The following is a 72,089-nucleotide window of genomic DNA, read 5'->3' on the forward strand; positions in this document are numbered from 1 at the left end:
AGTCATGTGATCTAACCAAAGTGCAGAAACATATTATAAAAACTATGTAATTTTCTAATATTATATAATTGTAATAATAATAATAATTATTATTATTATTATAAGAAAAACAGTTCCTATAAAAATACAAATGAAATCCTTTAATATTTAATGATTTTATGAAAGTGCTTGTATTTGCATATTGTTATTGTATTTGCAACTTAAACACTGTATGTATTATTGCATTCAATGTGTGTATTTTGTCCAAAGTTAAAGTAATGTGCATAATTTTTTTTTTTTTTTGGATTGTTGAAACACTTTCTCTCTCCCATTACACAACAATAAGCCGCCCCCAAAAACACATTTGCTCTGTTCGTTTGCTCCCAACCTGTTACACCCACGTTGGTTCACAATCAGCTGAACATTTTCTCTATTTTGTACCCTCTCAGACATACACTAACAATACATTTACAAATGATTTCTCCGTGTTGTATTTTTGGACTCAGTTGAAGAACTGAAAGCAGAACAGCAATTATCTAAAGCAGCTCATAATTACAATGCCAATCAGATGAACAGGCTTGAAGGATCTCGAGGTCCAAAATAACCAAGCCAAAGAGGGAAAGGAGGTTTCTCACAGTCATTACTGTCACAGCAGATTAAACTACAGTTGCTCTATGATGAGCTGGATTAGGTACAAATAACCTAACGTGTACTTAATGTGCTAACATATAACAGTGCAAAATTTTTTTTTTCAATCAGTCAAAATATAGTATGACTGAATCAACACCAACATGTCATTTTTTTTTGTTAATTTTATTTATGCAGATTTTTTACATACATAATACAAACCAAACAGAAAAAAGGCCGTAAATAAGACCAAAAACAAAACAAAAAAACAAATCACATAAAGCCAGCACTTACACATTATAAAGAAAGGAAAAAGTATAAATACACATGTCCGTTCAGTGAACAGATGTCCCAAAACGTCCACTCAAGGAGGCCTGATCCAATGGGGAGTGGCAAAGTCTCTGTAAGGATAACTTTCCAAATTTTAAAAAAATTTAAAAGAAAGACAGTACAATGCATTTAGGTCCCAGTTTGTGGTCTATCCTTCCTGATATATTCTATGAAAGGGCCCCAGATCTTCTTGAACTTCTTGAGTTAGACATAGAAAACCAAATTTCTTCAAGGTGTAAACAGGAAACCATATCATTAAGCCACCTCTTGAAGCAAGGAGGGGAAGCTGACTTCCACTCCTTTAGGATAACCTGTTTTGCAATGGTCATACCAAACATGAGGGCTTGTGTAAAGCGGATGGAAGAGCCAAAGAACCGTCGGAGCAGAATTTAAACTGAATAAGCTGAAGTCGAGCATTAAAGCAACACCAAGGAACTTTTCCTCTGCGGTCGCCCTACAGGTTGGAAGCGGAATTGTCCATTACCGCTGTCGTAAATAATTTAGCCTACCGCATCCTACTGTCGCACGCGCACGCTCGCTGTTTATCCAGCACCGGCAGTACGCTCCACCTATCGGCAATTGTAACGCTTGCCGTAAAGCAAGTCAAATTTGTAGTTTTCTTATGTCTCATTAGAACTACAGAAACGCGACCCGATCTGGCAATCTTACATAGCGTGGATATACCAGATAAAGGACCGCAAAGCGGTGGCATAAGTGCCTTTCACCCTGTCACGACTTGATGAACCACTGAAATGATTTTGGAAACATTATTTGAAGGTAAAAAATCCTACTTAGTGTTGCTTTAATAGAGCATGATTTTATCCTTTTAACCCTATCGCCCATAGCTCGTCAGATATATCTTCGCCGGTGTCCTTGATCCACATCTCTTTAATATGGAGAGAGGGGGTTGCCACAATGAAGAGATTAACAAACCGAGAGATCAAATGCTTGTCTAAATGTGTCTAGTCAAAATATCAAAAAAGTCAAGTTGCATGGGGGTCGCATCTAGACGAGAAGAAGCATGCTTGAAAAAATTCCTAATTTGTAGATGACGAAAAAATTGATTAGTAGGGAGTTTGAATTTAGCCTGGAGCTGGGCAAAAGATGCAACCAACATTTACCAAGTAGTAGGGACATTTTATGCTAGCTATTCAATGTCTCCCAAACTTTTTTTTTTTTTTTTTTTTGCCTTATACCTATAGAGAAGTCAGAAATGTGTTTCTATTAAGTCATATTTCACTGGATATCTTTTAGCATTATGGCACAGACTGAATTTAGCGAAGCCTGAAGTCTATTAGCGATGCCATTAAAATGATTGGGGCTCATTAATGACGTCTTTAGACACTGAAGCAATTTTCTCCCCTCTGGGAGAGGAACTCAATCACATTAAGGCTGTATTTATCACTCTGGTCCGCTCAAAAACGTGAAAGGATGTGGAACAGTGGGTCAGCTGGCAGCAGGGCACTGCGGCGGATCTCTTGGCAGTGAGAAATGAGAGGCTCTTATTAACCGTCTCTCCCTCTCATGTGTTTTAGGGTGGCCAGACGAAACCCGCTGAACCGCCTCTGCCGCCCAAGATGAAGGGGACAGTCAGCATTACCCCAGGACTGTGGCCAGAAGGAGAAAAGAGCCAAAGGAAGCTTTTATTCACTCTAAGATTAAGTTAAGCAGCCACAGGAGGAAACTGTAACAACAGTCTGCTTAAATGTAAAAGATCAAAGTGCTGTGCTAGTTTCAGTCATAGCATGATAAGAGGCGAGATGCTTTAAACTGTCCAGAGCTCTTGGTAATCTGGGCAGAATCTCAGAGGCGGGCAGACAGAATGGAGAGATTAGAGAAGAGAGGGCATCATGTTTCAAAAACAGAGAGAGGGTGAAGGTCAGTCCAGGGACAATAATCCTTGTTAACATGATGAAAGCTTCTCAGTAGCGTGCAGAGATGCAGTTGAGCCTCTTTGGCCCAAAAACATACTTTCGCAATCTGTGAATAATACTCGAGCAAAGACAAAAATGCTTTATCTTGAGTTTTTTATGTGTTCATTTTTTAACCCCCCCCCCGTTTTATGTTTCTTGTTTCTTATATAATGTATAAAATATATTTTATACATATATAAGATTATAAATATATATTTTTTTTATATAATGTATACAATATATACTCAAAACAAGATTGCTTTCATTTTCAAATATTTGCCAAGGACTAAGAAATATAAATAAGTCCTAATATCTTGTGCATTTTTTCTGAAGTAAATATACTGTTCAAGTTTTTAGTGGGTGGAAAAAACTACTGAGTACTTTGAGTACTTCAAGTAATCTACAGAAACGCATTACAAGTTTAATTTCATATGTCGTCACATCTGAGTACTTTGAGTACTTCAAATACTCAAAGTACTCAGATGTGACAACATATGAAATTAAACTTGTAGTTACAAGCTTTTGCATTCATGTACACTACTGATCACATTTTTTGGAATCATTATGATTTTTGGTAACACTATACTTAAAGCCTTAATGTACAATGCATAACAATGTACGTTATAATGCTCTATATCTTTTTTCCTAAATAAGTGTAACCAAAGTTAAAATGCATTATAATATTTGCAGATTGGTTGTTGTCATGTGTTTTAATGCATTATACTCGCTGAAGGTGTAACAATAAATTGATGAGTATTATAATGTATTGTGGTTACAATTATTCATGAGACAATATACTGCATTATATAAGCTGAATTACAAGGCATTATTAATGCATTAAAATACTTTTATGCATTATATATGAAGACTTTAATTAAAGAGTTTTATTTAATAATGATTTTGTAAGAAGTCTCTCATTTTTCTCATTCTCATTTTTAAAATAAATTTAAATGTATAATAACAGATTTTTATTTTAATGAATTTTAAAATGTAATGTATTCCTGTGATGGCAAAGCTGAATTTTTAGCATCATTACTCCAGTCTTCAGTGTCACATGATCCTTCAGAAATCATTAATATGATGATTTGCTGCTCAAGAACCATTTCTGATTATTATCAATGTTGAAAACAGTTGTGCTGCTTAAAATTTTTATGGAAACCATGACACATTTTCAGGAATATTATATCAAATAGAAATCAAATAGAAAATTAAAAAGAACAGCATTAACTCTAGATGGCTGATGGCCCTGCAATCACATTATTCTCTATAGCTGATTGGTTCCTGCTGTTTCAGTAGCCATTGAGCTTCAAATACTCTGTCAGCATTTTCTGTAGCAGCATTTGCTTTCAGAAACCCTCCACCTTCCCCAGCTCCACCTGTATGGATCTTCTACGGGTAATTCATGCAAGTTATATTGTACAGCAGCAGCATGTCTTGCTTGCTCACAGCAGTGTGTTGTGTGTTTATTGGCAGTAGCAAGTCCTGTACTTACTCTGCAAAAACAGCAGCAGAAGCAACAGTGTAGCAGCTGTATTCCACCAGACCAAACATATCAACATTGTCTTACCATTACCATGCCAAATACAATGACAGAAATTGAAATCTTTTGTAACATTATAAATGTCTTTTATGCCTCTTTTGTTCCATTTAATGCATCCTTGCTGAAGAAAAGTATTAATTTCTTAAAAAAAAAAAAAAAAAAAAAAAATGGTACTGACCCCAAACTACAAACAGTAGTGTATGTTGGTAGAGTATATTCCAGGCTCATTGCTGGTGGCCGTGTGCTGACAGCAGTGGGTGGACGGTGCCAGGAATGTGTCAGTCCCTCTGTAAACTCTTCTATCAGCAGGCCTGCATCTGCAGGTGAGAGAAAACTGCAGCGTCAGCATTAACAAGTCCAGTGCAATCCATACTGCACTCCAGCCAACACTGTTCTGCACTGCAGACCTGCACTGGCTCCAGGATCACCCTTGGGCTCGGATCCTCCTCTGACTCAGCTATAGCAGACAGGGCCCAGTAATTGGCATTTGCTAATGTTACTTTATAATTAGCAAAAATGGCAGTGCTAAAATGTAATTGCATATGCTTTTAAAACTGTTTGACTTTGTTGAACCCAGGGTGCAGTGGATAGCACGCCTGCAGTGGCGCTCATGCCAGTGAAACAGATTCAAATGTGGCTCGCAACATCACGTTACACCTCTCTCGCCCATAGAATCTACTTCCACTCTCTAAGGAAGCCTCTTTCTAAGGAATACAAACAAACATCAAGCAACATTTATGGCATTTAAATAATGTGGTTTATTTAAGATAGACGCTTTAGATAACAAAATAGTAAACCATCTGGAACAACAGCATAGCAATGCCCTGGCAACATTTCACACACCCTAACAACCACAGATCAACGTCCTGACAATCACTCTAAACAGCATAGGAACCACATAGCAAACACTCTACCTGCATAGCAACACACTAACAACAACCACACAGAACACCCTAGCAACTGAATACAACCGCTGTGTCCCAATTCGCCTACTTATACTATGCCCTAAAAGTATGTACTGTTTTTGTGAACACTGAACACTCTGAACACTGTACTGTAACAACCGCATGCCCTGGCAACCACCCACACACCCTAGTAACCATACTGTATATAAATGTCTTAACAAGCACTCTGAACACACTGCAGAAACTGCATATTAATGTGCAAACAACCATTCAGAACACTGTAGCAACTGCATGGCAACGCCCTGGCAACCACCCGCACACCCTAGCAACCACATATCAACACCTTAACAAGCACTCTGAACACCATAGCAGCTGCATAGAAATACTCTGGCAATCACCCAGAACATCCAAAAACCTGCATTTTAATGTGCTAACAATCAATACGAGCACTGTAGGAATTGCAAAGAAACGCCCTGGCAACCACCCACACACCCTAGCAACCACATATCAACACCTTAACAAGAACTCTGAACACCATACCAACTGCACAGCAACATTCTGGCAGCTAACCTGAACACCCAAAAAACTGCATATTAATGTGCGAACACTGTTACAACTGCATAGCAACGCCCTGGAAACCATCCATACACTCTAGCAACAATATATAAATGTCTTAACAAGCACCCTGAACATTGCATCAAATAGGAAACAAATGCATATTAATGTGCTAACTACCATTCAGAACACTGTGGCAACCGCATGGCCATGCCCTGGCAACCACCAGCAGACCCTAGCAACCACCTTAACAAGCTGCATACTATTGTACAAACAACCACTCAGACCACAGAAACACGAATAGTGAAACCCCGGTAACCACAAACGTAGCATTGTGCCAGTAATTTCTGCATGGGAAAGAACTTTTTCTTCTAAATTCAACTTAAAAGTGTATTGCTCATAGTGGCCATAAACTCAAACGGGGAGAGCTCGATGACAACACGAAGACAGTTCTCCTTATGACTGAGTCATATACAGTAATATATTGCATCGGTAAAATGTATTATCATGCCCTGAGCTGTAGGAGGGAGACCCAAACCACATAAAACACAATGGAAGGACCGTCTGAACCGTAGATCTGGATGGAACCGGATTTTGACTCGCCCTCAGGCACATTTTTTTGCTAGCTATCCCTTTCCATTTAAGATGTTACTCAAGGTAATGTTTGCAGACATGACTAAGGACAGCCAGAGACCATCCACACCCAAAACCTCTTGTATTTTGAGCAATCCCCTGTTTTCATATCCACAGAGTATTCGTGACAAAGCAAACCAAGCCGCCCACATCAAAGATGAGAAGGGAGCGGGTGGGGGTGCATGGCTCACGAAGCATGAAAATCTCTCGCCTCAAGCGGCAGCTAATATTTCGATATTAGCATATCTTTAATAAGACAATATTTCAGTATCTTTGGGATTAAGGCTCATTGTAAACTTATCTGAAAGGGATCTGTAATGTTTATGGTGCTTTTAAAGTTAAACATGTTCTTTTTTCTTATCTGTGTACAGACAGGATATGTTTTTATATAGGGGATCCTGCTTCAGTGGACAGATGATATAAACGCTTATGTTTATACAGAATGCAAAAAAAGTGGAAGACAGGGGTGGAAAGGGTCATCGACACAGTTACATAAGCAGCTCGAAATCTAACTTAGGAAAGACTTAATCTCAACTCTGATCCAATATACTGTAGCGTCCAAAAGACAGAGACCACATGCAAATCTGTGATTTTTATTTTTCCTGAAAGATTTTTTTTTAAATGCCGTCATAGTAAATGGTAAAGTTTTTTATTATATTTACCACATATAATGCAAGGGTCCTTAATTTCAAGAAGACAAATAATAAATATATTTTGGTTGTTTATATTAAATACATTATAAAATGAATGATATTTGACATGGACTGAAATCCACGCGTCCTGACGCGGAATATTTAGAAAGGCCAGGAAGCCTGTTTACAGTAAATCACTACTGTAAATAACTGGTGCCTGACAGGGCTACGTGCAGACATGGATGCTGGTCGTGAGGACGTGCTATTTTTTTTTTTCCATAACAAAAGGTTTGCATATCTGTATTTTGGAAGCTCTTTAAGCCATGTTCCCTCATTGAAGCAAATCAAACAGGTCAAACACACACGGCCATCATTTAAAGCTTTGGTTTAGTGGTTCAAAGAATCTCAAGGACAGTCAAGTCCAATTCACACCAAGAATGATAACTATAAAGATAATTATAACAAATAATATTAGCATCCATTCTTTTCATTATAAGCAGTGGCACGTGCTGCAGTTTTAAATGCTCAATGCTCAAGGTGGATTCCAACCTGGTCCTATCAAGCTGTACCTAATAAAGTGGCCAGTGAGTGTATCTATATTTTGAGCGAGGAGAGACTAACTCTTATAATCTAAAGACGATTTAATAATCTAAAGACGATTATTTTAAAATAAAATGCAAGGCTGATGTTTACTTCAAAAGCATATACCACTGATTAACAACATCCTAGCTCACAGTAGGTCAGTCATGAAAGGTTTATAAGTTAGCTTTAATTATGTTATTACCAACGTTATTATCATCATCTTAACCGTGAACGCACCCATTCGCCGATCAAACAGCTCCTTACATCTACACCTTTATGGTCAGATCACGTGATTTCCAGTAAGGCTGGCTTGATGGTGTTGTGTTTGCTCATTGTAAATGTAGATTAAGTTGGAATTCAGGTTAATAAAACAAACTACGACGCAGGAGTTGCCCATGCCAAGCTAGTGCATCTGGTTCCCAGATGAGTTCTGCAATACCATTGGACCTGGTACCATCTACCACGTCTATATCCCGTTTGCTAAATGCGATTGAACTTGTTCTTATTTGTTTACAAGTCTGCACACACACAGTTTCTTCTGATGTAAGTGTTTCCTCGAGCACAAAGGATATGCGAGTCGGGCACTTTAATAAGTTACAGGAAAGCTGAGGCGTGATCGGAAGTCATAAATCAGGAAAACTGTGACAGTCATTCAGAAACTCGAACAGTGGTTCTGCAAACATCATGGTCTAAAGTGCAATAAAACCACAATATCAGTTCCAGAAGTGTTTCTGTGAATTCTACTTTAGTACACTGTAGACAATATGTACTCTAAAACATCATAATGACGTGTGTTCTGAAATGAAGGGAAAAAAATTGTTATTTTCAGGACATCACGGCCTCATCACAACCCTATCCAGAAATTTCCATCTGTTTGCACGGAAATTACCATCCTTTTTTCTTTTTTCGCATGATCCACATAAAAGCACTTTATTAATCTGAGGTTTGACTTCGAAAGTCTTTGTGTTGCATGTAAATCTATATTTAAATATAGGAGACCCAGTTAAGATGATGCAAGTCATGGTTCAAATAAATTCTTGACCTGCTCTATTAATCTCTATTGCCAGCTGAAGGCACAAAGAAGATAGTGAGTACGTGTGAGAATAAGCAGACTGATGGATTTGTTCTAATGGTGTCACGAAGGGCAGGGACAATGCAAATAATAACATTAACCGTATTACTGTGCAAGTATAAATAAGATGCTTATAAATTTTATGACTAAGAAAACCTTTTTTTTTTCCACATCCGTTGTTATTTAGGTCAAAGGATAGGCCTGTGTCAAATCAAAAACTAGCCTACAATATCAACTCCAATTCATGTCCCTTATAGTTAAATGGCTAATAAATTCAATATTTACCCCAGTGTTTGTTTTATGGCTGAGAAATCATGATAATCCCACTGTTGTTTATACATTTAAAGCTACAATAGGCTATGTAACTTTTGTCCCACTATTGGTTAAAAATTAAAACTGCACGCCAAAAGTAAGTCTTGTGGAAGTATTTTGTTTTAGTTCTTCTCTGGGGTTCGAGAAACCAGTGTAAACAGAACATCTTATCAGAGCGGATGGACAAATAAATAATGGATCTTTGTTTTTACAACCGGTGATTCACGGAGATTTGTCATTTTTAATGGACCATGGTTAATTTTTCTCGTTCGTTGTGACAACAAACTTGCAGCTTCGCGCTACAGACAGTCGGAAGAACTATCTTTCTCTACAGACATGATGACGTGACAAGCACTTCGCGCGAAATCCGTCCCGACAGCTTTAAAATAAAGCATTATTATACAACAACACAACAGAATAGACTAAGTGTATTTGGGTGAAGTAAAGATATTAGAAGATTTTTTGCACTCTATCATGAGCCTACTATTTTTTTTATTATCAAAAAGTTACATTTGTACATTTTCCTGTTTAAAAGGGTGGTTGATTATGATTTCACTTTTCTAACTTCAGTTAGTGTGTAATGTTGCTGTTTGAGCATAAACAACATCTGCAAAGTTACGACGCTCAAAGTTCAAAGCAAAGGAAGATATTTGCTTTTAAAAGAAATCATTAAGGACTACAACAAACGGCTGGTAGGGACTACACCCGGGTTAGTGACATCACAAACACTAAGATTTACATAAACCCCGCCCCTGGAAACGATATAGATTATCGTGACAGAATATGCTAATCAATGACTAGAAGATAGTTAACTCCACATCAGCTGCATAAATTCATAAACTAACCATTCAGAAATGTCCTGTTGGATTCTACATGTTGTCACTTCTTCTTGAGTCTCTCCATCATTATCTGACTCCGGTTTGAACATAAAAGGCTAAAAGTTTTTGAAATTTTCAGTGCATTTGTGTGTGAGGTAAAAGGAGACAAGCTGTTGAAGTTTTAACATGCTATATAAAAATAGCTGTGGGGTAAAACTTACCATACACACTCTAGGGACATCAGAGACATCTTACATTTTATGAAAAGGGAATTGTACCACTCCTTTAACACTTTTCCATATTGGAGGGCCAATGCAGTTCATGTTTACTTTGTATTAAACAATTTTGGTACAGATCCACATGACATCCGATGTCAAATTAGGTGCATGTGTTGGCAATGTTTGATCCCTTAGTAGGTCAGTGTTGAGGTATTGTCAAATAGGTTGGTTTACCACAGTCATTTTCTGTAAACACTCGGAAAACTCACATTTACTTTCACGCTGCTGCTCGTCTTGTGTAACGTTACACTGACTAACGTTAGGGTCTTTTCTTCAGTGCTGGTGAAAACATCACGTCACTCTTGGATATCTCCTCCTTTAATGACTTAATGCCATTTCAACAGGCTAACACGCGATAGGGAATAGCTGAGATGTTTTTGTGACATTGCAAAAGCGCTGTTGGAGACCAAGCCTGCCTGTGATGCTGCTGAAGGGCTCTTGGCCACAAGCCAAAGCCAACAACCACCAGCCAGCGTCTCTCTCAATCTTAAAAACAAAACAACAAGCGCGCGCACGCAGCGTAAAGGAACAGCAGTGACGCGAGCGCCATCTAGCGTCGCATCTTCGAATACATGCAGAACAGATGTAACGTTAAAGGAGAACTCCGGTCAATTTTAACATTGAGCTCATTTTTTTGTACATTTGGAGTGCTGTCAATACAGAGAACAACGACAAAAATCAGTGTTGCCTACACCGAGTTATTCTATTTTTAAAACGTGCACCCTGTTGACTTCAATGGGGCAAGTAACAGTTACTAAACCTGCTTTTAGCCTCTTAACATCCTTGATGTGTCATTACAAGTGCACAGAAAATGTGAGTGATTCCTTCAGAGTGAGTGTAGGCAGCACCGATTTTTGTCGTTGTTCTCTGTATTGACAGCACTCCAAATGTACAAAAAAAATGAGCTCAATGTTAAAATTGACCGGAGTTCTCCTTTAAACGCCATTTGAGATATTGAGGCCTGGTTTCACAGACAGGATAAGGCCTTAGTTCAGTTAGGACATTTAAGTAGCTTTTATAAATGTGCCTTAGAAAAACAAAAAACAAAAAAAAAACCCACCTTTTTCCTGGTGTGCATCTTGAGACAAAACAATGGCACTGACAGAATTTAAGATAAGCTAGTTGATTTCAGTTAAAACAGCTCACATGCATTTTAGTCTGGGACAAGGCTTAATGCTTGTCTGTGAAACCCAGGGGTAAATATATGTGTACACGTGATTTTACACATTTAGTACTATTAATTTTGTTATACATTATTATAATACAATACAAAATAGGCTATGTGATCCCACAGTTTCAAGCTTAACATCTTAGGTTTGGCATACCTAATGACAAGAAGGAGCTGCTTTCACAGTGATATGATTTTATTTTTTGTACAGATTTTATTTTTTACTAGCATTTCATTCATAAGATAATGGTCACATTAAGGCGAAAAGAAATCAAACGATTAGCTCCCTCTTCACAGTTCATTAAAATAGATTGTGCAATTAAAAACATCTAATTTACAAAACACAAATCACTCTCATACTGACAGATATCAACATACAGTTCCTGAATGACAAATTTTACGGAGGTTTCTTTCAGCAGCTTCCAATAACTGGTTGTTGACATCATGACATTGCACTCATTGACAAGGGCCATTTCTCTTTCCTTAAATTTTTTAAAATTGGTCTGGACAGCACAGATCACAGATTTGGTCCAATGCATAAATCTATGTATTATAATGCATAGCTTTAATATTTTAACAATCCAGCAGTTAGCAAATAAAATGTGGAAATTGTCCTCTATTGTACAACTATCCCTTTTGTTTCAACATTAACAAATATCATATACATATATTTAACTATTTAATGGGGTCATAACATTACTGGTAATTACTTTATTTAAAGTCTTTATAACTTGGTCACCATTTTGGTCATCAACTTTATAACTAAGTCACCATATATTGAGTCCTAAAGAGTGACAAAATCTAATCTACAATCTCTTGAAAATGTTGCCAATCAGGACATGAACGGGAAGTAAGCCTTCAAGGAATTTTTAAAAAGGGAAGTTTTACCTCCAACTATTAATAGATGTGTATAGTTTATGTGAAGCTACTTCCTCATCATGTGGTGTGATGCATCCATGTCATTGCAAGAGAGATTACCAGCATTAATAAACATACAATAAGTTCATATGCAGCATATGAGAGAACATGTCAAAATATGGAATATTTCTATTTTTAAAAATCCATTTGTCACACTCCAGGACTATTTAAACGAACTAGCAAAAAGTTGATCAAAAGTAGTGGAAAAACTGAGTGACCATTTAAACAAACACTTTCTCTTATTAAAATGAGAATATTTTCAGTCTAAAATCTTGATGTTGGAAAAAAAAATTATGTCCATTGTGAACATACCAAGTGACAATGTTCATAGCTGCGTCATATTTGAGTTTGGCACAAGTGGTGGTAATCTCATACAAATTCATTTATTATATTAGTAAATTTATGCACTGGCTTTTAGATGCATATCTTGAATAAACACATGTGAATGTAATGTTTCTGCACAATCAATCAGAGCTCGGTGAACGCAGGATTATTTGATCCACACAAAGCCAATTTGTGTCCCAAAGTTGAGTCCATCTCTTACATGTGAGAAGAATAATTCAGGATGGCATGAAGTGCACAGTGTGGATTCAGACTGATGTAGGATCCCGATGTCCTCGATGTGTGCAGGTTTAATCCCACCTCTCTCCAGCAGAATTCTAAAAGACAAAGCATGATTGGTTGGTTGATATGATGCAGTTTAATAGATGCAAGATAAAGTAACATTCTTAGAATTATCTTAAAGAAAAAAAGTTTAAAAAAAATATTTTTTAGAAATTATAATAAGCTTAATTTTAATAGTGCAAGCTACTTAAAGTGCTTTACATAGTTAAACCAACCTTCACAGTGTTATTTTAGTATTATTGAGATTGCAGACAGCAACATAGTGTCGGCCCAGATTCGGCCCACATCTGGTACATACGGCCCAGAAATGGGCCGGATCTGGGCCGACTCTGTGTTGCTGTCTGGGTCATACTATTATAGGGTTTATTACTAATATTCTCCTTTTTTGAATGAATGAAATTATATTAAAATGAGAAATGTTTAATTTCAGGTACATTTATTTTATTTCAAGTAATGAAAAGGATTTAATTAACTATAATAACCCTGTGAAATCTGGGAGGAGCGAAGATTACACTTCGGAGTATATATGTTAAAAGATCAAATCAATGAAAAGTCTACCATTGGAATTAATGCTGGCCCACATTAAAAGATTTTTAAACTCTTATCAGATTTTCAAAATGTGAGAGACCAAACATGACAATAAAAAACTCTGATTTACAGTAACAGTTTTGTTCCTATAGTGTGCGAAGTGCCGCGATGTGACCAGGGGTGCGTCTCAATCAGTTCCTTAGCTTCCTAGCTCGTGAATCAGTATATCCCGTAGATGAATACGGCGCTGGTAAGAACATAAAGGATGCTAATGACTTTTCCAGGACAAAATCCTCATTGTACAACATCACTACTGGTATTTATGAACAACATTCATTTTTAATGTTATTTAAAATACAACATGGTAAATACTTCGCTTGTTACATATATACGTGCGACATTTCAGCCGTAAATCAATGTTAAATATTAGCTAGATTCTAGATCTAGAGGTGTATGTTTATGCTTAATTATAATTAAATAATGGTTTGTATTTTCGAAAACATCTATCGCATGTCATTATGTGCAGTGAGTTGGCTCACATGATTTAAGTTTCGTGCTTCAGAACTTCCGTTAAGGGAACATAGGGAACATCGATGCCCCCTGGGTTTCACAGTGTATTGATAAATTTAGAATTTGATTGAAAGGATAGACCCTTGAGATGTAACATCTCATTTTCGAGGGGGTCCCATTTTTTAAATTATTATTATTTATTTTTTTTTTTTAGGGAGCGAACGTTTCAGTGCACTGGAAGGATTTTGAGATTGAGCCCATCAAATCGCCAACTCTCTGATCAGTGCCCTGACTACTGAACTAGGGAGCTGATTGAGACACAGCCCAAGACAGCACAACACACACTAACAGAGTCCCAAATGTAAACACTGGAAATCTCGCAAAATCTCTTGCGGTCAAACGTGACTTTGGTGTTAAACAAACATGGCAGACGACGGGCAGGAAGATAATGGTGTTTGGACTGATTTTGTGTTAGGTTTGGGCGAAGTTGTGTTATTGGAAGAAGTCATTGTCTTCCGTCAGCTTTTTTCTAATTGGGTATCGTTTCATTCCACGTGATAATCTACAGAGTGCCTGCGAGAACAAAAGAACTTTTGATCTTAAATATTCAACATGTAGGAAATTTACGATTTGAGATCTGTGCGACCCAGATGTTTTTCCGAGCAGATTCAATCACTCTTAATACACATCACACCACAGGAAAATCAATAAAATAATCTGTAGAACCATCAAGATTATCGGGACAAAGATTGTCGGAATTGGGCCTAAAATCGGCGTGATTATCTTGTAGTGTGTGGGTGTCTTTAAACCGCGCTCAGACTACAGGAGTTTCAGGCAGATTTAAGCCTGATTTATGCCCTCCCGACATTCTGAGAAAAAATAGTGTCCAGGGCATCAGGCTGTTCTATATTTCCGAAAATATATTTCCCATATATGAGTGATCAATATATTAGATGGTTTAACATTATATTTGAAAATACACAGAATAATATGTGGTGTTAATATATTACAATATATTGAATAATACATAAGGAATTGCCGCTTTCATATATTGAAAAATATGTGACAATATATTTACTAATATATCATAATGTATGTGATTTTATATTCAGTTATATTCAGTATATTCATAATATATAGATGTATATGTGATCAGATATGGTACTACTGCATGTGTAATAAATTGCATTTAATATATAATGTTGAACATTAATTCTTTACATTATAAATGTTTCATATTTTCAAGCTAGCTGACAACAGCACAAGCACACCTGCATATTCTAAAGTGTTTGACCAAGAGATCATCCCTTTGCTGAGAAATACACAGCCATTACTTATACAATTTAGTGATTTTAATGTTAAAGATTTTAGGCCAGTTGTCAGCTGAACCACAGGCTCTAATCTTCAGCACAACGGTAACCCCAAAAACTCACACATAGTGACCGGCTTTAGTCTGCATACATGTGTGCGTCCACTTTCCCCAGGGAAATCATCAGTATTTGTTTCTGCTAATATTCTAACAGAGATATATTGCCTTTTACATACATAAATCACCTTCATTCTTGAGGTGTTCGTTACTGTGAGTCACTTCAGGGAATGACTTGACCTACGTGAGTGACAAAGAGGACTGAGGGATCAATAAAACAGGTCTCTGGAGAACAGTTGGAGTCAAACCAGGATTGACCTTTGACCTTTACCTGGTTGCGAGTCTGATGTCGACATAAGGTGTAGATGAGTCCATGTTTCTAACACAGTCTGGATGTATGGCGTGAAACTCTCCGGCCGAATCTTTCTCCAGAGTAAAGCAGCATGGCCCAACAGAAGGCCCGATCACACACACAATGTCTGCAGGACTGCTGCCAAACTCTGACACCATGGCGTTCACTGTTGCCATGGCAATCCCCATTAGGGTCCCCTTCCAGCCTGGGACACACACAAGAAATACCAGATAAACACTTGTTCCATTATGCTATAGCTGGTCACATCATTTCTGGCATAGATGTTATCTATAAACACAGAAAATGATTATTTTTTTCTGAGCTCTTACAAAGTGTTTCAGAAAGCTGCAAAGGCTGCAAAATGCTAATATTTTTCTGAACTTATAACAAAAAATTGTTGCCCTCTACTGCTCTCTGTGACAACTTTGGGAAGTTTTTTGTTGATAAGATCACAACTTTAAGATCTCAGTTGTCTAACTCTGTATATACTATGCATGATGTTCCATTATGTTCTTCCATCTGGTCTGAGTTTGAGCCGATTGATCTGGACTCACGTAATGAAATTGTCGGTCACCTAAAACCTACTATCTGTCCTCAGGATATTATTCCACCTTTTTTCCTGAGACAAATTATGGACACAGTTGCTCCTGGCCTGTTACTTGTAATTAACAAATGCCTGTCTACTGGTTCCTTCCCTAACAGTCTTAATGTTGCTGTGGTGACACCGTATCTTAAAAAAACTAATTTGGATCCTTCCTCTCTCTCTAACTTCCGTCCTATTTCTAATTTACCTTTTATTTCGAAGATCCTTGAGAGAGTTGCACTGACCCAATTACAATCATACTTGTCTGTAAATTCTCTCCATGAAACGTTTCAATCTGGTTTTAAAGCTTTACACAATACTGAATCTGCCCTTTTAAGAGTTTCAAGCGATATTTTCACAGAAACTGATTCTGGGAAATCAATGGCTTTAGTTTTATTAGATTTGAGTGCTGCATTTGATTTAGTCGACCATGAGGTCCTGTTGAGACGTCTGGAGATATCTGTGGGCTTTCGAGACGTAGTCTTACAGTGGTTCCATTCTGATCTGACCAAAAGCTGTTTTAGTGTTCGTATTGGTCATCAGTCCTCCTCTAGTGTACAGTACCTCTAAACTGTGGAGTCCCACAGGGATCAATCCTCAGGCCGGTATTGTTTACCATGTATATGTTACCTCTGGCTTTCATTTTTAATAAATACGGAGTATCCTTTCATCTACTGTATATGCTGATGATACTCAGATCTATTTTCCTTTAAAACATAACGATAAAAATGGTTTAGAACTCCTGTTGGCCTGTTTAAATGACCTTAAGCTTTGGCTTTCAAGTAATTTTCTAAATTTAAACAAAAATAAAACTGAAATAATTCTATTTGGGCCCAAGGAAAACTGTGTGCTTGATGTTGACCCTGGTTCTCTTGCCCCACATGAAACTCAATGCGCTAGAAATCTGGGCTTTCTGTTTGATCACAACTTAAAATTTGAGAAACAGATCAGTACTGTTGTAAAATCATGCTTTTTTCACCTTCGCCAACTCTCTAAAGTGAAACCTTTTTTAACTCAGAGTAATTTCCAAACAGTGATTCATGCTTTCGTAACATCTCGACTAGACTATTGTAATTCACTTTATTTTGGTGTCTCTCAGTGTTCCCTCTCCCGTCTACAGATAGTGCAAAACGCAGCTGCTAGACTCCTCACTGGGACCCACAAGTATGAGTCGATCACCCCTATTTTATCCAAACTGCACTGGCTACCTGTCAAATTCAGAATTGATTTTAAAATTGTATTATTTGTTTATAAAGCCCTGAACAAATTGGCCCCTCAGTACCTGACCGATCTACTTTGTCCGTACACTCCTTCTAGAACCCTGAGATCCAGTGATCACTGTCTACTCATTGTGCCTAGATCCAGACTTAAAAAACGAGACGATCGCGCTTTTGCGACTGCAGGCCCAAAACTTTGGAACAGTCTACCTCTCTACATTAGATTAGCTCCCTCTGTTTCCACCTTCAAATCTTATTTATTTTCTTTGACTTTTAATACTCCTTGATTCAGATACGATTATCGCTTATTTATTGTTTTGTGTTACTTTATTTGTTGTTTTATTATTATTATTATTATTTTTTTCCTTCTGTTCTGTACAGCACTTTGGTCAGCTTGTTTTTTTAACTGTGCTTTATAAATAAATATTGTATTGTACTGTATTACACTGTATGTATCTAACTCTGAAATAGCATGAACAAGGATTACGTAAGCACAGCACTGAGAAAAACTCAATTACATTAACCCTTCACGGAGTACTCCAATTACTGAATTTCACATAAAACACATTGATTTATATGTCTGTCAGTCATGAATGTTCTGCGGTCTGATTGAAAATGCACTCATTTGGAAGAGCCTGCAATGCTATCACGCAGACGAAACTTGAGTCGCGCTTATTATATGATGACATAATATACTTCTTATATTACTTCTTATATAATATACTTCTTATATTATATGTACTTTAATTTAATATATGTGTGTATTGTACTGTATATAACGTGTGTTTATATAAATATTCAATTATTATTCATTTAAACCATGTAAATTGTGATTTTTGAAAACACTAAACTGAGTGATAAATGTCTGTTCTGATGTCTAATATAAAAATAACACATTTTGGTTAGATATGTATTTTATCTTGGTTAACCATAATCATGATAATTGCACTGTCACTGTCGAGAGTCTCATGCACTTTATACCCCTCAAACAACCCTGTTTAAAACTATGGAAGCCTGTTTCTGCCATGGAATTAAAAAAAGTATATTTTTGTGTGTAATTGTGACTTCTGACAATTCTGACTGTTTTCTAGCAATTGCAAGTTATAAAGCCCGAAATGTGTAATAAATACTCGTTATAATTATGAGAAAAAAAGGCACAATTGCGAAATATATGAAAAAAATATAAACTCACAATTTTTTCTCGCAATTGTGTCTATATCTCACAATTCTGACTTTATAACTTGCAGAAAAACTTTAGAACTCTGACTTTAGAACTCGCAACTGCAAGTCTATATCTCACAATAGTGAGAAAAAAAGTCAGAATTGTGAGATAAAAAGTTGCAATTACTTTTTTCGTGGCGGAAACAAGCTTCCATACAAAACACACCTGGGACTAAATACAATAGAGTTAAAACAATTCAGCAAATTTATGATTCTTATGATCTATAAAACTCTTGCAGTAAATGCTTATGCTTTAATAGGTATAAACAGGAAGCGGGCGCACGCACACATTGTCTTTCACTTCGGAGCCGAGTTTCTATGAGACTTTTTGTCTATCAGAATCAGCCTTTGAAGACTTCAAAAAGAGGATCATCTCTCTGTTCCTGTGTTGGTGTGACGGCGCGATCAGCGGTGGCCGCGAGCATTGCAGCTCTCAACTGCTGTTTCACAGCACTGTGTTTGTGTTTGTGTGTGTGTGTGTGTCGGTTCGGTGGGCGTTTCCTCTGTGTGTGCATTCACACTGCGGCTACCCCTGGGTGCCTCAACACAAAAGAGAGTTTTCTAAATCCTTTTTTATTTTTACTAAAAGAGCAACACAAGCGTGACCCTGCGTCTTTTTCAAGATGTCATTCCGCTTGTGCGTTTCTGGATGCCGTCGTTCCCTGGCGCCAGCAGATGGCCACAGCAGTTGCCTCTCGTGTTTGGGCATTCAACACGCTGAGGCAGCTTTTGTGAATAGTTCATGTTCCCATTGCGGGAATATGACTATCGCAGCGCTTAGATCGAGACTCGCTTACCTCAAGGGAGGTGCAGTCCCCTCGCCTATGCCCCGATCTAGTGTCTATTCTGCCCCGCAGAATAGACCTACTTCAGTGCATGACCAGGGTGATCTGAGGATTACCGTGAGGGCTTCCCCGTCGAGTCATCCTCCGCGGGCCCCTCAGCAACCATCCAGGCCTCAGCGCGGAGCAAGCCGTAGGAAGCCGACCCCGCCCGTCCAGGCCGCTGCCAAACCAGGAGGCAAGCGACGGTGCAAACGACCCTGAGACGGGCGGCCCGGAGGTGGATCAAGTTGCTCTTCAGGAGATGGCGAAGGCGCCACTCCTTCCCCCGGTGGAGGGCCGGGCGGAGAATCTTTTGTTTCCTTTTCTTTTTGTTCCGCCACTGACCCACGGGTCAGTGGTACCCACATTTTCAAAAAAAGAGCAATTTCTGAAACCTCTGGGCCCCAAGAGGGCGCGCTTGGCAGTCGACGACGCCGCCATGCCTTGTCACTCCCCAGCCCCTCTTTCATCGCCAGCAGGCAGCAGTGGCTGTGTCCTGGACGCACTGACGCCTCCGCACACCCGCTCTGCCCCTCGACGGAAGCAGGTATGTGTTGCACCACACACTCAGACCCCACTTCGGGCCGCTGTGCCGTCCGAGTCGGGTCCCTGCATTCCGCCGCGCTGCCCCACCCCGGGTACGTCTGTGGTGCCGTTAGTCCCGCTTGCTCGGTCTCTGGGAGCCTGGTTAACGCTTCCCAGCCCGTCTCGCTGGCTCATCCGTACCGTCAGACTCGGCTATGCGATTCAGTTCGCCCGGCGCCCCTCTGCTTTCAGGGGCATTCTGTTCACCCGTGTTCTGGCGGACAATGCCCCGGTGCTCAGGGCGGAGATTGCAGTCCTACTGGCGAAGGACGCGATCGAGCCGGTCCCTCCAGCCGATATGAAGACCGGCTTCTACAGCCCGTACTTCATTGTACCCAAGAAAGGTGGTGGGTTACGACCAATCTTGGACCTGCGCGTCCTGAACCGGTCCCTTCACAGGCTACCGTTCAAGATGCTTACGCAGAAACGCATTTTCAAATGCATCCGTCCCCAAGATTGGTTTGCAGCGATCGACCTGAAGGACGCGTACTTTCATGTCTCGATTCTCCCTCGACACAGACCGTTTCTCCGCTTTGCGTTCGAGGGACGGGCATATCAGTACAAGGTCTTACCCTTCGGGCTGGCCCTGTCGCCCCGCGTCTTCACGAAAGTCGCGGAGGCGGCCATTGCTCCCATGTGCGAGCGTGGTGTTCGCATCCTCAACTACCTCGACGACTGGCTTATTCTGGCCCAGTCGAGAGAGCAGTTGTGCGAACACAGGGACATGGTGCTCAGTCACCTCAGCCACCTAGGGCTTCGGGTCAACTGGGAAAAGAGCAAACTCACCCCCGGGCAGAGGATCTCTTTTCTCGGTATGGAGTTGGACTCGATCAGCATCACAGCGCGCCTCACCGAGGCCCGTGTCCAGTCAGTGTTGAACTGCGTGAGCACGCTCAGACGCAGAACAGCGGCACCACTGAAACTGTTTCAGAGGCTCCTGGGGCATATGGCATCTGCAGCCGCGGTTACGCCGCTCGGATTGCTTCATATGAGGCCGCTCCAACACTGGCTCCACGATCGAGTCCCGAGATGGGCGTGGCAGAGCGGCTCGTGCCGGGTCCAAGTGACCCCGCACTGTCGCCAAACTCTCAGCTTGTGGTCGGACCCTTCGTTCCTGCGGGCAGGTGTTCCCCTGGAACAAGTGTCCAGGCACTCTGTGGTCTCCACGGATGCCTCTACCACCGGCTGGGGGGCCACGTACAACGGGCATGCAGCTTCAGGCCTGTGGACGGGGCCTCAACTGCATTGGCACATCAACTGCCTCGAGTTGTTAGCAGTACGTCTTGCACTGAGCCGTTTCAAAACGCTGCTTCTAGGCAAGCACGTACTGGTCCGTACGGACAGCACTGCGACCGTTGCGTACATCAACCGCCAAGGTGGTCTACGTTCCCGCCGCATGTCACAACTCGCCCGCCATCTCCTCCTCTGGAGTCAGAAGCATCTGAGGTCGCTTCGTGCCGTTTACATTCCGGGCCTGCTCAACCGTGCAGCCGACGAGCTCTCACGGCAGCAGGTGCTACCGGGAGAATGGCGACTCCATCCCCAGGTGGTCCAGCTGATTTTCGGGCGCTTCGGGACCGCACAGGTAGATCTGTTTGAGAACCCCCGATCTTGCTCGATCAGAGCCGTGCTTTCCTTCCTGCAAGAAGGGTTGGAGCGAAGGCTGTCTCCCTCCACCCTTAAAGTGTATGTTGCCGCTATTGCTGCACATCACGATGCTGTTGATGGTAAGTCTTTAGGAAAGCATGACCTGATCGTCAGGTTCCTGAGGGGAGCGAGGAGACTGAATCCTCCTCGCCCACTCTCTATACCCTCTTGGGACTTGTCTCTGGTCCTTTCGGCACTTCAGAGACCACCCTTTGAGCCTCTGCAATCAGCTGAGTTAAAAATTCTGTCCTGTAAGACAGTACTCCTGGTTGCATTGGCCTCTATCAAGAGGGTAGGGGACCTGCATGCATTTTCGGTCGACGAATCGTGCCTAGAATTCGGCCCGGATAACTCTCACGTCATCCTGAGACCCCGGCCCGGATACGTGCCCAAGGTTCCTACCACTCCCTTCCGGGACCAGGTAGTGAACCTGCAAGCGCTGCCTTCGGAGGAGGCAGACCCAGCCCTGGCTTTTCTCTGTCCCGTTCGCGCTCTGCGTCTGTACGTGGACAGAACGCAAAGCCTCAGGACCTCAGATCAGCTCTTCGTCTGTTACGGAGGCCAGCAGAAAGGGAAGGCTGTCTCCAAGCAGAGGATGGCCCACTGGATAGTGGATGCCATCGCCTTGGCTTACGAAGCCCAAGGCGTGCCCTGCCCGCCTGGGTTGAAAGCCCACTCCACTAGGAGTGTCGCTTCTTCCTGGGCGCTGGCTCACGGCGCCTCGCTGACAGACATCTGTAGAGCTGCGGGCTGGGCGACACCTAACACGTTCGCTAGGTTTTATAGCTTACGTGTTGAGCCGGTTTCTTCCTGTGTGCTCGCTTCTACTAGCCGGTAACACCGAAGTTCCCGCTCTAGTGTCGGCTTGCTGCGCCACTCCCTTCCTAGGAACGGATACGTGCGCTTTTTACTCCAGTCGAGTTCCCCATTGGCGAACCCTGTGAGTTCCTCCGCACCCCTTCGGCAGTCGGACGTTGCGGAGCGTCCGACGCCAGGCCTAGTGCTCGTATGCTTGTGTAACTTGTGCTAGGCTGGGTTCCATATGTGGTGATCCCTGCGGCGATCCCATATGTGTATTCTTCCACGACCAGTTCCCTGCGGTGAGCCCGTGTCTTCCCTTGGCAGAGTCTGCTCTGCCGTCACTGTCCGGTGTGTCTCCCCCTTCGGGTGGAGCCACCCCAGTGACATTCCATATGTCGCACTGCCCCTTCGGCCAGTCCATATGTGTATTCTCCACATGTTACCTCCCTTCGGGCAGGATGTGGCTCCGCAGCGTTCTTTCCCCTGGAGAGGTACGCTTTCCCAGTGTTATCCAAGAGTTCCGCTGTGTGGGGTATAATGGAACAGCAGTTGAACTCCCTCTACGCAGATCTTCCGCCCCAGCAGTTGGGGGTCTGAGAGTCTTGCGTAGGGCGCTGGATGTGGCAGCAACCGTGGCGTTTTCCATGGGATCCCAATTACGTCGTCACGTCGACGTTACGTCGAACGTGAGCGACTGAAAGGGAACGTCTCGGTTACTGATGTAACCCTCGTTCCCTGAAGGAGGGAACGGGAGACGTAACGTCCCGTCGCCACCGTTGCTGACCATCGCTGCATGGCCGTCACAAATCTCGGCTCCTCAGCGAAAAACAATGTGTGCGTGCGCCCGCTTCCTGTTTATACCCGCGCGGCGGGGCGGGGCGCGTGACGCGATTCACGCACGCCAACGTTCATTGGCTCGTTCTGTAGACACTCGAAGTTGATAGGGCTCCCTGAAGTGATCCCAATTACGTCGTCACGTCGACGTTACGTCTCCCGTTCCCTCCTTCAGGGAACGAGGGTTACATCAGTAACCGAGACGTTTCTTGGAGTTGTTATTTATACTGCCAAAAAACTCAGATTTAATGTACCTTGTAATTTAAATAAATGAGATTTTTATTACAGGATTGTCACAATATCAGTGGTCACTCTATACTTTATATCTGTAAGGTGACAAATAAGCTCAATTAAACTGCTTGAGCCTCAACTCATTTTCACTGCGTTTATTTTTTTCAAGCTACTTTAGTACTGGAGTGAAGTGCAATGACCGGTGGGTAAATTTCCTTCCCCACTTCCAGTGAAGTGATATTATTCTCTTATTCCCTTTATGGCGTTCGCAGTGCCATGCAAATTAGTCCAATGAATGGAACGCATTCTTGAATTGAATCACTATAAGGTTATGCAGAACTAACCATAATATAACAATTACGGTATTATTGAGTGTATTTAGGTGAGTTAAACCTGTCAAGAAAAAATGTCATATTTCACCCTAACGAAAGTAGAAATTATATCTATTTTTTAAGAAAATCAATTTGTAGGAGCATTGCATTGTGATGAGACTAACCTGCATGTGCCACTCCAATGACCTTTCTCACGGGGTCAGTGAAGAGCAATGGCATGCAATCGGCCCCTGGAGCCGCTATGACAACTCCCACCTGATTGGTCACCATCCCGTCGTAACTGTCGGGGGCCGGTTTGCCCATCACCCACACATCACTGGCATGATTGCACTGAAGTCAATAACACATGCAATATGTAGAAAATGTTTAGTGTGAAAGATCAATGAGTGAGCCAGAACTTCTTTGGCAGAATGTAGAAATGCAGTGGTATGTGTTTAAAGTTCTGATATGCTGCTTGCTCTTAGACTGACTTCCTCATATTTTCTTTGTGGTAAAGTACCTTTATGAGGTTGAACTGCTGAGGGGTAAAGCCAGCCTGCAGGCCGAGCCGGCGCAGGTTCTCGGACACCACAGCTCTGGGGTCTTTGCGCCGAGGGTTACAGAAGAGGTTCAGTGAGCTCAGGGTGCTGATGTAGGAGATTCCTCCAGTACGAGTGGTGAAGCCATGACCAAAGCAGTCTGTGAATGAGAAGGAAATAGATATATTAGCTGCTTCTTTGTCTCTGCTTACTCTTAACTTTCTCACAGCAACACTCGCTGGCTGTGTTTCCTTCACTATCTGTTCCAATTATCCATTAATCCCACAAAGCCTAATTGAACAAATTTAACACATGAATTTCCAAGGCGTCTAAATGATCAACATTATCAAAACTTTGCTGGGAAACCCGTTGTACACAATCTACTGCATGCCTTCTGCCCACTAATTAGTGTATACTTTCTCAGGAAGACAAAAAAAGGAGGCTTTTTAGTAATTGCAAAAATGTCCCTCTTCAGGTTTTGTTATACATGTCTTTTTGCGTTAAAATCTTGTAAAACGTAATAACTTTTATATTGTTTGAATATTTTTGAATGAACACTTTCTGGACTGAAGTAACTTAGGTTTACTTGATACATACATACTAATTAAAAAAAAAAAAATCTTAAAATGTATGTATCAAATATGATACAACAGGCTTTTGGGGAGCATTTATTTGTTCATCTGTCAATCATCATTGTATTGCATTGCATTATATATTTAGCAAACACTGATTTTATCATAAAACTATTTAAATATCATCTTAAAACAAAGTATAGAGTGACCACTGATATTGTGACAATCCTGTAATAAAAATTTAATTTATTTAAATTAAAAGGTACATTCAATCTGAGTTTTTTGGCCATAAAATAACAATATCTCCACCAAACTGCATATTTTTGCTCAATTTGGGTCTATGAATAAAATGAGGTGTTTTTTCCTCCTTAATACGAGCTTCATATTCAGCTATATCATACAAGGGCCATAAAACATACAAAAAACATAAAACACATTCACAAACTTTGTTTAGATTTTTTTTTGATTTTTTTTCTATTTTTGTAGATTTTAAATGAACAGTTCCATTAAAAAAATATATTGTTTTTCTTACTATTATTTCATATGTCAGCATTTACAGCTTTAATAATAATATTATTTATCAATAATTAAATGTATTAATACTATGAAATAATAGTAAGATTTATTTTTTTAATTTTTAATAAACTGTTCCATTTAAAAAGCTATGCCAGGCTTTACAGCTTTAATCATAATAATAATAATTTTATTAATAATTTAAATAGCATTTTATTGTATTTAGCTTTATAAATAAAAATAATAAATTCGTATGTAAACAATTTATGTATAACCAAACTAATTTCAAACATTTAAGCATAAGCATTTACAACTAAAGTTTTAAAGATCAAAATAATAATAAATTCACTGAATATTTGTAACTGTATTACTGCATATTTATTATTCCAAATTAAACTATGCCAGCCCTCAATCTCATATAGTTCCTGTTTTGTAGACAGTGAACATAACTTTCACATTTTTACTATATTACTAGTTCGTTAAAAAGCATGCAAAGTAAATAATAACGAATAGTACATACTCAAGTATAACCTCTAAGGTAAAATACGCGTATAATGTGATCATGAAGACGAACACCGCCAACCTGAAATTACAGAAGACTTGAGAGGTGTAATATCTCCTTTGACCGCTGGGAGGCGCTGTAGAAACGTGCAGAGCTCGTGTTTAGCGTCAGCTGCCTGCTGAGTGCTGATGCCTGTGTGTGTGCAGATACCCAGGGGACACGAGTCACAGGGCACACTGTCATATATCATACTGTATTCAAAACTATATGCAGAAGTGAAGAGGATCTCCTGGTAGACCTGAAACAATGCTCTCCCGTGGCTCGAGGTCATGATCTTCACATTACTAATGTCCTCTTTGTCTATAGCCTGTTTGAATGAGTATAACGAGGCAGAAAGAGAGCTTTTGCACAGGACCTGTGGGGAATTGCTGAAACCGATAAACATCTCCAGAACAGAGCTTCTTGGAAATCTGTCAGTCCCCACGGAGCTCTCTGGATCCGCTATGACGAAGACCGGTTCCTGTGAGCCATTCCCGGTCAGTGCACAAAACTTGCTGATGCGCCTTTCAACACAGATGTCGTATTCTGAACTGCAGATATGTGTGAGATCCACAAGAGTAACTGCAGACATTATCGCACACAGACACGCTTTCTTCGCTCTCTCTGGGATGGAAGTTATGTGGACGTGCAAACATACCACACCTGGTTATATGAGTTACAAACGAGGAACTTTTTTTTATTTACCACGAAAATAAAATTTCCTCTGTCCCAACCACTTCCTGAAAAGAGTGTAGCGCCGCCCTCAGTGGAAACTCCTCACCAGACGAGCGCCTCATACAGCCATTGACTTATTTCTCACGCGACGTATGATAGACATTTCTCAGCTGCAGAATTTCCAGTCAGTTGCTACAGTTTGGTGCGTTTTCATTTTACCCGGTGTCTGGCTGTTTTCTTCTTCTTCTTTTTTTTAGACATGCAGGCTGTCAGATGAGATATCCTCATAAACTTCCAGACGAGCGCCTCATGTAGGCTACAGCCATATTTATTTCTCACGCGACGTGATAGACATTTCTCAGATACAGAATTTCCAGTCAGTTGCTACAGTTTGGGGCGTTTTCATTTTACCCGTTATCTGGCTTTTTTTTCTTTTTTTTCTTTTTTTTTTAGACATGCAGGCTGTCAGATGAGATATCCTCATAAACTTCCACATTAAAGAGTGTACTGAGACTTAACTGACATTGTCAATGAACCTTGCATTGTGGCCATAAGAGTATAATATATGCCTATATATTTTTATATATGTATATATATATATATATATATATATATATATATATATATATACACACACAAACTTTTATATTAGAAGCAGTACAACGGGGGTAAAGGCACATTTGACTTCTCTTTTAAACTAGATGGCACAAAAATTCAGCTCGGCACTTTTCTTAAAGGTTTAGAGTTCACCCAAAAATGAAAATTATTACATAATTCACTCACCCTCAAGCCATCCTAGGTGTATATGACTTTTTTCTTTCAGCCAAACACAATCAGAGTTATATAAAAAAATAATTTGGCTCTTCAAAGCTTTATAATGGGAGTGAACAGTGCCTGAGTTTTTGAAGCGCAAAAAAGCACACCCATCCATCATAAAAGTAATCCATAAGGCTCCGGGGGCAAAGCAAATAAAGGCCTTCTGAAGCAAAGCAATGTGTTTTTGCAAGAAAAATATCCATATTTATTAACTTTATTAACTACAGTGCTATGCATAAGTTTAGACACCCATACTAAAGCTGACTAAAAAGAGGAATAAAAAATCATCTTTTGGAAACTGAACTTAATGCCTTAATTTAAAAAATTAGGAAAAATCCAACCTTTAAGGACACCAAATTTCTTTGTGAATGAATAATGTATCGTAAATAAATAAATATTCTTCCTTAAAATACAGGGTGCATAAGTTTGGACACCCCTATGTTAAATTCCCATAGAGACAGGCAGATTTTTATTTTTAAGTATTTTTTTTTTATTTATTTTTTAGGATACTATGCATCCTGATAAAGTTCCCTTGGCCTTTGGAATTAAAATAGCCCCACATCATCACATAGCCTTCACCATACCTAGAGATTGGCATGGTTTTATTTCAGTTAGCCTAATAGCTGGTTTGATTTGCATTGAGAGATGATCTTATGGAAAGTACCCCATGCCAATCTCTAGGTATGGTGAAGGCTATGTGATGATGTGGGGCTATTTTAGTTCCAAAGGCCAAGGGAACTTTATCAGGATGCATAGTATCCTAAAAATAAAATAAAAAAAAATACTTAAAAATAAAAATCTGCCTGCCTCTATGGGAATTTAACATAGGGGTGTCCAAACTTATGCACCCTGTATTTTAAGGAAGAACATTTATTTAATTACGATACATTATTCATTCACAAAGAAAATTGGTGTCCTTAAAGGTTGGATTTTTCCTAATTTTTTAAATTAAGGCATTAAGTTCAATTTCCAAAAGATGATTTTTTATTCCTCTTTTTTGTCAACTTTAGCATGAGTGTCTAAACTTATGCATAGCACTGTATAATCAATGGCTTCTGGTAACGGCCGTACGCGAGGCTAGGTCTAGTTCGGAAGAGTGACTTCTGTTCTGACGCTTGATGTAGGATGTAGGAGTAGCATAAGCTTAGGTGAGAGTAGATGCCTCTCGCGGTTCAAACAAACAGACTCGCATACGGCCGTTACCAGAAGCCAGTGATTATAGTTTATAAAGTTATAAATATGGATATTTTTCTAATAAAAATGCATCGCTTCGCTTTAGAAGGCCTTTAGTAAAACCCTTTACCCTTTAATGTCCCTTTAATGTTGTGTCAAATGGTCTGTGGATACGTCTACTGTTGTGTGCTGTATGTTGTGTGCTTGTCACATTCAGCTTTCAGCCTCTACCGCTGGCTAGCTCATGCGAAAAGAGAGCCGTGTGCGTAAGTCTCCCCTGCCAGTACATAGCCTCTCCACAGACAAGCCCTATGTAGTGTCTCTGCGTGGTGACACACGTCAACTTAGCACCTGGCGAGCTCAGGCTGAACTACAGGGGACTCGGAGGTGGTCTGCCTCAGACATGCGGCATGCCAGTCCCACTGGCATGTGGATAAGCCCTGATCTCCATGAACAGACCCCCAGCTCTGGGTCAAATAGCTTTACAGCCATCAGACAATGGCTCCACTGCCTTGTGGACATCTCCGGGAGGAGTAAAGGCTAAGGATTAAACCCGACAGAAATCCGGAGTGGAGCCCCTAAGGCGGCAAGAATGACTGCTTGTCACCTTTCCGGCAACTCCTGAGGCCAAGCCAGGTGCCAAATGTCATGCTTCTCACTCCTTTGGACCCCATTAGCGAGGCCGAGAGGGGGATTCTGACGAATGGGTAGCCCAGGATCCCTGTACACCGTGCCCAGGCTATGCGTCCTGGAGAGGCCACTCCAGTACCGCTGCTCGCAGCGACAAAAACAACACGGGAGGCAGCAGTTACAAGTGATAAGTCCAGAGTGAATTGGCGTACGCTCAGACGCTATGGGTTGTCTCCAACGGTGGGAGGGATCATTGAAATCCTACTGGTCAGCTACCGCCCACCTCAAGCTGGGCAGCCCCCAGCCAGTAAGGTGCTGACCTGCCACAGTCAGCCTGCTTCATTGAGTGCTTGGAGCTAAGGGAACAGACCGACAAGCAGACTGAAAACTTCGCAGCAGGCAAAGAAAGAAAAAAGCATTACCACCAATCTTGCGACTTGCAAGCTGGAATGTCAGGACTATGTGCCCTGGCTTCTCCAAAGACCTTGATCAGGTTGATGACTCCAGAAAACAGCAATCATCAATCGTGAGCTCTTGAGGCTGGACATTGACATCGCTGCACTACAGGAGACCAGACTCCCTTCAAATGGGAGCATCAGGGAACAGGAGTACACTTTCTTCTGGCAGGGAAATGAACCAGACGAACCAAGACTGCATGGTGTTGGATTTGTAGTCAGAAACTCTCTGCTATGATCAGTCAGACCACCAGCAAAAGGTACAGCCCGTATCCTCTCCCTTCGCCTCTCAACCTTCACAGGCCCAGTGAACATCCTGAGTGACTATGCTCCTACACTCAACTCTCCACCCGAGGCCAAGGAAGAATTCTACGGGGAACTCGTGAACATCATTAAAGGAATTTCCGCCACCGAACAACTGTACGTACTTGGGGACTTCAACACCTGGGCGGGAAATGACTGTGACTCCTGGCCCCACAGTATTGGTCATTTTGGCATTGGCAGAATGAATGAAAACGGACAGAGACTGCTTGAGCTATGCTCCTACCATGACCTCTGCATAACTAACACATTCTTCTCAACCAAGCCCAACCACAGGGTATCCTGGCGGCACCCAAGATCCCATCACTGGCATCAGCTGGACCTCATTATCACCAGAAGAGCCTCACTGAACTGTGTTCTCATTACACGCAGCTATCACAGCGCTGACTGTGACACGACCAATCACTGGTTTGCAGCAAGGTGTGCCTTCAACTGAAATGGATCTACCGATTGAAGCAGAAAGGATGCCCACACATCGATACAGCAAGGACAACAATCCCAGATCTGTGTGAGCGATTCGCTGTCTTCATCACAGAGGCCCTCAGAAATTGCCCAACGGGCAGCGCAGAAAAAAGATGGAATCATATCCGTGACGCCATCTTAAATTCTGCCATGGACACCTTTGGGAAGAAAGAGAGGCAGAACCCGGATTGATTTGAAGCAGAAATTCTTGAACTTGAGCCAGTCATCGCAGCCAAGAGAGCAGCTCTGATCAGCTACAAAAGGAAGCCATCAGAGAAGAAGCTCACAGCTCTCAGGAAAGCCAGAAATGATGCCCAACGGATTGCTCGACGCTGCGCCAACAACTACTGGTCGAATCTTTGTCAGTGAATCCATGTATGGCCATGTATGACGGCATGAAGAAGACCTTCGGCCCAAGCGTTACCAAGGTCGCACCCCTAAAGTCCTCCTCGGGAGACATTATAACAGATCAGGGGCAAACAGATGGAGAGATGGGTGGAACATTACCAGGAACTCTATGGAAGAGAAAACATCATCACTACCTCAGCAGTTGAGAACACCAACCTCCTGCCTGTCATGGATGAACTAGATGCTCCCCCTTCTATGGAAGAACTTTGGAAGGCCATCAACTCTCTAGCCTACAACAAAGCACCAGGCAGCGATGGTATTCCTCCATCAAGACTGGGAAGAAGACCGTTCTTCTTCACCATTTGCATGAGCTCCTGTTACAGTGCTGGGAAGAAGGAGCAGTGCCCCAGGACATGCGTGACGCCATCATCATCACTCTCTATAAAAACAAAGGAGACCGTAGTGACTGTAACAACTACCGTGGAATATCCATTCTCAGCATAGTTGGGAAAGCCTTTGCCCAGGTAGTACTAGACAGATTACAGTCACTAGCAGAACACATATATCCTGAAGCTCAGTGTGGATTCAGAGCAGGGAGATCAACAGTTGACATGATCTTTTCATTGAGGCAGCTACAAGAGAAATGTCATGAGCAGAGGCGACCATAGTTCATCGCCTTTATCGACTTGACTAAGGCGTTCGATCTGGACAGCCACAAAGGCCTCTTCACCCTACTAAAAAGGATAGGATGCCCCCACAAACTCCTGAGGATCATCATCTCTTTTCATGATGATATGCAAGACATTGTCCAGTACGATGGCTCTTCCTCAGACCCATTCCCTATCAGAGGTGGAGTGAAGTAGGGCTGCGTACTCACTCCAACGCTCTTCGGCATCTTCTTTTCCTTGCTGCTGACCCATGCCTTTAGCAAATCAGAAGAAGGCATAATACCTATTACCTCCACACTCGAACCGATTCAACACCGCACGCCTCCGAGCAAAAACCAAGGTGCGGAAGGTTCTGATACGGGAGATGCTTTTCGCAGATGACGCTGCCCTGACTGCACACTCTGAAGAAGCTCTACAACAACTTATCAACCGCTTTGCGGATGCCTGTAGAGATTTTGGCCTCACCATCAGTCTCAAAAAGACCAACGTAATGGGCCAAGTAGGCCTGTCACGATAACAAATTTTGCTGGACGATAAATTGTCCAAGAAATTATTGCGATAAACGATAATATTGTCGTTCGAGACCATTTTCATCTAATGTAATGATAATGGCATAATAATGCAGGTACACCTTTTCAAAGATCTATAAACTTGTATTTCTTAAGAATATTAAACATTGAAAACGGAAAAACATTTTAAATATCCACAAAAAATGAACAAAACCAACAAAAACAATAAAAGCAATGGACTCTAAATGTCTGTTAACAAAAAAATTCACCTGAATAAATACCAAAAACAATAAATAAAATGGATGTAAACAAAATTGCACTTCAAAAAATATTAAACTATAGGCTCAGACATATAGTGATACATTCCATAACAGGCAAAACTGCTGGTTAGGACCTTTGTAAACAAATTTAAAAAAAGCCTCAACAGGATACCACAGCATTTTGTCCTCCTGTTACATGTCGACTAAACAAACGCCCGAGTGATTTTGTAATTTACTGTCGGGAAGACGGAGACGCGCTTTATTGCGTGTATATGCTACGCACTGAAAATACTTGGTTAGGATTAGGGGTAAGGTGTGCGTGCGTATTACACGCCATAAAGTGCAAAAACTATTTTTGGCGTATAAATGGCACGAGAAATAACATTCGTGGTATAGATACGCATTTTCATGAGATTGGGCTCGATGTCGCGTTTGGCTTTAAAACCAATTCCATCTTTTTCTTTTTTTCCCCCTCCAACTCACAACTAGCGTCTTCTCTCTCTCCCGGCAGTCCCGCCTGCGCTTTCCCATACAAAGACCATGTGACTGACAAGCGCCGCGGCGCCGCCTCCCCACACAAAAACCATGCAACTGACAAGAGGGTTTCCTCCTATACGCTAAGGAACCGAGAGTGGTCATCCAGTCTATTTGGTAGAGAGAGAGAGAGACGAGGAAAACAAACAAGCATGCAAATGGAATTATCGTGGCCGGAAAAATTATCGAGTTTTTTTTTTTTTATCGTGCGATTAATTGATTTATTGACTATCGCGACAGGCCTAGGGCCAAGATGTTAGCAGCATCCCGAATATCTCCATTGCTGACTACACCCTCGAAGTGGTAGATAACTTTACCTACCTTGGCTCTACCATCACCAGCAACCTTCCATGCTGACAACCCATACCAAGATGAGGGTGTATCAAGTTTGCAGTGCTCAGTACTCTACTATACAGTAGTGAAGGATGGACCCTGTACTCCCGGCAAGAACGCAGACTCAACACATTCCACCTGCACTGCCTCAGGAAAATCCTGGTCATCACCTGGCAAGACTGTGTCCCAAAGAAGGATGTTCTGGCCAAGGCGGGAATACCAAGCATGTTTGCATTACTCTCCCAGAAACGCCTGGCATATACCCAAAGATCTACTCTACAGCGAGCTTGCTACGGGCTCCAGACCAGCAGGAAGGCCTGTTCTTCACTACAAAGACGTTTGTTAACGAGACTTGAAGGCAGGCAACATCAATCCAGCAGTCTGGGAAGCAGCAGCTGCAGATCGCTGCAGATGGAGGCAAGCTGTCGAAGCAGGCATCACATTGTCGGAGAAGAAAAGTGAGTATGTGTGGGAAGAGCGGAGAAATCGCAGACGGCAGAGGGTTGCATTGGCAGATATAGCACCAACAGATCCAGACCCAGGCACATACTACACCTGCAGCAACTGCAACAGAGCCTGCCTCTCCAAAATCGGACTGTACTGTCACAGCAGGCGCTGCATACCAACCACAGAGACTCCTTGCACATATTCCATTGTCTGCAGAGACAGACAGATGCCAACAACAATGTTGTTTTAAATGCTAAAAATGTATAGGTTTTTCCTTTTCAATTTTACTTTCTATTATGTTTGCCTTTTGTAGTGTCAAGTCAGTCACCTTTATTTATATAGTGCTTTATAAAATACAGATTGTTTTAAAACAGCTTTACGGTGATAAACAGGAAAGTAATTCAATGATACAAACAGAATTCATTTCGGCTGTACAGCAGCTCTAAAAGAAAACAGTGTAATTGTTCAGCTGAAGTCAGTTCAGTGTTGATTCTGTTCCATTGTAAAGATCATCAATCATTAAATTAGTTCATTTCATAAAGCAGTTCTGCAAAAAAATTATGTCATCATACAGCTCAGTTCAGTTCTCATTCAACAGCATCAGTGCAGTCAAATCAATAATATTGTTGAATATTAAAGGGGGGGTACAATGGTGTTTCATGTATTCAGAGTTGTTTACACTGTTAAAGAGATGGATTATCATGCTAAACATGGGCAAAGTTTAAAAAAAATATTTTGGACGAATAACGGAGAATTTCTGTGCCGAAAATCTTACTTCCGGGTTGGTGCAAGTTTCGGCTGTTTTTTTTTTCGATCGTGGATCTAATGACGTAGATCAGAGTGGAACTCCTTATATGAGCATTTCTCTCGGAAAAGCTCGCCCGCGCACACGTCGCCCAGAGGAGAACGAGACCGCGCACATCAACGCGCTACAACAGGAAATCATCGGCGCCCGCGCTGCATAGGATTTGTTCAAGAATGTCTCCAAAAAAGTGTGTATTTGGATGTGAGGGAAAGCTTACCGTGTTCAGCTTTCCAAAGAACCCAGTGTTACAGGAACAGTGGATGCAGTTTGTTTTTCCGGGGCAGCAACGGAGTGTAGGAAGTGCGGTTGTGTGTTCTGGTCATTTCAGTGACGAATGTTTTATTAACAAGGCCTCGACGATGGATTTGCAAATCGTTTGCTATTAAAACGTGGAGCGGTCCCAGTGATAAAAGACCCCAGTCATGTAAGTACAACTGGATCAGATTTCTGTCTTTTGCTGGAAATCAAGCACTACCGCTTGACTCTATAGCTCCGCCTCCAGGACCTCGGCTTTTCCCGGAGAGAATCGGAAAGCTGTTTTTTCTTTTAAAATTATAATAAAACTAAACACTTTTTGGAGATATTAAGGATGCACTACTACTCTATAGGTACTCAAGATTAACATGAGATTAGGTGAAACTGTGCATGTTATGTACCCTTTAAGTGTCCCCAACTAAGCAAGCCAGAGGCAAGGAACCCAAACTCCTTCAGGTGACAGAATGGAGAAAAAAACCTTGGAGAAACCAGGCTCAGTGTTCCTTTATCTAACAAAAACCATAAGCCAAACCCCAGCAATTGAAAAAAGATAAGAGTGCTCCCAATAATGTCCTCACAATTACAAAAAGGTTTTCTTAACTTGAAGGGTTTGTTGCAAAAGGCTGCAGGTGTGAGGACATTACGAAGAAGTGACATGAAAAAACAACAGCACACACATTAGTAAACAAATCATCAGCAGATAAATTCTGTGTTGTTTTGTGATATTCAATGTTCTTAGTATACATTCCATTGTTTGATTATAGAAATCATTTGGATATTGTAGTGACTGAGACAGATCAGACATAATTATTTGTTATCTTTAACAAATAATCCATAATATCCCTTACCCAACAAGCAAACCATGGGCTAGAGCTAACTGCAACTAACACACAGGACACATTACGGGCCCTATTTTAACAATCTAAGTACATGGTCTCTAAAGCACACGGCGCAAGTGCATTTAGGGCGTGTCCGAATCCACTTTTGCTAGTTTAACTATGGGAAAAATAGTAGAGAGAATTTAGAGAGAGTTTTGGGACTCACTTAATTCTCATTGAGAAGGACAAATAAACCCTTTAAAAATTCTATATATTTTAATATAGAAATATATAGAATTCTATATATAAACCTATTCTATATATATATAACCACTTGACAAATGTATAAACGTATCCAATTTTCCATCTCATGATTTTTCTTTTATAAGGTTTGGCACAAGTATTAATTCAAACTCTTTTGGATTAATGTTTCAGAATTACATACTATGCTAAGATCACAAGTGTAGCATGTTTGGTATCTATGAACTCCAATTTTCGTTCTCTATTTGTGAACTTACATTACATTTTGCTAACTCTGTGACACATTCGTATTATAAGAATCTTGAAGGTTTTTCTCTTAAACACCAAATCAAATTAAACATGCAAATGCCCTGCAAGAACACAAAGAGCCGTGCACTTTCCCTCAGAAAGCTTAATTACTGCTTAAGGTTATAAAGCTCCCGCACAGATCCCACTCCCTCTTCCCTCTTCTCTGCATCTTCTGTTTGCCGTTATGTGTGGCCTCTCCAGCCGGCGCAGCCACCCGTCAGGCCCCAATCTACAACCAGCTGTGCTCATGTCCTCAGAACAGAAATACAGTCTCTGCTGGAAAAAGGCGCTGTGGAAAAAGTTCCCACAGAACACAGTAAGCCAGGCTTTTACAGACCTGACTTCCTTGTCCCCAAGAAGGATGGCGGCCTCAGGCCGATCCTCCATCTGAGATGCCTGAATCGCGCCCTCATGAGACGGTCTTTCAGAATGTTAACTATAAAACAATCCTTGCGCAAATTCGCCCCAGGGATTGGTTTATATCATTGGATCAGAAAAATACCTACTTTCATGTCCAAATAGCCCCCCACGACAGACCGTTCCTGAGATTCACGTTTGAGGGGGTGGCATACCAATATACAGACCTTCAAAGTGTGTAGACGCGGCTCTTTTCCCTTCTGAGACAGACAGGAATCTGCATACTCAACTACCTCAATGATTGGCTGCTTTTAGCCCTTTTATCCTAGCTCCTCAGCCATTTGGAGAATCTGGGCTTCAGGGTCAACTTCGGCAAGAGCTCGCTGTTCCCCAGTCAGCGAGTTTCATTCCTGGGGATGGTCTTCGACTCAGTCCAAATGCAGGCTTGGCTCTAACAGGAGCGCACCTTGAAAATCAGGAGCATCTCAACCTTGTTCAAGAAGCTTCAGGTTTAGAAGCTTCTGGGCCTGCTCCACATTCGACCACTCCAGCTCTGGCTGAAGGGCCTTGTCCTACCCCATGCGTGGCGCACAGACCAATGCTCTCTCAAGGTGACCCATGGCTAAGCCTTTGTCCCTTGGAAATCACCTCGCTTTTACCATGATGGGGTCACGCTGGGCTCGGTTTTCAGAGGAAAGTTGCCATTACAGATGCCTCCAAGATGGGCTGTGAATAGCCTTCGGCACATGGGTGATTACTATGTCGAGTTGGCACACCAACAGTCTAGAAATGATAGCAGTGATTTTGGCCCTTTAAGGAGTTCCAGCCAAAACTCAGTGGTCATCATGTCCTGGTCCGTTTGGACAACAAAACGGTGGTTGCCTTTATAAACCACTAAGGAGGTCTCAGGTCTCACCTTATGCACAGACTGGTGAGCCATCTCCTCCTATGGGTACAGAGGAAACTCAGCTTAGTGAGGGTGGTTCACGTGCCGGGCTCCTTGAGGAGCAGACATGCTGTCACACGGCGGACCGCCCCCAGCGGAATAGAGACTCCACCCCCAGGCAGTCAAAGTGATATGGCGCCCCCTTAGTCAGGTGGATGTGGATCTCTTCACTAAGAAAGATAATTCCCACTGCTAGATATACTTCTCAAAGGAAATGGACACGCTGGCCCAGAAATTGCCTCGTCTGCGCCTTTATACCTTCCCTCATGTAGCCATCATCAGGACCGTCCCTTTGAGCCGCTCGGAACAACTGACCTTCGGTCCCTCTCACTTAAGACTGCTTTAGTGTCAGTCAAGTGAGCTGGAGATCTTCAGGCTCTGTCTGTGGAACCTTCCAGCCTTGAGTTCCACTTCCACTTTCATCAGATTTTACAACCTGGACATCCCTGCTCTTCAAGCATGGGTGTTGTCAGCCTAAAATGTCTAAAAGTCTTAAATTGTGTACCATGTAGTCAAGCTCCGACCACAGTCTGAGCTTCTAATTATGCATCTGATCATGGGGCCCTCAAGCGTGCGCCCCTAAGCTGACGGCTCGCAGAACAGCTTTCGTTCTGCTCTCGTAACATGGTGCTATTGGATTAAGTTCCCCATAAGTGTTTTTGAACACATTGCAAGGAAAATGTATCGAAAGGGAACGTTAATGGTTACTCATGTAACCCTGGTTCCCTGAGATAACGGGAACGAGCATTGCATAGCTTGCCGTGGTACTACGATGCACAGCGAGTCATAATATCCGCTCCTCAGTCGATTCTGACGGATGAAGATTCTACATGGCTAATATAGGCAGCCAACCCCACCCCTTTCGGTGGGCTAAAATGCCATTTGTCTGTGCACTTGCACAGACGTGAACCAATCAGGATTCAGGATTCTGAGAAAACTGAGTTTTCCCCATAAGCAATGCTCTTTTCCAATATCTCAGGGAACCAGGGTTACATGAGTAACCATCATCATCATCATCGGCAGTCCGTCGTGTATCGGCGATGACTGTCTGGTTTGGAAGCTATTGAAGGCAGGCTCTCATGTGGGCTAGAAGGCCTGCTCTCGATCTACAGCAGCGATGGCATTTGCTACAGTCTTTTGCTGCAGTGGAATAGTGCCGCCTCTCATGGGCTTTCTCATATTCTTTCTGACGCTTTTTCTCAACAGCTGCGACTGCTGTTTTCAATCTGCGCTGCCATTTCCTCACGCTGCAGGGCCTGTTCTTCCCAGCTTTCCGGGGAGATCCCGGTGTTCCTCATATGTCTTTTCAGGGCATCTTTGAAACGCAGTTTTTGGCTTCTTTTGCCCTCTTTTAGCTCTGCGTAAAAAGCTGCTTTGGGCAGTCGGCTGTCACTCATCTGGCGCACAAGTCCAGCCCATTGCAGTTGTGATGATGTAATAAGGGCTTCAACACTGACAGAGCCAGCTCGTTGGATTACCTCTACATCTGGGATTCGATCCTGCCATCTGATGTGTAAGATGGCACGTAGATGACGTAGCTGAACTCGTGTGAGTATTTTAAAATGCCTGCTGTAGAGCGTTAAACACTTGGTGGCATAGAGCAGGCAAGGAAGTACAGCAGCATTGTAGACTTTCACTTTTGTGCTGTACGAGATGTCGTGACAGCTCCAGAGGCGTTTCTCAAGAGAGCCAAAAGCCTTGGCAGCAGACTGAATTCTCCTCTCAACTTCCAGATCTGAGGAGTTTGTGTAGGTCACTGTACTGCCAAGGTATGTGAAGGCCTTGACAGATTTCAGGGGCTCTCCATGCACCGTCACTGGCTGTGGCTCTCTCATATTTTTGGAGCACATTGGTGGTGGTTGATACAAAAGTTCGGTCTTAGAGATGTTAATGTTCAGTCCGAACAGATCTGCTGCCCACGAAAGCCGGTCTACTATATGTTGCATGTCTTCAGCATTGCTAGCCACGAGAGCAGAATCGTCTGCATAGAGCAGCTCCCGGATGCATAGTTCTCTGGTCTTGGTGGTTGCTCTAAGTCGGGCTAAGTTGAAAAACTTGCTGTCTGTCCTAGTGCGAATAAAGATCTGCTTGTGCAGATCAAGGCCCATTGAATCTAGCACAGCTGTGAGGTATAGCGAGAAAAGCGTGGGTGCAAGCACGCATCCCTGTTTCACACCATGGTTAACTTCAAAGGCTTCACTGGGTTCTCCACCAATGAAGACTTGTCCTTTCATCCCTGTGTGAAACTGCTTGATGATGTTAAAGAGCATATTGCAGTAAAAAAAAAAATCAAAATGAATATATAACCGTGTGTGAAAATACCATATGAAAAGATAATGCAGGATTTAAAAGGACACCAATTTAGTAGATAAAGTGAGCGTTTCTTTTACTGCTCGTAAAAAACGCTTTTTTTCAACATCGCGTCATTTTACGTCACAAGAGGGAGATATGTGTGCTGTGCTCTGCCGCAGCTCAGTGCAGAGTAGGTTGGTATTCAGTAAGAGCGGTCGTGAGTCAGTGTGTTTTCAGTAGTTTTTGTATTTCAATTTATCATCATCATGGTAAATTATTCTGTTTGTGGAGCTTGCAAAAACTCCAGCCTGTCAGGACATCGAGTCCACCGGTTTCCTAACAAGAAAAAGGACGGTGCTATCTTTCGTGCCTGGGTGCGGTTTGTGCAAGTGAAGAGACAGGATTTCTCTTCCGCATCGGCTTCGGAAAACGCGGTCGTATGTAGCGTTCACTTCAGATCAGAGGATTATCCTCCCGGCGATATGATGGAGTTTTCTGTTTATGTTATAACCCAGGTGCAAAATATGTAATAAAATTTACTTGAGTATGTTTTTATATATGTTTTACAATACAAATATACTCAAGTATAGTTTTTATACATTTAAAGGTGCTCTAAGCGATCCCGGTTGGCGTAACCTCTTGTTGATGTTTGAGTTATTATAAAGACCCTTTAAAGTATATCTTTATTATAAAGAATTATTAGCTAGACCCTCCCTCCTCCTCATCCACGCAATAACCCCCCAAACCCCACCCCACATCATTCTTGTCGGTTATTGGCTGGAACAGTTTGTTATGTTTTGTGCTGCGAGTTAGCTCTGTTTGTTGCTGTTTGTTTTAGATGCGTTTGTGGAGACTAGGCTGTCTGCAGAGACCGCACTTCTTTACAGTGTGTTCAGGGGACAGGCAGCTAGCGGATGGGGAGGAGATGTTTACGGTATGTGAAAAAAAAAATGTTTTGGCCTAAAAAACGCGTGAGATCGCTTAGAACATGTCTTTTTAGCTCAAGAGTAATAAATTATCTCTACCCTAAACATACTCATGTCTGCTGGCCTGGAGAGGTCCATGCTCCTGTCTGAAGTGCATATAGGCTATCTGTAGCACATATGGGTTCAGACAGCAAGACTCAAAGCCTGGGTGCTGAGTCAGGCACTGCACATCAAGTCTGGGGTGACATTTTCCACTAAGGCCCAGTATGCATCCACCTCCCTGCAACACTGACTTTCCTCAGCTGTAAACGTTGCCTCGCATTTCCCACACAAGCACCTATGGAACAAAAAATTGTATCAGGAATAAAAATATCTCTCTGTCTCTCGATGAGAAACCGCTAAGTTATATCACGTAACGTTAGCCATTTTTTCCCTGTTGTTTGAATCGACCGCTCTCCCTCATGCTACGTCATGCTCGTCATGCCCATTTTCAGATGCGGAAGTAAAATTTTCCTCCTTTCTTGAGCACCTCTGAGGGGATTCCATCTAGACCTGGTGCTCTGTGGCTTGCTGTGGCCTTTAGGGCTTTCTCAAGCTCTTCCATAGTGATCTCATAGCAGAGGTCATCACGACTCTGGTATCCCTTTAGCCATTTACAGGCATCTGGTTCAGCGGATCCTTGCTGATTTAGCAGATTACAGAAATGCTCTTTCCATCTACTCTGAATCTCATGTAGTTCAGTGTAGAGTTTTCCTCCATCTGCTGACTTCAATTCAATTCAATTCAATAAATTTATTGCCATGTCAACAAGTTGATAGGAATTTGTCTTGGTACAACTCTCAGACATGAATAACGTAAAAAGACAAACATCATAATACAAAAAAAAAAAACAGACAATGTTCACCAACAATACCCAGCAAACACTAGGACATTAGACCAAAACCCCGCAGAAAAAAGACAATACCCCTCGGCAGAAAGAGTGCACAGTGCATATAGTTAATAGAGTGCTGCTAGCAGTCAGTGCAAGTTCAGATGTCTGATAGCCAGAGGGTAAGTGCTGTCTCTGAAACGTGACGTGGACGTCTTAATGCTCCTATATCTTCTTCCTGATGGAAGAAGATTAAAGAGATGGTGAGCAGGGTGAGAGTGGTCCGCTATGATGTTTTTAGCCTTTCGGATTATTCTGGAAGAGAAAAGTGAAGAAAGTGAGGGGAGACTACAGCCTATAATTTTTGATGCTCTGCGTACTACTCTTTCCATCCTAGTTTTGTCCTGAGCGGTTGTGTGACCGAACCAGACAAGCATGGAAAAAGTAAGCATGCTTTCAATAGTTGACCTATAAAAGTGGGTCATGGCAACTCGGCTGACTCTAAACTTTTGGAGCTGCTGCAGAAAGTGGAGTCGCTGGTGAGCTTTACTGATCTTAAAATTAGTGTTGAACTCCCATGATAAGGATTCCTGGATTGTGGTCCCAAGGAACTGGAAGGAAGTGACCCTCTCCACCTCCACCCCATTAATGGAAAGCGTAGGGAGGGGACTAGGGGTCCTTCTAAAATCTACTACCAGTTCCTTGGTTTTTGAGATGTTAAAAATCAGGTTATAGCTTTCGCACCATTTCACCAGCCCCTCCACTTCTCTGCGGTAGTCAGACTCATCACCGTTAGTAATAAGACCAACTACAGAGGTATCGTCAGCAAACTTAATCAACAAGACTGAACTGGTGTGTGATTGACAGAATTGTGTGTATAAAGAGTACAGAAGTGGAGAAAGGACGCAGCCCTGAGGGGCGCCAGTGTTCAAAACCTTTGACTGTGAGACGTAATCACCCATTTTAACCACCTGCTTCCTATCACATAGAAAGTTGAAAATCCATTTGCAAAGTGATGTACTAACACCTAGCTCCTGTAAAGTGTTGATAAGCTTTACAGGAACGATGGTGTTAAACGCAGAGCTAAAATCCACGAAGAGGACACGTACATATGTAGATTTTAACTCCAAATGTTGAAGAATAGAATGCAAACAGAGTGAAACTGCATCATCAACACTCCTATTTGCTCTATAAGCAAATTGGTGGGGGTCAAGTGAAATACTGGACAGGTGTTTACATATCAAACGCTCAAACACTTTCATAATGACAGAAGTTAAGGCCACAGGCCTATAATCATTAAGACACGAGATTCTGTTTTTCTTTGGAACTGGAATGATCACTGCAGATTTAAAACAAGCAGGCACAATACCAAGTTGGAGAGACCAGTTAAAGATAAAAGTGAGGACAGATGTTAATTGATCAGCACAGTGTCTTAAAGTGGCAGTCATTATGCCATCAGTGTAACGGCGCTGGCAGGAATGAAGCGGAGAGTGAATCCAATTGCAAGCACTTTAATAAACAAACAAACAGGTAATCCAGGGTACACAACAGAACACTCAGAACAGGAATCGGGAACTCAGGACGGGAACAAAGAGACAACAGCAACCATTACAACATGAAGAACTCACAAGGACTGAACTAAAACACAGGGCTTAAATACAAGGGAACACAAGCTAACAAGATAACAAGGGGCGTGGTTAAACTGAAACACCTGGGAAGACTAATCAACATAACGGGGAACAGCTGAACATGGGACAAAACACATGGCAGGATCACATGACAAGCAGGGAATTACATGACAGACAAGAACAGGGAACCAGACACAAAACCCACACCGTGACAATCAGGCCCCGCCGCCTTCCTGATATTCTGCTGACGGAGCAAGATTCTTACATCATGCTCAGAGATAATGGGTGGAGGGTCCCCCTGCTCTCTGTAGCAGGGGGGGTGGGGCAGGTGATTTCCACTGTCTAAACGACAGTAGAAGTCATTAAGCCTCCCAGGAAGAGAGGGGTCATTAACTGGAGCATGGTGTTTGATCTTATAGTCAGTAATGTCCTGCAGCCCCCGCCAGACACCTTTGATGTCATTTGCATATAGTTTATTTTCAAGCTTAGCTTTATAGGAAGCTTTAGATTTCAACACAGCTCGCTGAAATTCATATTTCAGTAATTTGTATTGTACCATATCACCACTCTTAAAAGCAGCCTGTTTTTTCTTACATAGCACTCTCACTACATTATTGAACCAGGGCTTACTGTTATTAAATACATAAACAGCTCTTACAGACTTGACAGGTACCACTGCATTGCTCCTTGGACCATAGATGGCCTTCAGTCCTGTAAGCAATCCATGATAGTCATGGTTGTCAGCCATGCTTTGCAGTTTTTCTGCCTGCCTACGCCACCAGTCGTTCTTTATTCGCCTCACCTCTCTCTGTACTTTGGCCTTGATCTCAGCAAAATCAGCCCTAATCCCATTAGAGTTTTCCTGCAGATGTCGCTTATGCAGGAGGTGCTTTTCATTCAGCAGCTTCTGGATCTCCTCATCATGTTCCTGAAACCAGTCAGGAGTCCTACGCTGTGGGTGACCTAAGGTCATTTCTGCTGCAGAATAGACTGCCTTCTTCAGTGCTTGCCATTGTTCTTCAATGTCCTCTGATCCTACTGTTTTGACTTTTGCACCATTTACTGCAGTTTCAGCCAGTCTTCTGCAGTGCTCTTCATTTGCAAGCTTTCCAAGGTCAAGTTTTTTAGGGGTTGTGCCATTAGTTTTTCTCCTTGGCGCGGTTATCTTGTGTCTGATCTGACACCTCACAAGGTAATGGTCAGTAGAACACTCCGCCCCACGCATGACCTTGGTGCACATGATCTCATGAAGCCCGTTCCTACGGGTAACAATGTAGTCTAACAGATGGTGCCCAGAGCATCGGTGTTTCCAGAAGTTCTTATCTGGCTGGCTGAAGAAGGTGTTCGTGAGACATTGTTGAGCACAGAAGTTAAGCAGGAGGTCTCCGTTGGTGTTCTTTTTACCTTTGCCAAACTTTCCAATGATTCCAGCATAGGTTTCACAGTCACTTCCCACCCTTGCATTAAAGTCACCCACAACTAACAGCTTGTGTTGTGGGGGGACTCTGCTTACAATCGTTGTCAGCTCCTGGTAGAAAGCCTCCTTTTCCTCATCTGGGTAGGTCATGGTTGGGGCATACACATTGACAATGGTCAAATGCCTGTTGTTATCAATTGGTACACCATCATCCTCTCAGAGACGAATGTTGGCAGAGTTGTCAGCTTGATCTTGTTGTCGACAGCCAAGGCCACACCAGCGTCTCTCCTTCCCTCTGTCTTCCCAACCCAGAAGAAGGTGTAGTTTTCCTCTTGCACCTGACCCTGACCCTCAACCCTGGTCTCTTGAAGGGCAGCAATGTTCACTCTATATCGTTGTAGTTCTTTTGCAATCTGAGTTGTTCTCCGCTCAGGTCTGGAAACTCCGTCTAGCATAGTGTGGATGTTCCATGACGCCATCTACTTTTCGTCCGCTGAGGTGAAGTCCCGCTGGTAGCAGTAAACCAGCCAGGATGTGTTCTGAGCACGCTTTTTTTTACCCCACCTTTTCTAAGGGCTTCCCCTTCTGGGCTAGGCAGTGCTTTCCCTAAAAAGGGCTGCCTAGATGCTTACAGTGCTGCCTCAGCCCACTGGCACTCAGGATTCAGTGATGCTGCGACCATCAGCTGTGAGCCGCCTGTGTGCAAGGTTTCCGCTATCAGCTCCCATCTACTTCAGCCTGCTGATGTTGCGTTCCCCTCATCGCCACAGGGCTTCCACCTACGCCTCCAGTCAAGACGCCCTGCACAGTGAAAAAGGCAGTTGGCGTCGTGCCCCCACCAGACTGCCTCTCTGGACCTCCACGCCGGTTACCACGCGGTGCACAAAGGTGCAACAAACAAGGTTGGCGAGGAGGCTGCCCCGCAGTAGCATATTACTTGCTATTGATGCCATCCGTTGACCATGGTTGTGGTTCTTCCACATACCATCTTGTGTTTGCACCATTGACTCAAACTAGTGGGTTCCTCGCTGCTCACACCAGCTGGCACCCTGCTGCCAGTGCCTTAGACACCCTAAACCCCTTAGGGGGGGTCTGCTCGGGTTTATGGCGCCGACCATGCACTCTGAGAAAAAAAGGTACAAAAGCTGTCACTGTGGCGGCTTTTGTACCTAAAGAGTGCATATTAGTCCCTCAAAGGTACATATTGGTTCCTAAATGGTACATATTGGTACCTAAATGGTACATATTAGTACCCTTTTGAAGGGTACTGTCCCAGTGACAGTTTTTGTACCTTTTTTTCTGAGAGTGTGTACTCGCCAGTTACAGAGTAGGTCAGTAGGTATTCATGGCTTCTTGTGTGCATTTTATAGGTTTTTAGCAGTAGGTCTAGGTATTCATGGCTTCTTGTGCGCATTTTATAGGTTTTAGCTGGGTGTAGCTAACCCCACGCACAGCCTCCCCACTCTGCCCGGATGCAGTTTAACGTCAATGCCCAGGACATATGAGTAACCATAAACGATTTCCAAAGTCTGCTATAGCCTGTCAGAGATTAGTAATTATGTGATGATTATTGTTAGGAGTTATTGTTGTACTGTGCTGCACTGATCCCAAGAGAAAACCCCAGGAAATAACTAAAGAAGTTATCGTATTTTTTCTATTTCACAGAAATCATTTATGGAGAGCAATGCTCACAGGGGCACAACTGCTTGTTTTCTCTAGCAGTGGATGTTGATTACAAACTCCTAGTTAAAAACTGCTTTTGTGAATTTTATCCTCCAAACTAAAATTACAATATCATTATATTTCTTTAGCTGTTGGGTAACAAGGGAAAACAATATAACCACACTGAAATACATTCAGGTCAGTTTCAGGTAATAACTTAAACAAAAAAACACTGAATTGAATTCAACTGTTAATGAGTGTTTTATTTAAAATGTCCTGAAAAGCCTTTAAGGACCATATAATAGACCTATCATTTTCCAGTACAGATGTGTTGGGTAAAATGTATTTTTATTACTTTATATTAAATTTCACATTTCCCCAAAAGGTATAATACTCAAATCAGTAGGTCTATCAATAAACAGCAGGATTCCACCAAGGTAACTTTCCACATATAGAGTGACAACATACAGTTAAATGAACATTTGATCCATAAAATGAGCACAATGGTTCAAAAATGCTACCATCAGAAGAGTCACATGTCTGAGCTTTCTTTACAATAGACTTTTATTGAAATAGCCAGTCCAGGCTGTTCCACGACATGGCTCATGTTGTTCATAATAATATGATAACTAATGAGCATTAATGTAAACAGTTTTTAAACATGTCCCGCCACTTTACCTGAAACTATTTACTGTAAAATTTCAAGCTAAAGTGGGACAGTCACAGGACAATATAATTAAGGTTAAGATAATTTAGATTAAATGTTTAATGTTGTTGAGTTATATTCTCTATAGAGGCTTAAGAAGGTCTTTCATATATTAGTGAAATTCCCATGTATTTTCTTAGATCAGTTTGGCTATTTGATCAAATCCACCACGGATGTTATGTAAATGAAAACATTTCCACAGTGGCAATAATAATCGTTGCCTTTGTCTCCTGCTATTCAAAGACCAATCAGTCAGGAAACTTATTTACCTTACATCATGGTTCAATCACTTCCTCGTAATTTTATGACGTGTCATAGTTGATCATTTGATAGGCTACCTAAAACATTTAGCAAATACCGACGTGTGCAGCAGTGGCCAACAGAGGGAGTACAATAACCAGATGATTTTGCCTTTACCCTGATCAGCCATGGTGCTCTGACTCTGATCTGAAAAATATGCAATAACCACTCTGTTAAAAATCACTCACACTGTATCTGTGATCTTGAGCTTTGAGAATTTAATTTAAAATAATACACAAACACTAAACAGATCACAGCAACTAATTATATACGTGCATCATATTAATAGTAAGTCACAGGACTAAATCTTGAAAAGTTTCTGAATGCATCCAAAGAACAGCAAATTTAGATTTAGACACATTTAGACCAAATTTCAATTTCAGTAATTTTAGTAGTAAGTTATGCAGTGCATATTGTCACGCATGCGCGTTAAGGTACTATCTGACTCGCACTATAGTAGACTACTACTAGTGATGACCCCCATCACTAGTAGCCTACTACACTGCGAGTCAGACTATAGTACTATAATCTTAGCACGCATGAATGGCAATATTCACTGCATGACTTACTACTGAAATTACTGCATAAAGAAAGAAAGAAAGAAAGAAAGAAAGAAAGAAAGAAAGAAAGAAAGAAAGAAAGAAAGAAAGAAAGAAAGAAAAAAAATCTATTATTCCTGACAAACAGACCGGCCACATAACACGTCAGACAACCGACTCAATCGTGACTTTAGGTTCTTTGACAGTTTTTAAAAAAAATATTGTAAAAAATATCCATCAATTTTATCAAAACGCACATGAACTGTTCAGTGGAGGCAGTTCGCTGTGGACTCGTGCACGCTGATCCGTGTCGCGCGCGCCTCAGTCTCAGTCAGTCTCTCGCTCTCAGCGCGTGGAAGCAGCAGCAGTGCCGTCAGATGCAGCAGCACTGAAGAGCAACGACGGCCAGGGTTTCGCCATTCAGCTTCATTCACCTTTATTTTGCAGGATTATTCCGCCGAATCGCACCGAAGCTCGGAAGAGCCTTGATTCAGACCGGTAAGAGTCGTTCTTCATTCTTCAGTGTTGCTGTTGTCTGTATTCGCTCCTTGTGTCCGTCCCAGTCCTGATAGCGTCTGCTAGTTCCCATTCTTCTCATTTCATCAGACTGAGCTGAGCTCCATCACACTGTTTCCCCCTATCGAAGCATCAATAACATTTACGAGCCGCGTGTTTACTACATTCTGTCAACATTCTCTATATATTTTCTAAATTGCGCGCGTTTCACTTGAGACGGAATTCATATTATTACTTGTTGAAATACTTGTTGAGACAGAATGATTATTATAAGCGGTTGTATGTTGAATATTATATCAGTTTTGAAAGTTCAACGTGCAAATGTTTTGTTTTGGATACAGAGTTCACTGGAAAGAAAGCTACACAGACTCAATGCAGGACCTTATTTAGTGATAAGAAACGAAAGACGGTCACAAACAATAAGTTTCTCGGCTTTGATATGTTTTGAAATTGGCTGAAGACAAGATACGTTGGTTAAATTCTGTAGAGAAGTGTTGAATGTCGTGACATTTGTGTAGTTTGTGTACTAATCGCTGGGGTTTCGCGAGCGTCAGATGGTTCTCTGTAGAAACGCCGATGCCCTTGATATCGTCATGTCACCTGGGCAACCGCTTCAGCACCATGGAGAGAGTTCGCGGCTCGACGCTACAAGAAACCAAAGTTATTTACTCTCGTCTGTTCGACCTCTCAGCGAGCTGATTATCAACTTTTGTATTATGTTTGTTTTTTGTTTATAAGTACGTTTCATATGACACTAATCTTATACCAAACAAACAAAACATTTTTTTTAATTCATTTCAATTTGCTATGAAATCAAAATGGACAATTCTTATTTTTTATGGAATATAGCAGTTAATTATAAATGTTATATCTGTGCACATCATATATATATATATATTTTTTTTTTAAATTCATGTGCCATTATAATCTTTAATCAAATAACTTCCCCTCCCTCTTGCAGTGACTTCTCTTCTCTTCTCTTCTCTTCTCTTCTCTTCTCTTCTCTTCTCTTCTCTTCTCTTCTCTTCTCTTCTCTTCTCTAATGACATGTTTACGGTGTGAGGGCGGGGCAACCTGTCACTCACATGACATCACAGCAATAGCAAAACACAACGATCCAATCAATTCCTGATGGACAAAATAAGTCCCGCCCTATCTTTTCTTGTTCGAGAAGCCGTTTCACTCATACATTACAATAGAGAGGAAACGACTATCACCACTTCTGTTATGCTGACTTTAAATTAACATTCTAAATATGTGGCTAATGATATCTTTTAAATTACACTTTGTTTTGGTTCTCAGATTTGGTTGGCTCAATGAGTAGCCGATTCGACTAGAGTAAAGGTGCTGTCACATTCATTTACCTTTACACAGTGAAAGCAGCAAGTATCATTCTAAGTGCGTGTATTATGCATGTATGTATGTTATGTTTATATCGTTCCGTGATCACTGCGGTGCACTTCTCTCACTATTGTGCACTGAGCAGAAACCAGGAGTAGATTTTGAGCCGAGTGATTACAGAGCACTTTCAGCAGAGAAGGCCAAATATCTGTCACTCCGCTCCACTCATATATGCTGTTCCAGTCCGTATTTCAGCCCATGCGCTGCTTAATTACGTGCATAGCTTGATGCTTTCATTGGCTTCTTTTGGAAGCATTTTTGTTGACCGACAAGAAATACAAACCAGCTGGACAATTTCTGTCCAAAATGTAAATTGCTTGATTTTAATTACTTGCATGTTGAACCTTTGTGTAAAAGCAGTTATAAGCACATTGCTTTATATGCAATGGTTTCCACTGAAAAATTAATGCAGCTGTAGTAATACAGCATGTAATATCACAAAGAAACCAGTCTTCTGTTAAAATTGAGGATTAGAAATGGTTTGATTTCATTCAGATTGGAATATAAACAAAAGTCAGCCTGCAAATTTCTGTTGACCTATTAGTTACAGTGGGGGAAAGTGCTCAAGAAATCTTAAGGGGCTGTCATTGTTATGAGGCACTGAACTTGGAATGTGTTATAACATTATTTTCCATTCTGGGTCAGTGAAGTACCTCAACAAGAACCGGTTTTGAAACGATAGCAAATTAGTTCTTTATGGATGGCCAAGCAAAATCAGGGCAACATAACCAAATCCACACTTTAATCAGAGCTGGCAGTTGGACCTACAGTAAAAAGCTGTGAAGATGAAGAAATAATGATATTTAATACTGACTTTATGAATGCTAGGCCAGCTATTTATTATGATACATGAATAATACTTGTAGTTAGGGGTGCAAAAAGCACAAGAGATTTGACTCCGAGCCCAAATCTGGTTCTGTCATCCCCCTTTTTTTTGAGGGATATGATGCACATTACAGTAAATATAAGGTGAAGACTGATTTATTTATTTATAAGTGTATATAAATATGTTGCTTTTACAGTAGTCTCACCAGGGCCTAAAATCCATGTATGAAGGTCATAATAGGTATAAATATAAACATGCAGTCAGATTAATGCAAACAAAAATTGACTGATGTATTCGATGAAGAAAAAGGAGATCCTTAAGTGAGATCCTTAAGTGTCCATAAGAATGATCCAGTAGTCTGTTTTAAGCAATCTTCTTCCTAAAAGCCTCTGATGATAGTCATAGCATTTTTATTGCTGCTGTTTTTCTTTCAAAGGCACTGTATACCGAGAACAACATGCAGTGATTGAAATTAACTGCTTGTGGAATTAGAGTGTAATAGAAATATCAGGCAAATACTTAGTTTGTCATGTGTCCATATGCTCCACGTGTTCTGTGTACCCCGCATTTGTTCCATTAGTAGCTTTCACTTAAAAAGATTGCACATGTTTCTCTGAAAGTAATTCATGGCAATAAGCATTCCCATTTGTATTGACTTCATTGCAGATTCATGAAAATGAAGCAAAGCCTCACTTTGTGATGATTTAATAGCATTATCCCAATACTACGGTTTAGATCTGAAAGCTATTACAAAGCATAAGAAAAACCTGGGAACATTCCCTGACACATTCATATTGTTTACAAATGCAGTCATACTATAAAGAATGCCATACTGATGTCTTCCCTCAGTTGTGTTTTTTCCATCTATCAAAAGTGAGTCCAATTAGGCTCATGTGCAGATAATTCTTCTACAGTTTGCTTTTCTCATTATCCTTTACTTGTAGCGGAGCAAAACAGAGATTGTTAAGATCAACTGAGGAAAATTATAGTCACAATGTGTCCGTGCTGCACATGGCTGATATATTATATATACACTGAACAAAATTATAAATGCAACACTTTTGTTTTTGCCCCCATCTGGGGCATCTAGATCCAGATCCAGAGCATCCTAAACATGCTCAATGGGTGACATGTCTGGTGAGTGTGCTGGCCATGCAAGAACTGGGATGTTTTCAGCTTCCAGGCATTGTGTACAGATCCTTGCAACATGGGGCCATGCATTATTATGCTGCAACATGAGGTGATGGTCGTGGATGAATGGCACAACAATGGGCTTCAGGATCTTGTCACGGTATCTCTGTGCATTCAAAAAGCCATCAATAAAATGCACCTGTGTTCGTTGTCCATAACATACGTGTGGAGGTCCTGGGCTGGTGTGGTTACACGTGGTCTGTAGTTGTGAGGCCAGTTGGATGTACTGCCAAATTTTCTGAAACGCCTTTGGAGACGGCTTATGGTAGAGAAATGAACATTCAATTCACGGCCAAACAGCTCTGGTGGACATTCCTGCAGTCAGCATGCCAATTGCACGCTCCCTCAAAACTTGCGACATCTGTGGCATTGTGCTGTGTGCTAAAACTGCACATTTTAGAGTGGCTTTTTATTGTGGCCAGCCTAAGGCACACCTGTGCAATAATCATACTGTCTAATCAGCATCTTGATATGCCACACCTGTGAGATGGATGGATTATCTCGCCAAAGGAGAAGTGCTCACTAACACAGATTTAGACAGATTTGTGATCAATATTTGAGAGAAATAGGCCTTTTGTGTACATAGAAAAAGTCTTAGATCTTTGAGTTCAGCTCATGAAAAATGGGGGCAAAAACAAAAGTGTTGTGTTTATAATTTTGTTCAGTGTATATGTCTTATGCAAAGACATTCTGAATGCATGCCAGGCCATTCCAAATATGGGGTGGTCACACCAATTGCACGGACGGCCCTGCAGGCTCGCAATCTGTTTGACTGTGTGTTTGAAGTATAACTGCTAAATCTTTTCTACTCTCATATGTTATGTCACACTTTTACTTACATATTTAGAACACTGTGACGTTAATGCATGCTTTTCCTCAGCTGGCCCCCATGCCAGCTGTCTCCTCAGTTTAGCAATACTAGGCGTTTTTAGATTCATCTATAGACCCCCTGTACTTTAACACATGATCATGACCGCTGTTGACGAGACAGTAATTGGCCCAATGTGGCGTGTCTGAATGGCTGTGGTCACACTTGTCTTCTGAAGCCACTGTATCTCACTGCATCTCAAAGCAGTAGTTATTAAAGCCTCCTTTGATGTCGGGATGTTTTTCTGGGACGGCTTTTCTGCCACAATAAGCTGCGTTATCCTTTGGAGGGGGGGGGGGGGGGGGGCTGTGAGCCCCGAAGTAAAGCTTGGCAATAAATCAAGTTATAATTTAATTCATATGGAGATCCATGGAATAAAGCGAGCAGGAAATGCAATTTGCTGCCTTTCAGATCTCTGAATAAACATGGCTGGGTTAGTGCAGGACATGAGGAGCCGCTTCAGTGGGAGTCAAACTGGAGGGTCGCAAACCAAAAATGGGTTGCAGACTTGTTTACTGGTTACAAACTGAATAAAGAAAAAAAAAACTGTTTCATTTGTAAACATTACATAATGTATTAGCTAATATGAACTAACAATGAACCATAACATTTTATGTTTGTTATGTTTTATCTTTGTCAATGTTAGTAAAAATGTAATGTTCATTGTTTGTTCATGCTAGTTCACAGTGCATTAACTAATGTTAATAAATACAGCTTTTGATTTAAAAAAAACATATTAGTAAATGTTGAAATTAACATTAACACAGATAAATAAAAAAATGTAGAAGTGTTGTTAATTTTTAGTTCATGTTAACTAATGAAACCTTATTGTAAAGTGTTTGCTGTAGGGTTTACTTTTTGCTCAGAAATTGGTAGTAAATTTCACTCATTATTACAAACAAATTGTAACTGAATGAAAAATATGCATGCATAAATGCATGAATAAATGCAACTAAAGAACTATATTATAAATATATATATATATAGTTATGGGGGCAGAATTATTTGCCCCCTTGGTAAATATGATCACAAAGATGGCTGTAAAAAATAAATCTGCATTGTTAATCCTTTTGATATTTTATTAAACAAATTAGCAAAAATCTAACCTTTTATTGAAGTTAAAGAATTGAAAGTGGGGGGGAAATCACATTATGAAATAAATTTAAATCTCCAAAACACATTGGGAACAATTATTTGCCCCCTTTTATTAAATACTTTTTGCAACCTCCTTTTTCCAAGATAACATTTCTGAGTCTTCTTCTATAATGCCTGATGAGTTTGGAGAACACCTGACAAGAGATCAGAGACCATTCCAATACAGAATCTCTCCAGATCCTTCAGATTCCCAGATCCATGTTGGCGCTTCTTCTCTTCAGTTCAGCCCACTCATTGTCTATAGGGTTCAAGTCAGGGACTGGGATGGCCATTGCAGATACTTGGTTTTGTGCTCAGTGACCCATTCTTGTTTTGATTTTGATGTTTGTTTTTGGATCACTGTCTGGTTGGAAGATCCAAACATGGCCCGTTATAGGATTTCTAGCACAGGCTGTCAGGTTTTGATTTTTTTTATCTGTTGGTATTTGATCGAATCCATGATGCTACAATGAAAAAAAATGAAAAAACTTTTTGACTTTTTGGCAGTAAACATTTAATATGGGTTTGGTTCATACAGGGATAAAAAAAGTACACCATGTGTAAAATGAAATACTCTGCTGTATCTTTAATGCTGTGGGCCTAAATTTCTGCCAGAGGTCCTGGACATCTTGGATTCGATCAAATACCAACTGATAAAAAAAAATCAAAACCGGACAGCCTCTGCTAGAAATCTTATAACGGGCCATGTTTGGATCTTCCAAGACCGTGATCCAAAAACAAACATCAAAATCAACACAAAAATGGGTCACTGAGCAGAAAACCAAGCATCTGCAATGGCCATCCCAGTCCCTGACTTGAACCCTATATATTATAATATATATATATACACATTTGAGGAAATTGTGTCTACTTTTACACAATAAAGCAATTTTAATGTTGGGTTGCCAGTTGGCACTTGACGTCCATGTAAATCTTATTTCTGAATTAAATCCAGTAAAGAATCACAGCTATACTAATTAAATGGCAATGAGGAGAAATGGGGAAATGTTTTTCTTTTTAAAGAGAGCTGTTTACAATAATTAACTGTGAATGACTGTATGTGCCTTCTATTCAACTAGCTTTTGTTGTAATTACACATTTTTAAGTGCTAAAGTTAATTGTCCATGGGTGGCTTTTACAGAGTTTTTTCATTCTAGTTGATTTCTGAATGGCAGGGTCTGGCTGTTAAAATGGACGATTCTTTCCTCCGTTTCTCATGGGGTTTCATGTCAGTTAGAAAGTCAAGATTTTGGTGACTGCACAGGAATTTTTTTTTTTTTCTTCAGGAGAGAGTGCTGCGTGACTTCAGCTATGCTACTTTGCCTTGAGAGGTGCATTTGCTTAGTCTCTCACTGACAGGGGTGCTATGGAAAAGTAACAGACCAGACCGTCTGTCTCCCCATTACCAGCCTTTGGCCAGAGAGAGATTATCATACGCACACACACACACACACACACACACACACACACACACACACACACACACACACACACACACAAACCTCTGGCTGCAAACAGTGCAGCAGGCAGTGATGCAGAAGCCTTCAGGAATGGTGGTTAATGGTTTTTCTGTGCGCGTCTCTCTCATTTGGTTATTCAATCCTTCCATTCTGCATGCTGCAAGAGGGCTGTGAAAGGGGGAAAAACATACTCATTATGGGTCTGCTTCTACACTGTTGGGAAATTTTTTTTGACATCATTATTTTCACTGTAAATATTGCCTGTTTCCTCTCTTTTTTTATTTTATTTTTATTCAGCATTCTGTTTTTAATGCTGTATTTTTACCATTGTAGAATAATTTTTTACCTGAAATCATTGCAGGCTAGGTATTTTCTGTCATTACATTCTTGTTAGGGCCAGAGCACCGATGGTGCCAAGACCTTATTGGAATTGCTGTTTTTTAATTACAGTGTTTCGTTTTTTAGTTAATTTTTATTTTGGCTGGGAAATTTGACTTTATTGAATTATATTTTCTTTTGGTTAAGTAACATATTTGGTTACTCTGTGTTATATGGAGAAACTAAGCTCAGCTTAATGACTCTTAAGCCCAAAGTATACTGCGTTTTTTTACACGTACGCTAGCATACATAAAGACGAATGCGTAACTTTTCAAAGTATATTCCATTTGATAGCGTGCACAAACACATGCTATCTAGAAAGTTTCATCTTTGTCCGGTATCTACGCTATTTTTCTCCAGAAGTTATGACTGATAAAAATGTCTTTGTCTTCTTTTAAACTAATTCGTGGCTATCTCATAACTCCCTCACACAAGCACTTGTCAATGCGGACATCTGTTGTTGTTGCAATCTCCGGTATTTTGTTGTTGTTGTTGTTCATCTCGTTAGTTTCGTTTTTTACTGTGAAACTAACGACCCGGGCCAACTGATTAGTGCAAAACATATTTAAAACAAATTTAATGTGCATCATGCAACCGAAGTAGACTTTGTGCGGTAAAGTATGGAAGCTTGTTTCTGCCGCAGAATAAAAAATAAAATTACTTACCCTCATGCTGTTCCTGTTCCAAAGACAGTACATAATGGTACATTCAACGAAAATGTCTCAATTGAACAGAGCCCCTATATGAACATTGTGTTGGGAAAGAGATTCTCTTTCTCTTGTGTTATCTTGCAAAAGTTTTGCGTTCGTGTTCCTCCGAGAAACTTTGCATTCACTTGCAAAAACTTTTAAGTTCTTTGTGAGCGAAAGCAAAGTTAGCAAGGGAACGTAAAAGTTTTTGCGAGAGAATGCAAAAGCATATATTTTTTCCTTCCACCTAACATATCTTTAGTGTCCTTTTAGGGGATCCGTACATTTAAACCCTATGATATAAATATAAATATAATACAATATAAAACCAATATATTGGAAATATATACCCACACCCCAAATTCAAAAAAAGGGGAAGAAAAAAAAAATACTGCATGATTTTCCTTCTCATTTGGAACACGCATGCACACACACACACACACACACACACACACAAAAAAAAAATTGCCCAAACAATGAAAGGTGTTTTGGACCCCATTGACTTTCATTGTATGGACAAAAATAAATCTTCTTTTGGACAGAATTCACACTAAAATGTTTTTTAATGTGTATTTAGTTAGTGTTCCTATTCTCCAGCTTCATTTGCAATACGAAGTCCTCCACGCTTGTGTTGTGGCAGCCACTGTCCTGACCTTGCACTGCATCATTGGACATGCATAGATTGAATAAGATACTATCTCTTCAGGCGGAGAGTATCAGATTGTGCTATTGCCTTGTTTTACATTAGGGCTTGGTTTTACTCCAGGTTTTAGAGCTTGAAACACAGCTCAAATGATCTGGTTTGAGCTGATCTGGAAGATACAACACAAAGTGAAAAGCACTTAGAGTTCATTCTAAGTGCACAGAACGTAGTGCTGGTTGATACATATTACAGTATATTTGCGCTGATGCAGAAAATTATGACAACCAAGCAGCAGGATTTGAATATTCTATTTATTAGGACATCTCCATTCGGTGATATTGTATGTGTGGAAAACACACACACAGTTGTGATCAATTAAAATGCTAAATGGGGCCACGAACAGTCCAACACACCTGGACTCATTGTGTCCAAAGCCAACTTACATTGCTTTCCAGATTTTAGTATTTTTTTTATTTTTTAAATGAAATAATAGACATGGATTAAATGTTTGCTTTATCCTGCATCCAGAGTAAGATGATGTTCAAATGATGGCTGTAAATCTCTCATGACCTGAAATGATTTAGATGTTTTCCATGTATGAAGGATAAATGGACAGTCACTGCTCGATTGCACAGATATCCTAAGGTATGAAACCCTTTCAAAGATGGCTTTCATCTCCTCTGTCTCTGTCTTGTTCAAGGACAAAGGCTTATAAAGGTGGGGGAGGGGAGACAATTGAGATATAAGAAGTGCTGGACCACTGACACGTACACACCGTCGGCTTGTAACATACTTATACGTGAATGCAAATGCTTCTAGTTAAGCAAGTTACATAATTTCTCCCTCCAATTTCTCCATTTAGCAAGTATACACTGCAGTTAAAAAATTTAGGGGGCAGAAAGATTGTTTTTTGAAAGAAATTCATACTTTTATTCAGCAAGGATGCATTGAATTGATCAAAAGTGACAGTAAAGCCAATTATAATGTTTCAAAAGATTTCTATTTCAAATAAATGCTGTTCTTTTGAACTTTTTCTTGATCAGGGAATCCTGAAAAAAAAATGTATCACAGTTTCCACAAAAATATTAAGCAACACAACTGTTTTCAACATTGATAATAATGAGAAGCGTTTTTTGAGCACTAAATTAGCATATTAGAACGATTTCTGAAGGATCATGTGACACTGAAGACTAGAGTAATGAAGACTATTCATTATAAACAATATAGGCCTAACAAGAAACAAATATAGTCTGTTTTCTAATTCTTTTTTTGTAAAAACGGTATTGGGTCACTAGTGACCCGAGCTATGTAATAGTGCAAGTTTATTTATTCTGTGCAACAATAAGTGAATCTCTGATGACTCAAAAAGTTCAATTCACCTTTATTCCTCAAGGAGGCAATGTCTGATACACAACGATAACGTGACGTTTCACTCATAATTATGGCATGCATAAAACAAAAGAATACAAGTATCATCAGCAAATATGAAATGGCTCGGCGATTTAATGCACTGTGCACAATCAAATATTAGTGCCATGGTCACTTGATGGTGGATCTGGTGAAGAAGCTGTCAGCAATCAAAATATTGATTTTGGAGATGTTGAAAATGGTAGTTTTGAGAATATGGTTGAGATCGCGAAAATAAGCCAGATGCTGAATGTACTGGGGAAAGCTCTGATGATGACAGTGATGATGGTAAAAAGTATCTGCTCAAGTGGAGCAAGTTCCAAAAGATATCGAAATATGTTTTTTATTTTAATTCTTGTAATTGTTATTAATATATCAGGAGAGTTTTATTCTATTGCACCAGTTAGACACCCCTCCATATAAGATATTGATCCGGGTCGCTAAAGACCCGAATATGTAATAATGAATGGCAAAACATTCATGCATTTAAGGGTTAAATAAATATTAAAATAGAAAACAGTTATTTTTACTGTTTAATACAATCCAGCCTCGGCGAGCATAAGAGACTTTCGAAAATATTTCACGAGTCCGTCTGCCCATTCAGTCTTAATAGTTAATGGCAAACGTTACCATTGCAGTGGAAGAATAAGAGAAATAGAGGAGGAGATGGGGAGGAGGAGGGACGCAGTGACTGCTGCTTATATACGCTAGTATATAACGTTTGACAGGGCTGAATGTACAGTATAGGCTCCTCCCGAACCTAAATTTGGAACTTCATTAAAAAGAAATCTTACAGATCCCAAACTTTTGAATGGAGGTGTACTTGCTCAATAAAAACTTTAAAATTCATTATTATAAGTATCAAACATCAGTGATCTGACATTGTAGAGGCTGCTGGTTATGTTATATCTCAGCCAGATAACTAGATTTTATGGCTCTGCAGCAGGTGTTGGGAGATGATGAAGACGGGTCTGTGAATAGCCCACAGCTCCACAGCACTGAGCTCCATGTTGGATGATGGGTTTTCTCTAGACATTAATGGCCAGTAAGCAGAAAGGCTGTACTCTTTCTCTTCCAGCTGAACTGCTGACTGATCAGAGGAGAGTCTCTGGCTACGGTCTCAGTAAACACAGACAGCCTTTTGCATTGAACTCTCTAATGAAACAACGTCAGCACTGATAGTGTTGGAGCCGGGTACACCTCACAGTCGAAATCTCATCTCAGTTCCATTTCTCTTTCCTAGATTGCTTCGGGGATAGATCTAACCCAAAGGGCCAGACGAATACCTAAAAGAGGGAACAAAGTGAGTCATCTGTAGACTGAAGCTCTAGTGTTTCTCTCTCTATCTCTAAGAGGTACAATTGTTCGGGCACAGAGGTTTGGCACGCACACTAAATGTTGCATCAGGAACAAGTTTTTTTCTTTCTTCTGCATATGGAACAATACTTGACATTTAAACATTGCACCACTTCAGTCAACCCATGTCCTTAAACCTGATGACATGCACACTAGTCAGGGATGGTCAGTGAGTCCTTCATGTCAAGTAGTTCCAACATCAAATTAAGTTATACAATTTGACATCAGACCGCCCATCCCTAGTGTCTTTTAATCTCAAATTATGAGTTTATTCTTTTTTGGACAAAAGGTTGAGCAAAATCTTCAGTAAGCCACCTGAGGCCAAAAAATTACGGTAACACTTTAGTTTATGGGTCCAATTCTCACTATTAACTAGTTGCTTATTAGCATACATATCACTAGGATATTTGCTGTTTATTAGTACTTATAAAGCACATATTAATGCTCTATTCTGCATGACCATATTATACACCCCTTAATCCTACTCCATACTTAAACGTAACAACTACCACCACAACAACTAAAATTGTAGTTAATAGTTAGTTAAAAGTGAGAATTGGACCCGTTATTCCCGTTATTCCACGGGAAAATAAAAATGTTTGTCATCTTAATATTCAATTAAAATGTAATAGTTTTTCATCTGAATCAACTTGCTTTCCCCCCCAAATTACTTTTGTTAAAAAAGCTATTACATACTGTATAAATGTACAGTAGTTATTAGGTGCTTCCCAATTCACATATGTAATTTTGTAGTACAGTATAAATAGCGAGTAGTACGTTCACATTGAAAAGTTCAAAAAGAAAAAGTGCACTTCAAATACCTAGATGATGCACTTAATTCATCGAAAAATTTAAGTCGGGAATGTTGGAAATTACATTAAAATGGGTTAAAAAATTTGTTGAATCTTGTATAACTTAAAAAATAATGTTTAAAATGGCTTAACTTATTTTGATGAGTTGAAGTAATGTAAAAACACGTCATGACTTGTTTTTCATAAATTCATACACTGACTAGACAGTACAGCACATCGTATAAGTGTATAGTATAATATAGTATGTTGTTCAGAACACAACTCACATATGCTCTGGCTCAGTGCTGGATTTTAATTAACTTTTCATAATCCAATTAATTCCCATCCAACATTTTCACTTGTTGAAATTCCAATTTCACATGAAAATATTTCACATTGCTGCAGCGAAATGGATTGAGAATACCAATTCACACTGACTTTACCATCATCACATCGTGCTTTCATATGATTAAATGTGGTATTTTCATGATGGATGAATTAAACCGCATGTGATTTTAGGCAGAGAGCATCAATGAAAGGAAGAGATCAGAACCTAAAGGCCGATGTACACATGTACCTGTCATGGATCTGACACTTTCTCAACTGGGAATTGAACAGGTTGCTAAGCAACAAGCACAAGCCTCATTGGAAGGCTTGAATCTTAATTGGTCTGACTGGTCAGTCCTTTTTTATCTTTTTTTTTTTTTTTTTTTTTGATGACAAGGTCACAGAAACACCAACAAAGAAAAACATGTTGGAGCTTCATAAATGAAACATGAGCAAACTTCCCTCGCTGTCCAATCCACCCCATCTATTTATATGGACACACTCACTCAGTTTTCCCTCAAGCATGAAAGAGCAGCAGCTGCAGCACCTGAGGACTACAGAGTGTGTTTTCCAATGCAATGAAGATCTCAGGTGTTCAGAGGGTTTGAGCTTGAGGGGCAGACCTCACTGCCGTTGTAATTTCACTCCTGAAGCATGCCTCATTCAGAATGAAAACTCATTGTCGAAGGGACACTCACTTTTCCAACGTTATGATCATACAGATGGGAATTATTTCTAGTTTTTATTAAAATGTGTTTAGATTGGGAATAAAAGAAATACTGTAACCAAATTATTTTCATGACATTTAGTTTCATTAACGGTTCTTGGACATCCTCATTCGTCTCTGCAAGTAACAGCGTTTGCTGGTTACGCTACTGAATCTACAGAACCACAGCAAAAGAAACGGTGTCAGCCAAGTTGTGAGCTCGTGACTGAATTGAATGTGATGAGAGAGAAAGAATGGGTTCTCTGAAAAAATAAAAAGACAATAAATAGACAAAACATCTCTCTGTTGTAGTTTCACACAACAACAAAGAGAGAGAGAGACTATAGTGCTCTGTTTCATGACTAAATGGCTCTCGTGAGCCAATTTATTTTAAAATAAATTGGCAAAAAATACTCACAAAGACTTAATGTTACCAAAAAGTAATATTGTTCTTGTTTAGTGTATGTTAAGTAGTATTGTATATTTCTACACCGACAAACACTTTTGTGTTGTGTTCCTGTCACAGGTGCCATGAAGTTAACATTGCCGGTACACATTGTACGATTTTGGGCTGTCCCAACGAAAGATGACCAATTGTGGTGATTTCTGTGGTCGTGGCTCCTAAACGGTGGTCCTACTTCGTACAGTGAGAGAGGTTCAAAGACGGCCGGTGTCACGGTCTTGCAACCAAAGATAGACTGCGATGATCATCTAACAGTGTGTTTGCTGCTACGACCTACGTCTACTGACTAGCCAATAAAAACGCAACATGAAATGGCATATTGATCAACTCAACATGGCACTTAAACTTAAAACTACTTAACTCAAGATCCATGTGCAAGATTTGCATGCAGAGTTGGCCTCTTTTCCCTATATGACCTCATCCATATTCTCCTCTTGCTTCCTCTACTTTTTTTCAGCTCACATAATAACCACAATTGCCAAAAGTGCGATTCATATTGCTCTATTTGTTTACTACTAGCACATGCTGAGGACGTTTTATTCTTCTATACTAACTACGATTCAATAGGTGTCATCATCGTACAGTCTACATACATGTCGTACCCAAGTTTATTAGATCCATGTCGTACAGTGTGATTTGTAATGATCTTATAGGATTGCCGAAATTGCACAGTTTGTAGCAAACATGAAGAGATGCGTGACAAAATGACAGATGAACCAAGAGATTTTAATAAACACAGAGAGCAAGAAAACACTACACATTTAAAAGAAAATTCTAAGGATAAACACAGAACTGAGGAAACTGAGGGCTGAAATACACTGAGAATGATGATTAATGAAACAGGGAACAGGTGTAACTAATCAGAAGCCATGGTAACAAATGAGAACTCAAAACAGGCATGTTCGACTTGAAGCGTCATTGCGCAAATGATCGGTGTATGACGTCAAAGTACAGCAAGAGCGATTAGAAAGCAGATTCGGTGCTCAAGAAACATTTCTTATTATAATCATTGTTGACATTTTTTCAGGATTCTTTGATGAATAAAAGTTCAGAAGCAAAGCATTTATTTCAAAGAGAAATCTTTTGTAACATAAATGTCTTTACTGTCACTTTTGATCACTTTAATGCATCCTTGCTGATTAAAAGTGTTAGTTTCTTTTTTTCTTTTTTCTTTTAAATCTACTGAACCCAAGCATTTGAAAGGTAGTGTAGATCTGGAAAAAATATTCAAGAACAAAATGTCATGAAAATAATTTAGTTTCAGCATTTTTGAATAGAACTTGTACTGAGTACGAAATGGCTCTAGGTTCCCAGTGGTACAACTGTGATTTTCAAGGAAACAGTAGTTCTTCATTTAATACAAGACTGGCCTCATACACTATAATGGCCTAAAGGGCTTAGACAAAGATTTTTTCTCATCGGCCAATGGTGTTTCCCCATGAATGTTTCATCAACCATTGAATATCAGCCAAAAATAGAGCCTACAAAAATATGTGTAACATTATCCTCCCTACCTCTCACGGCAGCTTACAGTCACCATTTAAAATGTGTTCTCAGAAATCCCTCTCTCTCTCTCTCTCTCCACAGCAAACACACATTCACACTCTTGCACTACCGACCCTCACATGCAATATTCCAGCGTAAGGCACACTTTTTTTATTCCAGTGTGAGCCTAATGCACGTCAAGGTAGAGATTGTTTTCCACTCATTCAGCGGGTAATATGTGCTGTATGGTGATATCCTTAAGAAAGGATGGTTTAAATTTTAATGACTTTTGCAGGAGGTGGTTATTTCATTGGAAACACTTGGGTGCACAGGCTGGAATCTGTAATCCTCTTTATTGGATGGCGTCTCGTTATATTCTCATGGGACGTCCACCTCCATAATGCTGTTGCGTGCTCGGGATGGTGATGGGGGTTGTCTGTGGAATTTCTTTATTTGGTGTATCCATACTGTTTTTATCTATCATAAAAAATAGGCTCATTACAATCCATTTAATGAATTATTCTAAAGAAAGATATGGGAATTAGTCACATGAAATCACTCTGAATGGATGCATTTGATTTCACACTAGCAAAATGTGCTAGTGCTTGTTAAATATCCACAGCATTAGATTGAAAGCAGGTTAGATTGACCTCTACAGTGATATTTTCTAAATGCAGTGGTGATCTGAGATATAATACGTTAAGCACATATAGGTCAGAAGCATTTCGTAAATCTCTAATGACAGGTCCATCTGTGCTGCAAGCATAAAAGTGATGCTTCAAAAAGGGGAACTTCTCGGCATGAGGAGATAACAAAGAAGCAGCCAAGCGCATCTTCAAGGCGGTCTTTGTGAGACGTAAATGCGCTTTGATGTATTCTGCTCTACTTAGATGGGCTTAGGACTCTGGAGATAAACAAATCAATAGCATCTCTAGAGCCTGGGGGAGAAATTAGACCAGATTTCCTGGATTGGAGACATTCGTAGAATAGGCTTGTGCAGTTGCGCTACTGTTTCGGCCTACCTGATGTTTACAGTAAACAATGCATAATTTGTATTCTCTCTTCAGAGATGCTGCATTGACTTTGACAAGCACACAAAACCACTCCATCTGTTTTTTGTTTTGAAATTAATGTTGCATAGAAAAGCTGGAACTCTCAAATAATGCAGTACATTTCTTTGTGCTTACCTTACTTTTGGATGTTTATACACCTCTGGAACAAATGCTACTTATAGCAGGCCTCCAGATCTCTGAACTCAGTCAAGTAAGGACAGGTGAAGGTATTGGCAATTTACTCAAAACATACTGTGACAAAGTAAGAGAGGGTTTCAAGTTAACCTTCACTGATCAGACCAGGTCATTTGAATTCATTTGACTCTGTATAATGATCAACAATGAATCTGGGTTGCTTTTATGCTGAGGTCTCTTAACAACGATGTCTCTGAAAGTTCCCGAAAATAATTCAAGTTTGATTGCGTGACTTGAAAAATGATTACAGCATGTCCATAAACATAATCAGAAAATGAATATACTTGCTGTGTATCTTGGCATAAGTACACTTGTTAACTAGCTAGGGGATTGGTTGGGGTAGACAGTTTGATTAGCTAGCCTATTGGAAGAAGCCAATCTCCATGCTAAATATGTTATCTGCAATTGGCTGATGTTCGTTCCATTTGGCTGATATCTGAGGCGATCTATGATACCAAATATTTAAGCCAGCATTTTGCTGTGTGCCTTGGAATGAAAACATGCCCATCTGGCATGTTTTCCTCTTCTTTAAATCAGATCAGGCTAATGCTATTTTCAGTGTGTGTAAAACATGTTTTGTGGGTAGAGCTACACAAAGGCTTTCAATACAGCTAATGCGAGTATATGAGAAAGTGCTGCATCATTAGCCATGTAGGCAAAGTTATACCAAAATAATCACAGCTGGCAGAGTAAATTATTTTAGCCTCTTTTGTTTCTTAGGCTGGATAGCAATAAACATTGTCCTCACAAAATGTTGATGTGCCTTTTTCAAGTTTATGCTTTCTCAATCTGTAAAGATAAGTGAATTTTGTTTTTAAATGTTCATACATGCATCATTGAACATGATGCAATTTCTGTTAATTGTAAAGAAATTTTAATTTAAAGGTACACAACTTTTTTCACCCAAAATGTAGTATATCATGAATCCATCCTTCACTATGATACTATGGTACACCTATACTAAGTGTTTATATTCAGACTATTTTAGACTGAGCGGGATGCCAACCACTGCGGAGTAGCCCAGTATACAGCATGACTTGTCATAGAAAGCTCTCTGTTTATGTTCTTCCGCAAGATGCTTGCAGTTTTGTTTAACTGCTAGTTCTGTCTGTTTTCAAACAGGTTTCCCAAACACTCCTCCCATTTGCCAGTGGTCAGGCATACAGGCTCATGTCCCACCCCAAACCCATGCCATTGGTTGAGCCAGTGTTGCAGTTGTCGGACTGGGGCGTGTTTCCCATTCAATTATGTCATTCCAACTACCATAGCATGATGGATTGTTGGAGAAAAATACCTATTTTACGTTTCTTTTTGCACCTTTCGTGAAACATTCAAAGTGAAATGTCCAGTAGGTGGCGCTAAATGCATGTTCAGATTTATGTGATAAACGTACTCGGTTACTAACGTAACCTCGGTTCTCTCTAGAAGAGGGAACGAGTACTGCGTTTTATCAAAACGCTACGGGAAAAGTCTCTTTTCACGAAACACTGAAGCAAAAAATTATCCTTTAATTTTCATATATGTAAAACGCGTTGCGGCAGCAGCAGACAGCTATGGCGAGACGGCTTGCTCGCTCATTGGCTGCTCTGCGGCAACTGCTTAAGCCTATCGAGCGAGGCCTGAGATGACATCAGGCCAATTAGGGCGCTTTGCGCCCTCCTCGCCACTTCCGGCCGAAACGGGCGTTGCTTACCTCTATAAAAGGAGCTCGAGAAGGCTGACTCACTTGATTTTGATCGCCGAAGCAAACCAGAGTGAACCGTACGCACGGCAGAGAACGCAGTACTCGTTCCCTCTTCTAGAGAGAACCGAGGTTACGTTAGTAACCGAGTACGTTCTCTTACGAGAGTCCTCTCGTACTGCGTTTTATCAAAACGCTACGGGAACCCCTTGCAAAACGCCGTGCGTGCTGGGATAAAAACACTGATCACCGGAAGCTATTTCAGGCATACAGTGCATAATCACCAGATTGACTCACACAGAGTCAGGGAATAAGGGTGGGAGCCTTAATTCCCTAAACTGTAGCGTCGTAGAATAGACATGTCCACAGACGCAAGTATAACATCACATAGACAGGGTAGGGAACCTGAACTAATGCGGAAAATGTGGGTCTTACACAGTTCTGCCCAAGATAGTCGGTAGCGCATAGCGCATGAGTTTCAGCGGTCTGACTAGACGGCTGAACAGATTACACCGACAAAAGCTTAGCCTGCAAGGCGGGAACCTCTAGGTTATAAAACCTGATAAATGTAGACGGCGAGGCCCAGCCTGCCGCCGTACATATATCCTGTAGGGAAATCCCGCTGGACCAAGCCCACGAAGAAGCAACGCTTCTCGTAGAGTGCGCTCTGACTCCCAACGGGCATGGAATGCCCTTGGCAGTATAAGCCAGCGCTATGGCGTCAACTATCCATCTGGATAGACTTTGTTTCGAAACAGCCATTCCTTTGGAACGTCCGCTGAACGATACAAAGAGCTGCTCTGTCTGTCTGAAGACAGCAGAGCGGGACATATAAGCTCTTAAAGCCCTAACAGGGCAAAGAAAACTCGAGTCCCCTTCCTCACTCGATGCCGGCAGGGCAGCCAGGGAAATGACCTGAGCCCGAAAAGGCGTGTTGAGGGATTTCGGCACATAGCCGTGCTTAGGTTTGAGTATGACTTTAGAGTCATTAGGACCAAACTCCAAGCACGCCGGGCTCACAGAGAGCACGTGCAGGTCGCCTATGCGCTTCACTGAAGCGAGAGCCATCAAAAACACTGTTTTGAAAGACAAATGTTTGAGGCTAATAGACTGGATAGGCTCGAAAGGGGGACCTTTCATGGCCGCCAGGACCGTAGAAAGGTCCCACAAAGGGACTGAAGGAGGTCTGGGCGGATTCAGTCTCCTAGCTCCCCTGAGGAAGCGGATGACTAAATCATTCCTTCCCAGCGACTGACCCAGCGTTGAACCAAAGAACGCTGAAATAGCCGCCACATACACTTTGAGCGTGGAAGGGGATCTGCCCTTATCCAACAGCTCTTGTAGGAAGGAGAGAACCTCCGTTACCTCACATTCGAGGGGTGAAATGCTCCGAGCTGTACACCAGCCGGAGAAAACCGACCACTTCGAAGCATAAAGCCGCCGAGTCGACGGCGCTCTAGCCTGAGTGATGGTATTCACGACTCCCTCTGCGAGACCAACGGGTATCCGTTGAGCGCCCACACATGAAGGGACCACAGTTCCGGGTGTGGGTGCCAAATCGAGCCCCCGGCCTGCGAGAGGAGATCTCTCCTCAACGGCAGTGGCCATGGAGCGATATCTGCCAACTGCATCAGAACTGGGAACCATATCTGGTTCTCCCAGAACGGAGCTACAAGCAGGACTGGGCATTTCGTTTTCCTGACCCGTTCCAACACCTGTGGCAGGAGGGAGACGGGGGGAAAAGCGTATAACGGGCAGCGCGGCCACCTTCGGGACAACGCGCTGTCGGTCTTTGAAAAGAACGCGGGGCAGTGCGCGTTTTCGCGGGACGCGAAAAGGTCCACCTCCGCTCTGCCGAATCTCTCCCACAACAGCCGGACTGTTTGTGGGTGTAGAGACCATTCGCCCGGGGGAACATTGTTCCTGGACAGTCTGTCTGGGCCCACATTCTGAAGCCCAGGTACATGCACTGCTCTCAGCGAGCGTAAGTTGTGCTGAGCCCATAATAGGAGGCGTTTCGCCAGCCTGTACAGGGATATGGATTTCAGACCGCCCTGGCGATTTATGTAGGACACCACAGCCATGTTGTCCGAACGGACTATGACGTGTTCGTCCTTGATGTGGGGACAAAAACGCGTCATCGCGTTGTACACTGCCAGCATTTCTAGGCAGTTTATATGTTGGAGCCTTTCTCGTTCCGACCACAGGCCGAAGAACGGTCTGCCCTCGAGCAGAGCTCCCCATCCCGAGGTGGATGCGTCTGTCGACACCATCCTCACTCTCGAGGAAGTCCCCAGGCTTACACCTGATTGGTACCAGTCGTCCGCCGTCCAAGGTGCCAGGGCTGAAACACAGCTCTGATCGACCTTGAGGCGTAATCGACCGGTCGCCCACGCTCTACGCGGTACCCGCGCTTTCAACCAGAACTGCAGCGGGCGCATGCGGAGCAAGCCCAGCCGGAGAACTGACGATGCTGAAGCCATGAGACCCAGCATCTTTTGAAACTTCCTGAGCGGGGTGACAGCGCCGCGGCGGAAAGACCTCGCCGCGCGCTGAATGATCAACACGCGCTGTGGTGACAGCCGCGCTGTCATAGACTGTGAGTCCAGAACGACGCCCAGAAACAAAATCGTTTGACTAGGGTTCAATGAACTCTTTGTCCAGTTGACTGTGATACCAAGATTCTCGAGGTGATCGAGTAAAATGGTTCTGTGCTCCACGAGCTGTGATCGTGATTGAGCTAGGATCAACCAGTCGTCCAAATAGTTCAGCACTCGCATGCCTCTGAGTCTGAGAGGAGCGAGCGCTGCGTCCATGCATTTCGTAAATGTACGAGGTGCTAGGGACAAGCCGAATGGCAGGACTGTATACTGGTATGTCTGACCCTCGAAGGCGAATCTCAAGTATCGCCTGTGGTGTGACGCTATCTGTATTTGAAAATACGCGTCCTTCAGATCTATCGACATGAACCAGTCTTCTCGGCGAACATGCGCGAGAATTTTGCTGGTTGTGAGCATTTTGAAACTGCGTTTCACTAATACTCTGTTCAGCCGTCTTAGATCCAGTATGGGTCTGATACCGCCGTCCTTTTTGGGGACTAGAAAGTATCTGCTGTATAGTCCCCCTTCGCTTAGAGCTGGGGGAACGCGCTCTATCGCCCCTTTGCTTATCAGTTTTGATATTTCGGCTCGAAGTAGGTGAGCTACTTCCAACGAAACCGTAGTTTCGACGCGCGCTATGAAGCGGGGAGGGCGTCGACAAAACTGTAGCGAGAAGCCTCTCTTTATAATGCCTAGCACCCAGTCCGAAACCCCTGGGAGCGCTGCCCATGCTTCTGCATGCCTGGCTAGGGGCTGGATACGGAGCGCGCTCTGATCGCCGTGCGACAGAGGCGCTTCGGGGGATACAAACATAGGCGTTATGCCTGTGGCATTTGAGGCGGGGCGCGCGCTTAATACAGCGGGCGAAACGCTCGTCCTCGACCTTACTACAGTGCTTAGCTGAGTGAGGGAGGACTGAGAAAGTCTCATAGGACCCATGTGAGCGAGTAGATGTGGGCTGGGAGCGGGCACATTTACTGCTTTGGGCGCGGCGTCTGCCTGAGCAGAGCGCGCGCTCACAGTTCTCGTTTTTACAGAGAGCCTGTGATGTGTTAGACATAGTGTTCGTGGGCACTGGGAAGTGGGCACTCTCACTATGCTGGAAGCGCAACCGACCTGAGTCGATTTTATGTGCGCGGGGCCTAAGTGTAGGGCTGTGCTTATGTGTAGTGATGGGCACTGAGGAGTGGGCATCGAGACTACATTTATAGCACCATCGGCCGTGGCCGGGACACCAGAAAATACACTCTTTTTGAGATTTATCTGGGTAGCCGTGAGAACGGCTTTTGTGTGCAGGCAAGCGGGCAGCAGTGCGGACTTGCTCTCTGCAGAAAACGCTGGAACAGTCGCAAATCTTGGGACTGAAACAGCGGGGCGCTTGGGTGAGAGGCCGGCCGCAACGGGACTCACACACCTGCGCTTTCCTAGGCTTGCTAGGACTTCTTCGGCACTTCCGGTTTTACCACAATCCTCGATCGCGGCCCGCACGAAGAGGGGCGCCGGGCGCTGGACCGAGAGCGGGGCCTCGAGCTGCGCTGTTGTGGCTGCTGCGAAGAGGCGGCCGAAGGCGGGGGCTGAGGCTGAGAGCCCCGCGGAGTCCGTTTGTCACGAACCGCTGCAGAACCGGAGCGCTTCGGCAGGAAGTGCTTGAAGGCTTGAGACGCTTTCTGGGCCTCGGTAAATCTCTCCACGAACTCGGAGAGAGAAGAACCAAAAAGGCCGGTGGAAGACGGCGGGGCATCGAGAAACGCAGTGCGCTCGGAATCGGCCATCTCCGTGAGCGTCAGCCATAAGTGCCTCTCAGCGACAGTGGCGGAAGCCATACACCGTCCCATGGCTTGTGCGGCAGCTTTAGTAGCTCGGAGCGTGAGATCTGAAGCGCTCCTTAAATCCGCGATGCAGATAGCGTCAGGTCCCATCTCGTCTAGCTTACGGAGGAGATCACCCTGGTAAATCTGCAGCGTAGCCATGGTGTGTAGCGATGACGCGGCCTGCCCAGCGGCGGAGAAGATTCGCGCGAGCAGCGTCGACGTCATGCGGCAGGCTTTAGAAGACAACACCGGTTTAGTCCGCCGTCCAGCAGAGGGCGGGCAAAGGTGGGTCGCTATCGCCTGTTCCACCGGCGGAAGAGAGAGGTAGCCTCGGTCTTTGGCATTATCCAGAGAGGAAAATGCGGGTGACACAGATGAGCGCGTCCGCGCAGAGTAGGGCGCGTTCCAAGCCTTCGCAACTTCTTCATGTAACTCAGGAAGAAAAGGAGCGGGCTTAGATTCCGGAGAAGTGCGCTCACCAGGGAGGAAGCTACCATCCAGCCGGGTTCGAGAGGGGGGCTCCGGTGCAGACCACTCGAGGCCGAGGCTCGCCGCGGCCAGCGCGAGTACTCGCATGAGCTCCGTCTCGATGTTGGCTCTCGTTGAGGGCTTGCGGGCAGGAGGCGCGAGATCCTCAGAGCTCGCCCAATCCTCGCTGCCTGAAGCTAGCAGAGAGCAGGAATCCTTCTCCCCCGACGCGGCCTCTGAACCGACTTCCTCTGATGAAGCGGCGGCAGACTGCGGGCGCTGAGCATCAGGAAGTGATTCGAGAGAGGCCGGTGAAGCTGGCGGGCGAACCGGCGAGCTTGGTCGGGCTGGAGCGGGTTCCGGGACCCGCTGCGAGCGGCGCTTCTTACGGCGCGGCATCGCGGCGGTGAATGCAGGCTTGGAGAAGGATGCCAGGCGAGTCCTCAGAGTCACCATCGGCAAAAGCTCGCAGTGAGGGCAGCCGCCGTCAGCGAGCGCGAGCGCTGCATGGTCCTCACCCAGGCAGGAAACACAGATGACGTGCTTGTCTCCCTCGGTGAGTGGGGCTCGGCACGAGCCGCAGGAAGGCATCTTTAAAAAGACGCAGCTCTTTTAGGGGTGAGTGTTGCAGCGAACACACACACACACACAGAAAAGCAATAGTAGTAAAAGGATATAGGCGTCGGAAAGCGCAGCAGGTACGGCTATAGAAGGCGGCGTTGGCCAGCGGCTTCGAGGGCTCGTCCCGCTGAGGTGCTTGCTTCAAACGACGCTGCTTCCGTGATCCAGCGATGCGTGCGCTTCGCTGAAGAGATTAAAATCAAGTGAGTCAGCCTTCTCGAGCTCCTTTTATAGAGGTAAGCCACGCCCGTTTCGGCGGG

At 41.9% G+C, this 72,089-nt stretch overlaps 2 protein-coding genes across 7 annotated transcripts in view; one reads left to right on the forward strand and one right to left on the reverse strand.

Moving 5' to 3' along the window:
- Nucleotides 1-11,520: 11,520 nt before the first annotated feature.
- Nucleotides 11,521-27,246, reverse strand: lacc1 (laccase (multicopper oxidoreductase) domain containing 1). 2 transcript variants are annotated; one of them, XM_081369571.1, is made up of 6 exons: nt 26,104-27,246; nt 24,417-24,595; nt 24,082-24,247; nt 15,622-15,847; nt 15,479-15,530; nt 11,521-12,921 (listed from the first exon to the last, which is right to left on the reverse strand). In XM_081369571.1, the coding sequence occupies exons 1-5, from the start codon at nt 26,651-26,653 to the stop codon at nt 15,509-15,511; spliced, it is 1,143 nt and encodes a 380-aa protein (XP_081225697.1). In that variant the 5' UTR covers nt 26,654-27,246; the 3' UTR covers nt 11,521-12,921; nt 15,479-15,508. The 2 variants fall into 2 exon arrangements, with proteins under 2 accessions (XP_081225697.1, XP_081225696.1); XM_081369570.1 differs by lacking the exon at nt 15,479-15,530.
- A 20,647-nt stretch (nt 27,247-47,893) lies between these two features.
- The window catches only part of enox1 (ecto-NOX disulfide-thiol exchanger 1), a 122,430-nt gene continuing 98,234 nt past the window's right edge, over nt 47,894-72,089 (forward strand). For 2 of the 5 annotated variants that reach the window (XM_081369572.1, XM_081369577.1), the window contains exon 1: nt 47,895-48,258. The gene's annotated coding sequence lies outside the window, so the exon portion shown is untranslated. Of the gene's footprint in view, nt 48,259-59,516; nt 59,577-62,118; nt 62,171-72,089 lie in introns of those variants that run through there. The other 3 variants (XM_081369573.1, XM_081369576.1, XM_081369575.1) reach the window with 3 other exon arrangements.

This window comes from Scardinius erythrophthalmus (assembly GCF_964197995.2).
Source record: "Scardinius erythrophthalmus genome assembly, chromosome: 6".
Taxonomy (NCBI): domain Eukaryota; kingdom Metazoa; phylum Chordata; class Actinopteri; order Cypriniformes; family Leuciscidae; genus Scardinius; species Scardinius erythrophthalmus.

Excerpts from the sequence above, each read along its gene's own strand:
- lacc1 (XM_081369570.1), bottom strand. The coding sequence starts at position 26,653 with ATGTCTGCAGTTACTCTTGTGGATCTCACACATATCTGCAGTTCAGAA. Across the intron at positions 24,596-26,103 it reads CAAGTCTTCTGTAATTTCAG|ACTGCTTTGGTCATGGCTTC; the intron begins GTTGGCGGTGTT and ends TCTCATTCACAG. Across the intron at positions 24,248-24,416 it reads AGCAGTTCAACCTCATAAAG|TGCAATCATGCCAGTGATGT; the intron begins GTACTTTACCAC and ends TATTGACTTCAG.